Source organism: Phyllobates terribilis, unplaced genomic scaffold (assembly GCF_046119375.1).
Source record: "Phyllobates terribilis strain yellow unplaced genomic scaffold, ASM4611937v1 Scaffold_94__1_contigs__length_6153435, whole genome shotgun sequence".
Taxonomy (NCBI): Eukaryota; Metazoa; Chordata; class Amphibia; order Anura; family Dendrobatidae; genus Phyllobates; species Phyllobates terribilis.
In genome coordinates, this window is record NW_027362854.1 from 5,215,894 (window position 1) to 5,287,982 (window position 72,089).

Consider the following 72,089-nt stretch of genomic DNA (forward strand, 5'->3'; position numbering starts at 1 on the left):
TAGGACATAAGGTAACAGCAGAATAGTGAGTGCAGTTCTTGAGGTGACTGGAGGATAAGACACAATGTAACAGCAGAAAAGTGAGTGCAGCTCTTGAGGTGACTGGAGGATAAGACATGAAGTAGCAGCATAATAGTGAGTGCAGCTCTGGAGGTGACTGGAGGACAAGACACGATGTAACAGCAGAATAGTGACTGCAGCTCTGGAAGTGACTGGAGGATAAGACATGATGTAACAGCAGAATAGTGACTGCAGCTCTGGAGGTGACTGGAGGATAAGACACGATGTAACAGCAGAATAGTGACTGCAGATCTGGAGGTGACTGGAGGATAAGACAAGATGTAACAGCAGAATAGTGAGTGCATCTCTGGAGGTGAACGGAGGATAAGACCTGATGTAACAACAGAATAGTGACAGCAGCTCTGGAGGTGACTGGAAGTTAAGACCTGATGTAACATCAGAATAGTGACTGCAGCTCTGGAGGTGAGTGGAGGATAAGACCTGATGTAACAGCAGAATAGTGAGTGCAGCTCTGGAGGTGGCTGGAGGATAGGACATGATGTAACAGCAGAATAGTGACTGCAGCTCTGGAGATGAGTGGAGGATAAGACATGAAGTAACAGCATAATAGTGAGTGCAGCTCTGGAGGTGACTGGAGGATAAGACATGATGTAACAGCAGAATAGTGACTGCAGCACTGGAGGTGACTGGAGGATAAGACAAGATGTAACAGCAGAATAGTGAGTGCATCTCTGGAGGTGAACGGAGGATAAGACCTGATGTAACAACAGAATAGTGACAGCAGCTCTGGAGGTGAGTGGAGGATAAGACATGATGTAACAGCAGAATAGTGAGTGCAGCTCTGGAGGTGGCTGGAGGATAAGACATGATTTAAAAGCAGAATAGTGAGTGCAGCTCTGGAGTTGACTGGAGGATAAGATACGATGTAACAGCAGAATAGTGAGTGCAGCTCTGGAGGTGACTGGAGGATAAGACATGATGTAACAGTGGAATAGTGATTGCAGCTCTGGAGGTGACAAGGGGATAAGACACGATGTAACAGCAGAATAATGATTGCAGCTCTGGAGGTGACAAGGGGATAAGACACGATCTAACAGCAGAATAATGATTGCAGCTCTGGAGGTGACTGGAGGATAAGAACTGATGTAACAGCAGAAGAGTGACTGCAGCTCTGGAGGTGACTGGAAGATAAGACATGATTTAACAGCAGAATGGTGAGTGCAGCTCTGGAGGTGACAAGGGGATAAGACACGATGTAACAGCAGAATAGTGAGTGCAGCTCTGGAGGTGACTGGAGCATAAGACACGATGTAACAGCAGAATAGTCAGTGCAGCTCTGGAGGTGACTGGTAGATAGGACATAAGGTAACAGCAGAATAGTGAGTGCAGTTCTTGAGGTGACTGGAGGATAAGACATGATGTAACAGCAGAATAGTGACTGCAGCTCTGGAGATGAGTGGAGGATAAGACATGAAGTAACAGCATAATAGTGAGTGCAGCTCTGGAGGTGACTGGAGGACAAGACACGATGTAACAGCAGAATAGTGACTGCAGCTCATGAGGTGACTGGAGGATAAGACATGATGTAACAGCAGAATAGTGACTGCAGATCTGGAGGTGACTGGAGGATAAGACACGATGTAACAGCAGAATAGTGAGTGCAGCTCTGGAGGTGACTGGAGGATAAGACAAGATGTAACAGCAGAATAGTGAGTGCAGCTCTGGAGGTGAACGGAGGATAAGACACGATGTAACAGCAGAATAGTGACTGCAGCTCTGGAGGTGACTGGAGGATAAGACACGATGTAATGGCAGAATAGTGACTGCAGCTCTGGAGGAGACTGGAGGATAAGACATGATGTAACAGCAGAATAGTGAGTGCAGCTCTGGAGGTGGATGGAGGATAAGACATGATTTAACAGCAAAATAGTGACTGCAGCTCTGGAGGTGACTGGAGGATAGGACACGATGTAACAGCAGAATAGTGACTGCAGCTCTGGAGGTGACTGGAGGATAAGACATGAAGTAACAGCATAATAGTGAGTGCAGCTCTGGAGGTGACTGGAGGATAAGACACGATGTAACAGCAGAATGGTGAACTCAGCTCTGGAGGTAACTGGAGGATAAGACACGATGTAACAGTAGAATAGTGAGTGCATCTCTGGAGGTGAATGGAGGATAAGACCTGATGTAACAGCAGAATAGTGACAGCAGCTCTGGAGGTGACTGGAGGATAAGACATGATGTAACAGCAGAATAGTGAGTGCAGCTCTGGAGGTGAGTGGAGGATAAGACATGATATAACAGCAGAATAGTGACTGCAGCTCTGGAGGTGGCTGGAGGATAAGACACGATGTAACAGCAGAATAGTGACTGCAGCTCTGGAGGTGACAGAAGGATAAGACATGAAATAACAGCAGAATAGTGAGTGCAGCTCTGGAGTTGACTGGACAATAAGATACGATGTAACAGCAGAATAGAGAGTGCAGCTCTTGAGGTGATTGGAGGAATAAAGATGATGTAACAGCAGAATAGTGACTGCAGCTCTGGAGGTGACTGGAGGATAAGACAGGATGTAACAGTAGAATAGTGATTGCAGCTCTGGAGGTGACAGGAGGATAAGTCACGATGTAACAGCAGAATAATGATTGCAGCTCTGGAGGTGACAGGAAGATAAGACACGATGTAACAGCAGAATGGTGAATTCAGCTCTGGAGGACAATACACGATGTAACAGCAGAATAGTGACAGCAGCTCTGGAGGTAACTGGAGTATAAGACACGATGTAACAGCAGAATAGTGAGTGCAGCTCTGGAGGTGACTGGAGGATAAGACACGATGTAACAGCAGAATAGTCAGTGCAGCTCTGGAGGTGACTGGTAGATAGGACATGAGGTAACAGCAGAATAGTGAGTGCAGCTCTGGAGGTGACTGGAGGATAAGACCTGATGTAACAGCAGAATAGTGACTGCATCTCTTGAGGTGACTGGAGGATAAGACACAATGCAACAGCAGAAAAGAGAGTGCAGCTCTTGAGGTGACTGGAGGATAAGACATGAAGTAACAGCATAATAGTGAGTGCAGCTCTGGAGGTGACTGGAGGACAAGACACGATGTAACAGCAGAATAGTGACAGCAGCTCTGGAGGTGACTGGAGTATAAGACATGATGTAACAGCAGAATAGTGAGTGCAGCTCTGGAGGTGACTGGAGTATAAGACATGATGTAACAGCAGAATAGTGACTGCAGCTCTGGAGGTGACTGGAGGTTAAGACATGATGTAACAGCAGAATAGTGACTGCAGCTCTTGAGGTGACTGGAGGATAAGACACGATGTAACAGCAGAATAGTGACTGCAGCTCTGGAGGTGACTGGAGGATAAGACAAGATGTAACAGCAGAATAGTGACTGCATCTCTTGAGGTGAACGGAGGATAAGACACGATGTAACAGCAGAATAGTGAGTGCAGCTCTGGAGGTGGCTGGAGGATAAGACATGATTTAACAGCAGAATAGTGAGTGCAGCTCTGGAGTTGACTGGAGGATAAGATACGATGTAACAGCAGAATAGTGAGTGCAGCTCTGTAGGTGACTGGAGGATAAGACACGATGTAACAGCAGAATAGTGAGTGCAGCTCTGGAGGAGACTGGAGGATAAGACATGATTTAACAGTAGAATAGTGAGTGCAGCTCTGGAGTTGACTGGAGGATAAGATACGATGCAACAGCAGAATAGTGAGTGCAGCTCTGGAGTTGACTGGAGGATAAGATACGATGTAACAGCAGAATGGTGAGTGCAGCTCTGTAGGTGACTGGAGGATAAGACATGATGTAACAGCAGAATGGTGACTGCTGCTCTGGAGATGACAGGAGGATAAGACATGATGTAACAGCAGAATAGTGACTGCAGCTCTGTAGGTGACTGGAGGACAAGACACGATGTAACAGCAGAATAGTGACTGCAGCTCATGAGGTGACTGGAGGATAAGACACGATGTAACAGCAGAATAGTGACTGCAGCTCTTGAGTTGACTGGAGGATAAGACACGATGTAACAGCAGAATAGTGACGGCAGCTCTGGAGGTGACTGGAGGATAAGACAAGATGTAACAGCAGAATAGTGAGTGCATCTCTGGAGGTGAACGGAGGATAAGACCTGATGTAACAACAGAATAGTGACAGCAGCTCTGGAGGTGACTGGAGGATAAGACCTGATGTAACATCAGAATAGTGACTTCAGCTCTGGAGGTGAGTGGAGGATAAGACCTGATGTAACAGCAGAATATTGACTACAGCTCTGGAGGTGGCTGGAGGATAAGACACGATGTAACAGCAGAATAGTGACTGCAGCTCTGGAGGTGACTGGAGGATAAGACACGATGTAACGGCAGAATAGTGACTGCAGCTCTGGAGGAGAATGGAGGATAAGACATGATGTAACAGCAGAATAGTGACTGCAGCTCTGAAGGTGGCTGGAGGATAAGACATGATATAACAGCAGAACAGTGACTGCAGCTCTGGAGGTGACAGAAGGATAAGACATGAAATAACAGCAGAATAGTGAGTGCAGCTCTGGAGTTGACTGGACAATAAGATACGATGTAACAGCAGAATAGAGAGTGAAGCTCTTGAGGTGATTGGAGGAATAAAGATGATGTAACAGCAGAATAGTGACTGCAGCTCTGGAGGTGACTGGAGGATAAGACAGGATGTAACAGTAGAATAGTGATTGCAGCTCTGGAGGTGACAGGAGGATAAGTCACGATGTAACAGCAGAATAATGATTGCAGCTCTGGAGGTTACAGGAAGATAAGACACGATGTAACAGCAGAATGGTGAATTCAGCTCTGGAGGACAATACACGATGTAACAGCAGAATAGTGACAGCAGCTCTGGAGGTAACTGGAGTATAAGACACGATGTAACAGCAGAATAGTGAGTGCAGCTCTGGAGGTGACTGGAGGATAAGACACGATGTAACAGCAGAATAGTCAGTGCAGCTCTGGAGGTGACTGGTAGATAGGACATGAGGTAACCGCAGAATAGTGAGTGCAGCTCTGGAGGTGACTGGAGGATAAGACCTGATGTAACAGCAGAATAGTGACTGTATCTCTTGAGGTGACTGGAGGATAAGACACAATGCAACAGCAGAAAAGAGAGTGCAGCTCTTGAGGTGACTGGAGGATAAGACATGAAGTAACAGCATAATAGTGAGTGCAGCTCTGGAGGTGACTGGAGGACAAGACACGATGTAACAGCAGAATAGTGACAGCAGCTCTGGAGGTGACTGGAGTATAAGACATGATGTAACAGCAGAATAGTGACTGCAGCTCTGGAGGTGACTGGAGGATAGGACACGATGTAAGAGCAGAATAGTGACTGCAGCTCTGGAGGTGACTGGAGGATAAGACATGATGTAACAGCAGAATAGTGACTGCAGCTCTTGAGGTGACTGGAGGATAAGACACGATGTAACAGCAGAATAGTGACTGCAGCTCTGGAGGTGACTGGAGGATAAGACAAGATGTAACAGCAGAATAGTGAGTGCATCTCTGGAGGTGAACGGAGGATAAGACCTGATGTAACAACAGAATAGTGACAGCAGCTCTGGAGGTGACTGGAGGATAAGACCTGATGTAACATCAGAATAGTGACTGCAGCTCTGGAGGTGAGTGGAGGATAAGACCTGATGTAACAGCAGAATAGTGACTGCAGCTCTGGAGGTGGCTGGAGGATAAGACACGATGTAACAGCAGAATAGTGACTGCAGCTCTGGAGGTGACTGGAGGATAAGACACGATGTAACGGCAGAATAGTGACTGCAGCTCTGGAGGAGACTGGAGGATAAGACATGAAGTAACAGCAGAATAGTGACTGCATCTCTTGAGGTGACTGGAGGATAAGACACGATGTAACAGCAGAATAGTGAGTGCAGCTCTGGAGGTGGCTGGAGGATAAGACATGATGTAACAGCAGAATAGTGAGTGCAGCTCTGGAGTTGACTGGAGGATAAGATACGATGTAACAGCAGAATGGTGAGTGCAGCTCTGTAGGTGACTGGAGGATAAGACATGATGTAACAGCAGAATGGTGAATTCAGCTCTGGAGGTAACTGGAGGATAAGACATAATGTAGCAGCAGAATAGTGACTGCAGCTCTGGAGGTGACTGGAGGATAAGACATGATGTAGCAGCAGAATAGTGACTGCAGCTCTGGAGGAGACTGGAGGATAGGACACGATGTAACAGCAGAATAGTGAGTGCAGCTCTGTAGGTGACTGGAGGATAAGACATGATGTAACAGCAGAATAGTGACTGCAGCTCTGGAGATGACAGGAGGATAAGACATGATGTAACAGCAGAATAGTGACTGCAGCTCTGTAGGTGACTGGAGGACAAGACACGATGTAACAGCAGAATAGTGACTGCAGCTCATGAGGTGACTGGAGGATAAGACACGATGTAACAGCAGAATAGTGACTGCAGCTCTTGAGTTGACTGGAGGATAAGACACGATGTAACAGCAGAATAGTGACTGCAGCTCTGGAGGTGACTGGAGGATAAGACAAGATGTAACAGCAGAATAGTGAGTGCATCTCTGGAGGTGAACGGAGGATAAGACCTGATGTAACAACAGAATAGTGACAGCAGCTCTGGAGGTGACTGGAGGATAAGACCTGATGTAACATCAGAATAGTGACTGCAGCTCTGGAGGTGAGTGGAGGATAAGACCTGCTGTAACAGCAGAATATTGACTACAGCTCTGGAGGTGGCTGGAGGATAAGACACGATGTAACAGCAGAATAGTGACTGCAGCTCTGGAGGTGACTGGAGGATAAGACACGATGTAACGGCAGAATAGTGACTGCAGCTCTGGAGGAGAATGGAGGATAAAACATGATGTAACAGCAGAATAGAGACTGCAGCTCTGAAGGTGGCTGGAGGATAAGACATGATTTAACAGCAGAATAGTGAGTGCAGCTCTGGAGTTGACTGGAGGATAAGATACGATGTAACAGCAGAATAGTGAGTGCAGCTCTGGAGGTGACTGGAGGATAAGACATGATGTAACAGTGGAATAGTGATTGCAGCTCTGGAGGTGACAGGAGGATAAGACACGATGTAACAGCAGAATAATGATTGCAGCTCTGGAGGTGGCTGGAGGATAAGACACCATGTAACAGAGAATAGTGAGTGCATCTCTGGAGGTGACTGGAGGATAAGACCTGATGTAACAGTAGAATAGTGACAGCAGCTCTGGAGGTGACTGGAGGATAAGACATGATGTAACAGCAGAATAGTGACTGCAGCTCTGGAGGTGAGTGGAGGATAAGACCTGATGTGACAGCAGAATAGTGACTGCAGCTCTGGAGGTGGCTGGAGGATAAGACACCATGTAACAGTAGAATAGTGACTGCAGCTCTGGAGGTGACTGGAGGATAAGACACGATGTAATGGCAGAATAGCGACTGCAGCTCTGGAGGTGACTGGAGGATAAGACATGATGTAATAGCAGAATAGTGAGTGCAGCTCTGGAGGTGGCTGGAGGATAAGACATGATGTAACAGCAGAATAGTGACTGCAGCTCTGGAGGTGGCTGGAGGATAAGACACCATGTAACAGCAGAATAGTGACTGCAGCTCTGGAGGTGGCTGGAGGATAAGACATGAAGTAACAGCATAATAGTGAGTGCAGCTCTGGAGGTGACTGGAGGACAAGACACGATGTAACAGCAGAATAGTGACTGCAGCTCATGAGGTGACTGGAGGATAAGACATGATGTAACAGCAGAATAGTGACTGCAGCTCTGGAGGTGACTGGAAGATAAGACATGATTTAACAGCAGAATGGTGAATTCAGCTCTGGAGGTAACTGGAGGATAAGACACGATGTAACAGTAGAATAGTGAGTGCATCTCTGGAGGTGAATGGAGGATAAGACCTGATGTAACAGCAGAATAGTGACAGCAGCTCTGGAGGTGACTGGAGGATAAGACATGATGTAACAGCAGAATAGTGAGTGCAGCTCTGGAGGTGAGTGGAGGATAAGACCTGATGTAACAGCAGAATAGTGACTGCAGCTCTGGAGGTGGCTGGAGGATAAGACATGATGTAACAGCAGAACAGTGACTGCAGCTCTGGAGGTGACTGAAGGATAAGACATGAAATAACAGCAGAATAGTGAGTGCAGCTCTGGAGTTGACTGGACAATAAGATATGATGTAACAGCAGAATAGAGAGTGCAGCTTTTGAGGTGATTGGAGGAATATAGATGATGTAACAGCAGAATAGTGACTGCAGCTCTGGAGGTGACTGGAGGATAAGACAGGATGTAACAGTAGAATAGTGATTGCAGCTCTGGAGGTGACAGGAGGATAAGACACGATGTAACAGCAGAATAGTGACTGCAGCTCTGGAGGTGACAGGAAGATAAGACACAATGTAACAGCAGAATGGTGAATTCAGCTCTGGAGGATAATACACGATGTAACAGTAGAATAGTGACTGTAGCTCTGGAGGTGACTGGAGGATAAGACATGATGTAACAGCAGAATAGTGACAACAGCTCTGGAGGTAACTGGAGTATAAGACACGATGTAACAGCAGAATAGTGAGTGCAGCTCTGGAGGTGACTGGAGGATAAGACACGATGTAACAGCAGAATAGTCAGTGCAGTTCTGGAGGTGACTGGAGGATAAGACATGAGGTAACAGCAGAATAGTGAGTGCAGCTCTGGAGGTGACTGGAGGATAAGACATGATGTAACAGCAGAATAGTGAGTGCAGCTCTGGAGGTGGCTGGAGAATAAGACACCATGTAACAGCAGAATAGTGACTGCAGCTCTGGAGGTGACTGGAGGATAAGACACGATGTAATGGCAGAATAGTGACTGCAGCTCTGGAGGTGACTGGAGGATAAGACATGATGTAATAGCAGAATTGTGAGTGCAGCTCTGGAGGTGAGTGGAGGATAAGACACCATGTAACAGCAGAATAGTGACTGCAGCTCTGGAGGTGGCTGGAGGATAAGACACCATGTAACAGCAGAATAGTGACTGCAGCTCTGGAGGTGACTGAAGGATAGGACACGATGTAACAGCAGAATAGTGAGTGCAGCTCTGGAGGTGACTGGAGGATAAGACATGATGTAACAGCAGAATGGTGAATTCAGCTCTGGAGGTAACTGGAGGATAAGACACGATTTAACAGTAGAATATTGAGTGCATCTCTGGAGGTGAATGGAGGATAAGACCTGATGTAGCAGCAGAATAGTGACTGCAGCTCTGGAGATGACTGGAGGATAAGACATGATGTAACAGCAGAATAGTGACTGCAGCTCTGTAGGTGACTGGAGGACAAGACACGATGTAACAGCAGAATAGTGACTGCAGCTCATGAGGTGACTGGAGGATAAGACATGATGTAACAGCAGAATAGTGACTGCAGCTCTGGAGGTGACTGGAGGATAGGACACGATGTAACAGCAGAATAGTGAGTGCAGCTCTGGAGGTGACTGGAGGATAAGACACAATGCAACAGCAGAAAAGTGAGTGCAGCTCTTGAGGTGACTGGAGGATAAGACATGAAGTAACAGCATAATAGTGAGTGCAGCTCTGGAGGTGACTGGAGGACAAGACACGATGTAACAGCAGAATAGTGAGTGCAGCTCTGGAGGTGACTGGAGGATAAGACATGATGTAACAGCAGAATAGTGAGTGCAGCTCTGGAGGTGAGTGGAGGATAAGACACCATGTAACAGCAGAATAGTGACTGCAGCTCTGGAGGTGGCTGGAGGATAAGACATGATGTAACAGCAGAATAGTGACTGCAGCTCTGGAGGTGGCTGGAGGATAAGACACCATGTAACAGCAGAATAGTGAGTGCAGCTCTGGAGGTGACTGGAGGATAAGACATGATGTAACAGCAGAATAGTGACTGCAGCTCTGGAGATGAGTGGAGGATAAGACATGAAGTAACAGCATAATAGTGAGTGCAGCTCTGGAGGTGACTGGAGGATAAGACATGATGTAACAGCAGAATGGTGAATTCAGCTCTGGAGGTAACTGGAGGATAAGACACGATTTAACAGTAGAATATTGAGTGCATCTCTGGAGGTGAATGGAGGATAAGACCTGATGTAGCAGCAGAATAGTGACTGCAGCTCTGGAGGTGACTGGAGGATAAGACATGATGTAGCAGCAGAATAGTGACTGCAGCTCTGGAGGTGAGTGGAGGATAAGGCCTGATGTAACAGCAGAATAGTGACTGCAGCTCTGGAGGTGGCTGGAGGATAAGACAACATGTAACAGCAGAATAGTGACTGCAGCTCTGGAGGAGACTGGAGGATAGGACACGATGTAACAGCAGAATAGTGAGTGCAGCTCTGTAGGTGACTGGAGGATAAGACATGATGTAACAGCAGAATAGTGACTGCAGCTCTGGAGATGACTGGAGGATAAGACATGATGTAACAGCAGAATAGTGACTGCAGCTCTGTAGGTGACTGGAGGATAAGACCTGATGTAACATCAGAATAGTGACTGCAGCTCTGGAGGTGAGTGGAGGATAAGACCTGATGTAACAGCAGAATATTGACTGCAGCTCTGGAGGTGGCTGGAGGATAAGACACGATGTAACAGCAGAATAGTGACTGCAGCTCTGGAGGTGACTGGAGGAAAAGACACGATGTAACGGCAGAATAGTGACTGCAGCTCTGGAGGAGACTGGAGGATAAGACATGATGTAACAGCAGAATAGTGACTGCAGTTCTGAAGGGGGCTGGAGGATAAGACATGATTTAACAGCAGAATAGTGAGTGCAGCTCTGGAGGTGGCTGGAGGATAAGACACCATGTAACAGAGAATAGTGAGTGCATCTCTGGAGGTGAATGGAGGATAAGACCTGATGTAACAGCAGAATAGTGACAGCAGCTCTAGAGGTGACTGGAGGATAAGACCTGATGTAACAGCAGAATAGTGACAGCAGCTCTGGAGGTGACTGGAGGATAAGACACGATGTAATGGCAGAATAGTGACTGCAGCTCTGGAGGTGGCTGGAGGGTAAGACATGATGTAACAGCAGAATAGTGAGTGCAGCTCTGGAGGTGAGTGGAGGATAAGACACCATGTAACAGCAGAATAGTGACTGCAGCTCTGGAGGTGACTTAAGGATAGGACACGATGTAACAGCAGAATAGTGAGTGCAGCTCTGGAGGTGACTGGAGGATAAGACATGATGTAACAGCAGAATAGTGACTGCAGCTCTGGAGATGAGTGGAGGATAAGACATGAAGTAACAGCATAATAGTGAGTGCAGCTCTGGAGGTGACTGGAGGACAAGACACGATGTAACAGCAGAATAGTGACTGCAGCTCTGGAGGTGACTGGAAGATAAGACATGATTTAACAGCAGAATGGTGAATTCAGCTCTGGAGGTAACTGGAGGATAAGACACGATGTAACAGTAGAATAGTGAGTGCATCTCTGGAGGTGAATGGAGGATAAGACCTGATGTAACAGCAGAATAGTGACTGCAGCTCTGGACATGACTGGAGGATAAGACATGATGTAACAGTAGAATAGTGAGTGCAGCTCTGGAGGTGGCTGGACAATAAGATATGATGTAACAGCAGAATAGTGATTGCAGCTCTGGAGGTGACTGGAGGATAAGACAGGATGTAACAGCAGAATAGTGACAACAGCTCTCGAGGTAACTGGAGTATAAGACACGATGTAACAGCAGAATAGTGAGTGCAGCTCTGGAGGTGACTGGAGGATAAGACACGATGTAACAGCAGAATAGTCAGTGCAGCTCTGGAGGTGACTGGAGGATAAGACATGAGGTAACAGCAGAATAGTGAGTGCAGCTCTGGAGGTGACTGGAGGATAAGACATGATGTAACAGCAGAATAGTGAGTGCAGCTCTTGAGGTGACTGGAGGATAAGACATGAAATAACAGCAGAATAGTGAGTGCAGCTCTGGAGGTGAACGGAGGATAAGACCTGATGTAACAACAGAATAGTGACAGCAGCTCTGGAGGTGACTGGAGGATAAGACCTGATGTAACAGCAGAATAGTGACTGCAGCTCTGGAGGTGGCTGGAGGATAAGACACGATGTAACGGCAGAATAGTGACTGCAGCTCTGGAGGAGACTGGAGGATAAGACATGATGTAACAGCAGAATAGTGAGTGCAGCTCTGGAGGTGGCTGGAGGATAAGACATGATTTAACAGCAGAATAATGAGTGCAGCTCTGGAGTTGACTGGAGGATAAGATACGATGTAACAGCAGAATAGTGAGTGCAGCTCTGGAGGTGACTGGAGGATAAGACATGATGTAACAGTGGAATAGTGATTGCAGCTCTGGAGGTGACAGGAGGATAAGACACGATGTAACAGCAGAATAATGATTGCAGCTCTGGAGGTGACTGGAGGATAGGACATGATGTAACAGCAGAATAGTGACTGCAGCTCTGGAGATGAGTGGAGGATAAGACATGAAGTAACAGCATAATAGTGAGTGCAGCTCTGGAGGTGACTGGAGGACGAGACACGATGTAACAGCAGAATAGTGACTGCAGCTCATGAGGTGACTGGAGGATAAGACATGATTTAACAGCAGAATGGTGAATTCAGCTCTGGAGGTAACTGGAGGATAAGACACGATGTAACAGTAGAATAGTGAGTGCATCTCTGGAGGTGAATGGAGGATAAGACCTGATGTAACAGCAGAATAGTGACAGCAGCTCTGGAGGTGACTGGAGGATAAGACATGATGTAACAGCAGAATAGTGAGTGCAGCTCTGGAGGTGAGTGGAGGATAAGACCTGATGTAACAGCAGAATAGTGACTGCAGCTCTGGAGGTGGCTGGAGGATAAGACACGATGTAACAGCAGAATAGTGACTGCAGCTCTGGAGGTGACTGGAGGATAAGACACGATGTAACGGCAGAATAGTGACTGCAGCTCTGAACATGACTGGAGGATAAGATATGATGTAACAGCAGAATAGTGAGTGCAGCTCTGGAGGTGGCTGGAGGATAAGACATGATGTAACAGCAGAACAGTGACTGCAGCTCTGGAGGTGACTGAAGGATAAGACATGAAATAACAGCAGAATAGTGAGGGCAGCTCTGGAGTTGACTGGACAATAAGATACGATGTAACAGCAGAATAGAGAGTGCAGCTTTTGAGGTGATTGGAGGAATATAGATGATGTAACAGCAGAATAGTGACTGCAGCTCTGGAGGTGACAGGAGGATAAGACACGATGTAACAGCAGAATAGTGACTGCAGCTCTGGAGGTGACAGGAAGATAAGACACAATGTAACAGCAGAATGGTGAATTCAGCTCTGGAGGATAATACACGATGTAACAGTAGAATAGTGACTGTAGCTCTGGAGGTGGCTGGAGGATAATAGATGTAACAGCAGAATAGTGACTGCAGCTCTGGAGGTGACTGGAGGATAAGACATGATGTAACAGCAGAATAGTGAGTGCAGCTCTGGAGGTGACTGGAGGATAAGACATGATGTAACAGCAGAATAGTGAGTGCAGCTCTGGAGGTGACTGGAGGATAAGACACGATGTAACAGCAGAATAGTCAGTGCAGCTCTGGAGGTGACTGGAGGATAAGACATGAGGTAACAGCAGAATAGTGAGTGCAGCTCTGGAGGTGAACGGAGGATAAGACCTGATGGAACAACAGAATAGTGACAGCAGCTCTGGAGGTGACTGGAGGATAAGACCTGATGTAACATCAGAATAGTGACTGCAGCTCTGGAGGTGAGTGGAGGATAAGACATGATGTAACAGCAGAATAGTGAGTGCAGCTCTGGAGGTGAGTGGAGGATAAGACACGATGTAACAGCAGAATAGTGACTGCAGCTCTGGAGGTGGCTGGAGGATAAGACATGATGTAACAGCAGAATAGTGAGTGCAGCTCTGGAGGAGACTGGACAATAAGATACGATGTAACAGCAGAATAGAGAGTGCAGCTTTTGAGGTGATTGGAGGAATATAGATGATGTAACAGCAGAATAGTGACTGCAGCTCTGGAGGTGACTGGAGGATAAGACAGGATGTAACAGTAGAATAGTGATTGCAGCTCTGGAGGTGACAGGAGGATAAGACACGATGTAACAGCAGAATAGTGACTGCAGCTCTGGAGGTGACAGGAAGATAAGACACAATGTAACAGCAGAATGGTGAATTCAGCTCTGGAGGATAATACACGATGTAACAGTAGAATAGTGACTGTAGCTCTGGAGGTGGCTGGAGGATAATAGATGATGTAACAGCAGAATAGTGACTGCAGCTCTGGAGGTGACTGGAGGATAAGACATGATGTAACAGCAGAATAGTGAGTGCAGCTCTGGAGGTGACTGGAGGATAAGACATGATGTAACAGCAGAATAGTGACAGCAGCTCTGGAGGTAACTGGAGTATAAGACACGATGTAACAGCAGAATAGTGAGTGCAGCTCTGGAGGTGACTGGAGGATAAGACACGATGTAACAGCAGAATAGTCAGTGCAGCTCTGGAGGTGACTGGAGGATAAGACATGATGTAACAGCAGAATAGTGACTGCAGCTCTGGAGGTGACTGGAGGATAAGACATGAAGTAACAGCATAATAGTGAGTGCAGCTCTGGAGGTGACTGGAGGACAAGACACGATGTAACAGCAGAATAGTGACTGCAGCTCTGTAGGTGACTGGAGGATAAGACACCATGTAACAGCAGAACAGTGATTGCAGCTCATGAGGTGACTGGAGGATAAGACAAGATGTAACAGCAGAATAGTGAGTGCATCTCTGGAGGTGAACGGAGGATAAGACCTGATGTATCAACAGAATAGTGACAGCAGCTCTGGAGGTGACTGGAGGATAAGACCTGATTTAACATCAGAATAGTGACTGCAGCTCTGGAGGTGAGTGGAGGATAAGACCTGATGTAACAGCAGAATAGTGACTGCAGCTCTGGAGGTGGCTGGAGGATAAGACACGATGTAACAGCAGAATAGTGACTGCAGCTGTGGAGGTGACTGGAGGATAAGACATGATGTAACAGCAGAATAGTGAGTGCAGCTCTGGAGGTGGCTGGAGGATAAGACATGATTTAACAGCAGAATAATGAGTGCAGCTCTGGAGTTGACTGGAGGATAAGATACGATGTAACAGCAGAATAGTGAGTGCAGCTCTGGAGGTGACTGGAGGATAAAACATGATGTAACAGTGGAATAGTGATTGCAGCTCTGGAGTTGACAGGAGGATAAGACACGATGTAACAGCAGAATAATGATTGCAGCTCTGGAGGTGACTGGAGGATAGGACACGATGTAACAGCAGAATAGTGAGTGCAGCTCTGGAGGTGACTGGAGGATAAGACATGATGTAACAGCAGAATAGTGACTGCAGCTCTGGAGATGAGTGGAGGATAAGACATGAAGTAACAGCATAATAGTGAGTGCAGCTCTGGAGGTGACTGGAGGACAAGACATGATGTAACAGCAGAATAGTGACTGCAGCTCTGGAGGTGACTGGAAGATAAGACATGATTTAACAGCAGAATGGTGAATTCAGCTCTGGAGGTAACTGGAGGATAAGACACGATGTAACAGTAGAATAGTGAGCGCATCTCTGGAGGTGAATGGAGGATAAGACCTGATGTAACAGCAGAATAGTGACAGCAGCTCTGGAGGTGACTGGAGGATAAGACATGATGTAACAGCAGAATAGCGAGTGCAGCTCTGGAGGTGAGTGGAGGATAAGACCTGATGAAACAGCAGAATAGTGACTGCAGCTCTGGAAGTGGCTGGAGGATAAGACACGATGTAACAGCAGAATAGTGACTGCAGCTCTGGAGGTGACTGGAGGATAAGACACGATGTAACGGCAGAATAGTGACTGCAGCTCTGGACATGACTGGAGGATAAGACATGATGTAACAGCAGAATAGTGAGTGCAGCTCTGGAGGTGGCTGGAGGATAAGACATGATGTAACAGCAGAATAGTGACTGCAGCTCTGGAGGTGACTGGAGGATAAAAGATGATGTAACAGCAGAATAGTGAGTGCAGCTCTGGAGTTGACTGGACAATAAGATACGATGTAACAGCAGAATAGAGAGTGCAGCTTTTGAGGTGATTGGAGGAATATAGATGATATAACAGCAGAATAGTGACTGCAGCTCTGGAGGTGACAGGAGGATAAGACACGTTGTAACAGCAGAATAGTGACTGCAGCTCTGGAGGTGACAGGAAGATAAGACACAATGTAACAGCAGAATGGTGAATTCAGCTCTGGAAGATAATACACGATGTAACAGTAGAATAGTGACTGTAGCTCTGGAGGTGGCTGGAGGATAATAGATGATGTAACAGCAGAATAGTGACTGCAGCTCTGGAGGTGACTGGAGGATAAGACATGATGTAACAGCAGAATAGTGACTGCAGCTCTGGAGGTGACTGGAGGATAGGACACGATGTAACAGCAGAATAGTGAGTGCAGCTCTGGAGGTGACTGGAGGATAAGACATGATGTAACAGCAGAATAGTGACTGCAGCTCTGGAGATGAGTGGAGGATAAGACACGATGTAACAGCAGAATAGTGACTGCAGCTCTGGAGGTGACTGGAGGATAAGACACGATGTAACGGCAGAATAGGGACTGCAGCTCTGGACATGACTGGAGGATAAGACATGATGTAACAGCAGAACAGTGACTGCAGCTCTGGAGGTGACTGAAGGATAAGACATGAAATAACAGCAGAATAGTGAGTGCAGCTCTGGAGTTGACTGGACAATAAGATACGATGTAACAGCAGAACAGTGAGTGCAGTTCTTGAGGTGACTGGAGGATAAGACACAATGCAACAGCAGAAAAGTGAGTGCAGCTCTTGAGGTGACTGGAGGATAAGACATGAAGTAACAGCATAATAGTGAGTGCAGCTCTGGAGGTGACTGGAGGACAAGACACGATGTAACAGCAGAATAGTGACTGCAGCTCTGGAGGTGACTGGAGGATAAGACACCATGTAACAGCAGAACAGTGATTGCATCTCTGGAGGTGAATGGAGGATAAGAAACGATTTAACAACAGAATAGTGACAGCAGCTCTGGAGGTGACTGGAGGATAAGACATGATGTAACAGCAGAATAGTGACTGCAGCTCTGGAGGTGACTGGAGGATAGGACACGATGTAACAGCAGAATAGTGAGTGCAGCTCTGGAGGTGACTGGAGGATAAGACATGATGTAACAGCAGAATAGTGACTGCAGCTCTGGAGATGAGTGGAGGATAAGACATGAAGTAACAGCATAATAGTGAGTGCAGCTCTGGAGGTGACTGGAGGACAAGACACGATGTAACAGCAGAATAGTGACTGCAGCTCATGAGGTGACTGGAGGATAAGACACGATGTAACAGCAGAATAGTGACTGCAGCTCTTGAGGTGACTGGAGGATAAGACACGATGTAACGGCAGAATAGTGACTGCAGCTCTGGAGGAGACTGGAGGATAAGACATGATGTAACAGCAGAATAGTGAGTGCAGCTCTGGAGGATAAGACATGATTTAACAGCAGAATAATGAGTGTAGCTCTGGAGTTGACTGGAGGATAAGATACGATGTAACAGCAGAATAGTGAGTGCAGCTCTGGAGGTGACTGGAGGATAAGACATGATGTAACAGTGGAATAGTGATTGCAACTCTGGAGGTGACAGGAGTATAAGACACGATGTAACAGCAGAATAATGATTGCAGCTCTGGAGGTGACTGGAGGATAAGATCTGATGTAACAGCAGAATAGTGACTGCAGCTCTGGAGGTAAAAGGAAGATAAGACATGACTTAACAGCAGAATGGTGAGTGCAGCTCTGTAGGTGACTGGAGGATAAGACATGATGTAACAGCAGAATGGTGAATTCAGCTCTGGAGGTAACTGGAGGATAAGACATGATGTAGCAGCAGAATAGTGACTGCAGCTCTGGAGATGAGTGGAGGATAAGGCCTGATGTAACAGCAGAATAGTGACTGCAGCTCTGGAGGTGGCTGGAGGATAAGACACCTTGTAACAGCAGAATAGTGACTGCAGCTCTGGAGGTGATTGGAGGATAGGACACGATGTAACAGCAGAATAGTGAGTGCAGCTCTGTAGGTGACTGGAGGAAAAGACATGATGTAACAGCAGAATAGTGACTGCAGCTCTGGAGATGACTGGAGGACAAGACACGATGTAACAGCAGAATAGTGACTGCAGCTCATGAGGTGACTGGAGGATAAGACATGATGTAACAGCAGAATAGTGACTGCAGCTCTTGAGGTGACTGGAGGATAAGACACGATGTAACAGCAGAATAGTGACTGCAGCTCTGGAGGTGACTGGAGGATAAGACAAGATGTAACAGCAGAATAGTGAGTGCATCTCTGGAGGTGAACGGAGTATAAGACCTGATGTAACAACAGAATAGTGACAGCAGCTCTGGAGGTGACTGGAGGATAAGACCTGATGTAACAACAGAATAGTGACTGCAGCTCTGGAGGTGAGTTGAGGATAAGACACGATGTAACAGCAGAATAGTGACTGCAGCTCTGGAGGTGACTGGAGGATAAGACACGATGTAACGGCAGAATAGTGACTGCAGCTCTGGAGGAGACTGGAAGATAAGACATGATGTAACAGCAGAATAGTGAGTGCAGCTCTGAAGGTGGCTGGAGGATAAGACATGATTTAACAGCAGAATAGTGAGTGCAGCTCTGGAGTTGACTGGAGGATAAGATACGATGTAACAGCAGAATAGTGAGTGTAGCTCTGGAGGTGACTGGAGGATAAGACATGATGTAACAGTGGAATAGTGATTGCAGCTCTGGAGGTGGCTGGAGGATAAGACACCATATAACAGAGAATAGTGAGTGCATCTCTGGAGGTGACTGGAGGATAAGACATGATGTAATAGCAGAATAGTGAGTGCAGCTCTGGAGGTGGCTGGAGGATAAGACATGATGTAACAGCAGAATGGTGAATTCAGCTCTGGAGGTAACTGGAGGATAATACACGATGTAACAGCAGAATAGTGACTGCAGCTCTAGAGGTGACTGGAAGATAAGACATGATGTAACAGAAGAATAGTGAGTGCAGCTCTGGAGGTGACTGGAGGATAATACACTATGTAACAGCAGAATAGTTAGTCTAGCTCTGGAGGTGACTGGAGGATAAGACATGATTTAACAGCAGAATGGTGACTTCAGCTCTGGAGGTGACAGGAGGATAAGACACGATGAAACAGCAGAATAGTGACTACAGCTCTGGAGGTGTCTGGAGGATAAGACACGATGAAACAGCAGAATAGTGACTGCAGCTCTGGCGGTGGCTGGAGGATAAGAAATTATGTAACAGTAGAAAAGAGACTACAGCTCTGGAGGTGGCTGGAGGATAAGACATGATGTAACAGCAGAATAGTGACTACAGCTCTGGAGGTGACTGGAGGATAAGAGGCGATGTAACAGCAGAATAGTGAGTGCACATCTGGAGGTGACTGGAGGATAAGACCTGATGTAACAGCAGAATAGTGAGTGCAGATCTGGAGGTGACTGGAGGATAAGACCTGATATAACAGCAGAATAGTGACGCAGCTCTGGCGGTGACTGGAGGATAAGACATGATGTAACAGCAGAATAGTGAGTGCAGCTCTGGAGGTGACTGGCGGATAAAACATGATGTAACAGCAGAATAGTGAGAGCAGCTCTGGAGGTGACTGGAGGATAAGACATGATGTAACAGCAGAATAGTGACTGCAGCTCTGGAGGTGAGTGGAGGATAAGACCTGATGTAACAGCAGAATAGTGACTGCAGCTCTGGAGGTGGCTGGAGGATAAGACACGATGTAACAGCAGAATAGTGACTGCAGCTCTGGAGGTGAATGGAGGATAAGACCTGATGTAACAGCAGAATAGTGACAGCAGCTCTGGAGGTGACTGGAGGATAAGACATGATGTAACAGCAGAATAGTGACTGCAGCTCTGGAGGTGAGTGGAGGATAAGACCTGATGTAACAGCAGAATAGTGAGTGCAGCTCTGGAGGTGACTGGAGGATAGGACACGATGTAACAGCAGAATAGTGAGTGCAGCTCTGGAGGTGACTGGAGGATAAGACATGATGTAACAGCAGAATAGTGACTGCAGCTCTGGAGATGAGTGGAGGATAAGACATGATGTAACAGCAGAATAGTGACTGCAGCTCTGGAGGTGACTGGAAGATAAGACATGATTTAACAGCAGAATGGTGAGTGCAGCTCTGTACGTGACTGGAGGATAAGACATGATGTAACAGCAGAATGGTGAATTCAGCTCTGGAGGTAACTGGAGGATAAGACACGATGTAACAGTAGAATAGTGAGTGCATCTCTGGAGGTGAATGGAGGATAAGACCTGATGTAACAGCAGAATAGTGACAGCAGCTCTGGAGGTGACTGGAGGAAAAGACATGATGTAACAGCAGAATAGTGAGTGCAGCTCTGGAGGTGAGTGGAGGATAAGACCTGATGTAACAGCAGAATAGTGACTGCAGCTCTGGAGGTGGCTGGAGGATAAGACACGATGTAACAGCAGAATAGTGACTGCAGCTCTGGAGGTGACTGGAGGATAAGACACGATGTAACGGCAGAATAGTGACTGCAGCTCTGGAGGTGACTGGAGGATAAGACATGAAGTAACAGCAGAATAGAGAGTGCAGCTCTTGAGGTGATTGGAGGAATATAGATGATGTAACAGCAGAATAGTGACTGCAGCTCTGGAGATGAGTGGAGGATAAGACATGATGTAACAGCAGAATGGTGAATTCAGCTCTGGAGGTAACTGGAGGATAAGACACGATGTAACAGTAGAATAGAGAATGCATCTCTGGAGGTGAATGGAGGATAAGACATGATGTAACAGCAGAATAGTGACAGCAGCTCTGGAGGTGACTGGAGGAAAAGACATGATGTAACAGCAGAACAGTGACTGCAGCTCTGGAGGTGACTGAAGGATAAGACATGAAATAACAGCAGAATAGTGAGTGCAGCTCTGGAGTTGACTGGACGATAAGATACGATGTAACAGCAGAATAGAGAGTGCAGCTCTTGAGGTGACTGGAGGAATATAGATGATGTAACAGCAGAATAGTGACTGCAGCTCTGGAGGTGACTGGAGGATAAGACAGGATGTAACAGCAGAATAGTGACTGGAGCTCTGGAGGTGACTGGAGGATAAGACAGGATGTAACAGCAGAATGGTGAATTCAGCTCTGGAGGATAATACACGATGTAACAGTAGAATAGTGACTGTAGCTCTGGAGGTGGCTGGAGGATAATAGATGATGTAACAGCAGAATAGTAACTGTAGCTCTGGAGGTGACTGGAGGATAAGACATGATGTAACAGCAGAATAGTGAGTGCAGCTCTGGAGGTGACTGGAGGATAAGACATGATGTAACAGCAGAATAGTGACAGGAGCTCTGGAGGTAACTGGAGTATAAGACACGATGTAACAGCAGAATAGTGAGTGCAGCTCTGGAGGTGACTGGAGGATAAGACACGATGTAACAGCAGAATAGTCAGTGCAGCTCTGGAGGTGACTGGTAGATAGGACATGAGGTAACAGCAGAATAGTGAGTGCAGCTCTGGAGGTGACTGGAGGATAAGACATGATGTAACAGCAAAATAGTGAGTGCAGTTCTTGAGGTGACTGGAGGATAAGACACAATGTAACAGCAGAAAAGTGAGTGCAGCTCTTGAGGTGACTGGAGGATAAGACATGAAGTAACAGCATAATAGTGAGTGCAGCTCTGGAGGTGACTGGAGGATAAGACATGATGTAACAGCAGAATAGTGACTGCAGCTCTGGAGGTGACTGGAGGATAAGACCTGATGTAACATCAGAATAGTGACTGCAGCTCTGGAGGTGAGTGGAGGATAAGACCTGATGTAACAGCAGAATAGTGACTGCAGCTCTGGAGGTGGCTGGAGGATAAGACACGATGTAACAGCAGAATAGTGACTGCAGCTCTGGATGTGACTGGAGGATAAGACACGATGTAACGGCAGAATAGTGACTGCAGCTCTGGAGGAGACTGGAGGATAAGACATGATGTAACAGCAGAATAGTGAGTGCCGCTGTGGAGGTGGCTGGAGGATAAGACATGATTTAACAGCAGAATAGTGAGTGCAGCTCTGGAGTTGACTGGAGGATAAGATACGATGTAACAGCAGAATAGTGAGTGCAGCTCTGGAGGTGACTGGAGGATAAGACATGATGTAACAGTGGAATAGTGATTGCAGCTCTGGAGGTGACAGGAGGGTAAGACACGATGTAACAGCAGAATGGTGAATTCAGCTCTGGAGGTAACTGGAGGATAAGACACGATTTAACAGTAGAATAGTGAGTGCATCTCTGGAGGTGAATGGAGGATAAGACCTGATGTAACAGCAGAATAGTGACAGCAGCTCTGGAGGTGACTGGAGGATAAGACATGATGTAGCAGCAGAATAGTGACTGCAGCTCTGGAGGTGAGTGGAGGATAAGACCTGATGTAACAGCAGAATAGTGACTGCAGCTCTAGAGGTGGCTGGAGGATAAGACACCATGTAACAGCAGAATAGTGACTGCAGCTCTGGAGGTGACTGGAGGATAGGACACGATGTAACAGCAGAATAGTGAGTGCAGCTCTGGAGGTGACTGGAGGATAAGACATGATGTAACAGCAGAATAGTGAGTGCAGCTCTGAAGGTGGCTGGAGGATAAGACATGATTTAAAAGCAGAAGAGTGAGTGCAGCTCTGGAGGTGACTGGAGGATAGGATACGATGTAACAGAAGAATAGTGAGTGCAGCTCTGGAGGTGACTGGAGGATAAGACACGATGTAACGGCAGAATAGTGACTGCAGCTCTGGAGGAGACTGGAGGATAAGACATGATTTAACAGCAGAATAGTGAGTGCAGCTCTGGAGGTGGCTGGAGGATAAGACATGATTTAACAGCAAACCAGGCAATGTGAACTGAGGTCTAAGATGGTAGACATGCAAGAAATAGGAGCATGTTCACACTAGCAAAAAAGAAACAAAACCTACAAAAGACAAAAATATATCTCATACCCTACCATCATTATATATAAATGTAAAGCAAAGTTGCATAATAAATATAGGGTACTTAGTGAACTATTTTTGATCAAAAAAAGTATACAAGCCGTCCCACCAGCGGCAAGGTGACCCTAAATTGGGACGGTACCTATACTGCCTATATTAAAAACCTTACTGTATATCAAAGTTGAAGCAATGCATATAAAAGGGTAGACAAATAGGACCGGGTCCCAACTCCAGACCACCCAGGCCCGTGGTAAGCTACATATATACCAGTCAGCTCAACAAAGGGGATGCCACACCCTTAAATTGCACAGAATGCAAACAAGACAAAAAAAACAGGCAATGTGAACTGAGGTCTAAGATGGTAGACATGCAAGAAATAGGAGCATGTTCACACTAGCAAAAAAGAAGCAAAACCTACAAAAGACAAAAATATATCTCATACCCTACCATCATTATATATAAATGTAAAGCAAAATTGCATAATAAATATAGGGTACTTAGTGAACTATTTTTGATCAAAAAAAGTATACAAGCCGTCCCACCAGCGGCAAGGTGACCCTAAATTGGGACGGTACCTATACTGCCTATATTAAAAACCTTACTGTATATCAAAGTTGAAGTAATGCATATAAAAGGGTAAACAAATAGGACCGGGTCCCAACTCCAGACCACCTAGGCCCGTGGTAAGCTACATATATACCAGTCAGCTCAACAAAGGGGATGCCACACCCTTAAATTGCACAGAATGCAAACAAGACAAAACCAAGTAATGTGAACTATATTTATTATGCAACTTTGCTTTACATTTATATATAATGATGGTAGGGTATGAGATATATTTTTGTCTTTTGTAGGTTTTGCTTCTTTTTGCTAGTGTGAACATGCTCCTATTTCTTGCATGTCTACCATCTTAGACCTCAGTTCACATTGCTTGGTTTTTTGTCTTGTTTGCATTCTGTGCAATTTAAGGGTGTGGCATCCCCTTTGTTGAGCTTACTGGTATATATGTAGCTTACCACGGGCCTAGGTGGTCTGGAGTTGGGACCCGGTCCTATTTGTCTACCCTTTTATATGCATTACTTCAACTTTGATATACAGTAAGGTTTTTAATATAGGCAGTATAGGTACCGTCCCAATTTAGGGTCACCTTGCCGCTGGTGGGACGGCTTGTATACTTTTTTTGATCAAAAATAGTTCACTAAGTACCCTATATTTATTATGCAACTTTGCTTTACATTTATATATAATGATGGTAGGGTATGAGATATATTTTTGTCTTTTGTCTTTTGTAGGTTTTGTTTCTTTTTTGCTAGTGTGAACATGCTCCTATTTCTTGCATGTCTACCATCTTAGACCTCAGTTCACATTGCCTGGTTTTTTGTCTTGTTTGCATTCTGTGCAATTTAAGGGTGTGGCATCCCCTTTGTTGAGCTGACTGGTATATATGTAGCTTACCACGGGCCTGGGTGGTCTGGAGTTGGGACCCGGTCCTATTTGTCTACCCTTTTATATGCATTGCTTCAACTTTGATATACAGTAAGGTTTTTAATATAGGCAGTATAGGTACCGTCCCAATTAAGGGTCACCTTGCCGCTGGTGGGACGGCTTGTATACTTTTTTTGATCAAAAATAGTTCACTAAGTACCCTATATTTATTATGCAACTTTGCTTTACATTTATATATAATGATGGTAGGGTATGAGATATATTTTTGTCTTTTGTCTTTTGTAGGTTTTATGATTTAACAGCAGAATAGTGAGTGCAGCTCTGGAGTTGACTGGAGGATAAGATACGATGTAACAGCAGAATAGTGAGTGCAGCTCTGGAGTTGACTGGAGGATAAGATACGATGTAACAGCAGAATAGTGAGTGCAGCTCTGGAGGTGACTGGAGGATAAGACATGATGTAACAGTGGAATAGTAATTGCAGCTCTGGAGGTAACAGTAGGATAAGACACGATGTAACAGCAGAATAATGATTGCAGCTCTGGAGGTGACTGGAGGATAAGACCTGATGTAACAGTAGAATAGTGACTGCAGCTCTGGAGGTGAGTGGAAGATAAGACATGATTTAACAGCAGAATGGTGAGTGCAGCTCTGTAGGTGACTGGAGGATAAGACATGATGTAACAGCAGAATGATGAATTCAGCTCTGGAGGTAACTGGAGGATAAGACACGATGTAACAGTAGAATAGTGAGTCCATCTCTGGAGGTGAATGGAGGATAAGACCTGATGTAACAGCAGAATAGTGACAGCAGCTCTGGAGGTGACTGGAGGATAAGACATGATGTAACAGCAGAATAGTGACTGCAGCTCTGGAGGTGAGTGGAGGATAAGACCTGATGTAACAGCAGAATAGTGACTGCAGCTCTGGAGGTGACTGGAGGATAAGACATGATGTAACAGCAGAATAGTGAGTGCAGTTCTGGAGGTGGCTGGAGGATAAGACATGATGTAACAGCAGAACAGTGACTGCAGCTCTGGAGGTGACTGAAGGATAAAACATGAAGTAACAGCAGAATAGTGAGTGCAGCTCTGGAGTTGACTGGACGATAAGATACGATGTAACAGCAGAATACAGAGTGCAGCTCTTGAGGTGACTGGAGGAATATAGATGATGTAACAGCAGAATAGTGACTGCAGCTCTGGAGGTGACTGGAGGATAAGACAGGATGTAACAGTAGAATAGTGATTGCAGCTCTGGAGGTGACAGGAGGATAAGACCTGATGTAACAGCAGAATAGTGACTGCAGCTCTGGAGGTGACTGGAAGATAAGACATGATGTAAAAGCAGAATGGTGAATTCAGCTCTGGAGGTAACTGGAGGATAATACACGATGTAACAGTAGAATAGTGACTGTAGCTCTGGAGGTGGCTGGAGGATAATAGATGATGTAACAGCAGAATAGTGACTGCAGCTCTGGAGGTGACAGGAGGATAAGACATGATGTAACAGCAGAATGGTGACTTCAGCTCTGGAGGTGACAGGAGGATAAGACACGATGAAACAGCAGAATAGTGACTACAGCTCAGGAGGTGACTGGAGGATAAGACACGATGAAACAGCAGATTAGTGACTGCAGCTCTGGAGGTGGCTGGAGGATAAGAAATGATGTAACAGCAGAAAAGAGACTACAGCTCTGGAGGTGGCTGGAGGATAAGACATGATGTAACAGCAGAATAGTGACTACAGCTCTGGAGGTGACTGGAGGATAAGACACAATGTAACAGCAGAATGATGAGTGCAGCTCTGGAGGTGACTGGAGGATAAGGCCTGATGTAACAGCAGAATAGTGAGTGCAGATCTGGAGGTGACTGGAGGATAAGACCTGATGTAACAGCAGAATAGTGACGCAGCTCTGGAGGTGACTGGAGGATAAGACACGACGTAACAGCAGAATAGTGAGAGCAGCTCTGGAGGTGACTGGAGGATAAGACGTGATGTAAAAGCAGAATAGTGAGTGCAGCTCTGGAGGTGACTGGAGGATAAAACATGATGTAACAGCAGAATAGAGAGTGCAGCTCTTGAGGTGAGTGGAGGATAAGACACGATGTAACAGCAGAATAGTGAGTGCAGCTCTGGAGGTGTCTGGAGGATAAGACACGATGTAACAGCAGAATAGTGAGTGCAGATCTGGAGGTGACTGGAGGATAAGACCTGATGTAACAGCAGTATAGAGACACAGCTCTGGAGGTGACTGGAGGATAATACACGATGTAACAGCAGAATAGTGTCTGCAGCTCTGGAGGTGAACGGAGGATAAGACACGATGTAACAGCAGAATAATGACTGCAGCTCTAGAGGTGACTGGAGGATAAGACACGATGTAACAGCAGAATAGAGACTGGAGCTCTGGAGATGACTGGAGTATAAGACACGATGTAACAGCAGAATAGTGACTGCAGCTCTGGAGGTGAATGGAGGATAAGATACGATGTAACAAAATAATAGTGATTGCAGCTCTTGAGGTGACTGGAGGATAAGACACGATGTAACAGCAGAATAGTGAGTGCAGCTCTGGAGGTGTCTGGAGGATAAGACACGATGTAACAGCAGAATAGTGAGTGCAGCTCTGGAGGTGACTGGAGGATAAGACCTTATGAAACAGCAGAATAGAGACCACAGCTCTTGAGGTGACTGGAGGATAAGACACGATGTAACAGCAGAATAGTGAGTGCAGCTCTTGAGGTGACTGGATGATAAGACACGATGTAACAGCAGAATAGTGAGTGCAGCTCTGGAGGTGGCTGGAGGATAAGACACGATGTAACAGCAGAATAGTGTCTGCAGCTCTGGAGGTGTCTGGAGGATATGACACGATGTAACAGCAGAATAGTGAGTGCAGCTCTGGAGGTGGCTGGAGGATAAGACACGATGTAACAGCAGAACAGTGACTGCAGCTCTGGAGGTGACTGGAGGATAAGACCTGATGTAACAGCAGAATAGGGAGTGCAGATCTGGAGGTGACTGGAGGATAAGACCTGATGTAACAGCAGAATAGAGACGCAGCTCTGGAGGCGACTGGAGGATAAGACACGATGTAACAGCAGAATAGTGTCTGCAGCTCTGGAGGTGACTGGAGGATAAGACACGATGTAACAGCAGAATAGTGTCTGCAGCTCTGGAGGTGTCTGGAGGATAAGACACGATGTAACAGCAGAATAGTGACTGCAGCTCTGGAGGTGAACGGAGGATAAGACACGATGTAACAGCAGAATAGTGACTGCAGCTCTGGAGGTGAATGGAGGATAAGATACGATGTAACAAAATAACAGTGAGTGCAGCTCTTGAGGTGACTGGAGGATAAGACACGATGTAACAGCAGAATAGTGACTGCAGCTCTGGAGGTGACTGGAGGATAAGACACGATGTAACAGCAGAATAGTGTCTGCAGCTCTGGAGGTGACTGGAGGATAAGACACGATGTAACAGCAGAATAGTGTCTGTAGCTCTGGAGGTGACTGGAGGATAAGACACGATGTAACAGCAGAATAGTGTCTGCAGCTCTGGAGGTGTCTGGAGGATAAGACACGATGTAACAGCAGAATAGTGACTGCAGGTCTGGAGGTGAACGGAGGATAAGACACGATGTAACAGCAGAATAGTGACTGCAGCTCTGGAGGTGAATGGAGGATAAGATACGATGTAACAAAATAATAGTGAGTGCAGCTCTTGAGGTGACTGGAGGATAAGACACGATGTAACAGCAGAATAGTGAGTGCAGCTCTGGAGGTGTCTGGAGGATAAGACACGATGTAACAGCAGAATAGTGAGTGCAGATCTGGAGGTGACTGGAGGATAAGACCTGATGTAACAGCAGTATAGAGACGCAGCTCTGGAGGTGACTGGAGGATAATACACGATGTAACAGCAGAATAGTGTCTGCAGCTCTGGAGGTGAACGGAGGATAAGACACGATGTAACAGCAGAATAATGACTGCAGCTCTAGAGGTGACTGGAGGATAAGACACGATGTAACAGCAGAATAGAGACTGGAGCTCTGGAGATGACTGGAGTATAAGACACGATGTAACAGCAGAATAGTGACTGCAGCTCTGGAGGTGAATGGAGGATAAGATACGATGTAACAAAATAATAGTGATTGCAGCTCTTGAGGTGACTGGAGGATAAGACACGATGTAACAGCAGAATAGTGAGTGCAGCTCTGGAGGTGTCTGGAGGATAAGACACGATGTAACAGCAGAATAGTGAGTGCAGCTCTGGAGGTGACTGGAGGATAAGACCTTATGAAACAGCAGAATAGAGACCACAGCTCTTGAGGTGACTGGAGGATAAGACACGATGTAACAGCAGAATAGTGAGTGCAGCTCTTGAGGTGACTGGAGGATAAGACACGATGTAACAGCAGAATAGTGACTACAGCTCAGGAGGTGACTGGAGGATAAGACACGATGAAACAGCAGAATAGTGACTGCAGCTCTGGAGGTGGCTGGAGGATAAGAAATGATGTAACAGCAGAAAAGAGACTACAGCTCTGGAGGTGGCTGGAGGATAAGACATGATGTAACAGCAGAATAGTGACTACAGCTCTGGAGGTGACTGGAGGATAAGACAAAATGTAACAGCAGAATGATGAGTGCAGCTCTGGAGGTGACTGGAGGATAAGAGGCGATGTAACAGCAGAATAGTGGGTGCAGCTCTGGAGGTGACTGGAGGATAAGACGTGCTGTAACAGCAGAATAGTGGGTGCAGCTCTGGAGGTGACTGGAGGATAAAACATGATGTAACAGCAGAATAGAGAGTGCAGCTCTGGAGGTGACTGGAGGATATGACATGATGTAACAGCAGAATAGTGGGTGCAGCTCTGGAGGTGACTGGAGGATAAAACATGATGTAACAGCAGAATAGAGAGTGCAGCTCTGGAGGTGACTGGAGGATATGACATGATGTAACAGCAGAACAGTGACTGCAGCTCTGGAGGTGACTGGAGGATAAGATACGATGTAACAGCAGAATAGTGAGTGCAGCTATGGAGGTGACTGGAGGATAAGACGTGATGTAACAGCAGAATATAGACTGCAGCTCTGGAGATGACTGGAGTATAAGACACGATGTAACAAAATAATAGTGAGTTCAGCTCTTGACGTGACTGAAGGATAAGACACGATGTAACAGCAGAATAGTGACTGCAGCTCTGGAGGTGTCTGGAGGATAAGACACGATGTAACAGCAGAATATTGAGTGCAGCTCTGGAAGTGAACGGAGGATAAGACACGATGTAACAGCAGAATAGTGATTGCAGCTCTGGAGGTGACTGGAGGATAAGACACTATGAAACAACAGAATAGTGTCTGCAGCTCTGGAGGTGTCTGGAGGATAAGACACGATGTAACAGCAGAATAGTGAGTACAGCTCTGGAGGTGAACGGAGGATAAGATACGATGTAACAGCAGAATAGTGACTGCAGCTCTGCAGGTGACTGGAGGATAAGACACGATGTAACAGCAGAATAGTGAGTGCAGCTCTGGAGGTGAACGGAGGATAAGACACGATGTAACAGCAGAATAGAGACTGGAGCTCTGGAGGTGAATGGAGGATAAGATACGATGTAACAAAATAATATTGAGTGCAGCTCTTGAGGTGACTGGAGGATAAGACACGATGTAACAGCAGAATAGTGAGTGCAGATCTGGAGGTGACTGGAGGATAAGACACGATGTAACAGCAGAATAGTGTCTGCAGCTCTGGAGGTGTCTGGAGGATAAGACACGATGTAACAGCAGAATAGTGAGTGCAGCTCTGGAGGTGGCTGGAGGATAAGACACGATGTAACAGCAGAATAGTGTCTGCAGCTCTGGAGGTGTCTGGAGGATAAGACACGATGTAACAGCAGAATAGTGACTGCAGCTGTGGAGGTGACTGGAGGATAAGACACGATGTAACAGCAGAATAGTGAGTGCAGATCTGGAGGTGACTGGAGGACAAGACCTGATGTAACAGCAGAATAGAGACACAGGTCTGGAGGTGACTGGAGGATAAGACACGATGTAACAGCAGAATAGTGTCTGCAGCTCTGGAGGTGTCTGGAGGATAAGACACGATGTAACAGCAGAATAGTGAGTGCAGCTCTGGAGGTGGCTGGAGGATAAGACACGATGTAACAGCAGAATAGTCACTGCAGCTCTGGAGGTGACTGGAGGATAAGACACGATGTAACAGCAGAATAGTGATTGCAGCTCTGGAGGTGACTGGAGGATAAGACACGATGTAACAGCAGAATAGTGTCTGCAGCTCTGGAGGTGTCTGGAGGATAAGACACGATGTAACAGCAGAATAGTGACTGCAGCTCTGGAGGTGAACGGAGGATAAGACACGATGTAACAGCAGAATAGTGACTGCAGCTCTGGAGGTGAATGGAGGATAAGATACGATGTAACAAAATAAGTGAGTGCAGCTCTTGAGGTGACTGGAGGATAAGACACGATGTAACAGCAGAATAGTGAGTGCAGCTCTGGAGGTGTCTGGAGGATAAGACACGATGTAACAGCAGAATAGTGAGTGCAGATCTGGAGGTGACTGGAGGATAAGAACTGATGTAACAGCAGAATAGAGACGCAGCTCTGGAGGTGACTGGAGGATAATACACGATGTAACAGCAGAATAGTGTCTGCAGCTCTGGAGGTGTCTGGAGGATAAGACACGATGTAACAGCAGAATACTGAGTGCAGCTCTGGAGGTGGCTGGAGGATAAGACACGATGTAACAGCAGAATAGTGACTGCAGCTCTGGAGGTGACTGGAGGATAAGACACGATGTAACAGCAGAATAGTGAGTGCAGCTCTGGAGATGACTGGAGGATAAGACCTTATGAAACAGCAGAATAGAGACCACAGCTCTTGAGGTGACTGGAGGATAAGACACGATGTAACAGCAGAATAGTGAGTGCAGCTCTTGAGGTGACTGGAGGATAAGACACGATGTAACAGCAGAATAGCATCTGCAGCTCTGGAGGTGTCTGGAGTAAAAGACACGATGTAACAGCAGAATAGTGAGTGCAGCTCTGGAGGTGGCTAGAGGATAAGACACGATGTAACAGCAGAATAGTGACTGCAGCTCTGGAGGTGTCTGGAGAATAAGACACGATGTAACATCAGAATAGTGAGTGCAGATCTGGAGGTGACTGGAGGATAAGACCTGATGTAACAGCAGAATAGTGACGCAGCTCTGGAGGTGACTGGAGGATAAGACATGATGTAACAGCAAAATTGAGATTACAGCTCGGGAGGTGACTGGAGGATAAGACACGATGTAACAGCAGAATAGTAATTGCAGCTCTGGAGGCGACTGGAGGATAAGACATGATGTAACAGCAGAATAGTGAGTGCAGCTCTTGAGGTCACTGGAGGATAAGACACGATATTACAGCAGAATAGTGAGTGCAGCTCTGGAGGTGACTGGGGGATAAGACATGATGTAACAGCAGAATAATGACTGCAGCTGTGGAGGTCACTGGAAGATAGGACATGATGTAAGAGTAGAATAGTGACTGCAGCTCTGGAGGTGACTGGAGGATAAGACATGATGTAACAGCAGAATAGTGACTGCAGCTCGGGAGGTGGCTGGAGGATAAGACATGATGTAACAGCAGAATAGTGACTACAGCTCTGGAGGATAAGACACAGTGTAACAGCAGAATGGTGAGTGCAGCTTTGGAGGTGACTGGAGGATAAGACACGATGTAACAGCAGAATAGTGAGTGTAGCTCTGGAGGTGATTGGAGGATAAGACCTGATGTAACAGCAGAATAGTGACTGCAGCTCTGGAGGTGACTGTAGGATAAGACACGATGTAACAGCAGAATAGTGACTGCAGCTCTGGAGTTTACTGGAGGATAAGACACGATGTAACAGCAGAATAGTGAGTGCAGCTCTGAAGGTGGCTGGAGGATAAGACACGATGTAACAGCAGAATAGTGACTGCAGCTCTGGAGGTGACTGGAGGATAAGACATGAAGCAATAGCATAATAGTGAGTGCAGCTCTGGAGGTGACTGGAGGACAAGACACGATGTAACAGCAGAATATTGAGTGCAGCTCTGGAAGTGAACGGAGGATAAGACACGATGTAACAGCAGAATAGTGATTGCAGCTCTGGAGGTGACTGGAGGATAAGACACTATGAAACAACAGAATAGTGTCTGCAGCTCTGGAGGTGTCTGGAGGATAAGACACGATGTAACAGCAGAATAGTGAGTACAGCTCTGGAGGTGAACGGAGGATAAGATACGATGTAACAGCAGAATAGTGACTGCAGCTCTGCAGGTGACTGGAGGATAAGACACGATGTAACAGCAGAATAGTGAGTGCAGCTCTGGAGGTGAACGGAGGATAAGACACGATGTAACAGCAGAATAGAGACTGGAGCTCTGGAGGTGAATGGAGGATAAGATACGATGTAACAAAATAATATTGAGTGCAGCTCTTGAGGTGACTGGAGGATAAGACACGATGTAACAGCAGAATAGTGAGTGCAGATCTGGAGATGACTGGAGGATAAGACACGATGTAACAGCAGAATAGTGTCTGCAGCTCTGGAGGTGTCTGGAGGATAAGACACGATGTAACAGCAGAATAGTGAGTGCAGCTCTGGAGGTGGCTGGAGGATAAGACACGATGTAACAGCAGAATAGTGTCTGCAGCTCTGGAGGTGTCTGGAGGATAAGACACGATGTAACAGCAGAATAGTGACTGCAGCTGTGGAGGTGACTGGAGGATAAGACACGATGTAACAGCAGAATAGTGAGTGCAGATCTGGAGGTGACTGGAGGATAAGACCTGATGTAACAGCAGAATAGAGACACAGGTCTGGAGGTGACTGGAGGATAAGACACGATGTAACAGCAGAATAGTGTCTGCAGCTCTGGAGGTGTCTGGAGGATAAGACACGATGTAACAGCAGAATAGTGAGTGCAGCTCTGGAGGTGGCTGGAGGATAAGACACGATGTAACAGCAGAATAGTCACTGCAGCTCTGGAGGTGACTGGAGGATAAGACACGATGTAACAGCAGAATAGTGATTGCAGCTCTGGAGGTGACTGGAGGATAAGACACGATGTAACAGCAGAATAGTGTCTGCAGCTCTGGAGGTGTCTGGAGGATAAGACACGATGTAACAGCAGAATAGTGACTGCAGCTCTGGAGGTGAACGGAGGATAAGACACGATGTAACAGCAGAAAAGTGACTGCAGCTCTGGAGGTGAATGGAGGATAAGATACGATGTAACAAAATAAGTGAGTGCAGCTCTTGAGGTGACTGGAGGATAAGACACGATGTAACAGCAGAATAGTGAGTGCAGCTCTGGAGGTGTCTGGAGGATAAGACACGATGTAACAGCAGAATAGTGAGTGCAGATCTGGAGGTGACTGGAGGATAAGACCTGATGTAACAGCAGAATAGAGACGCAGCTCTGGAGGTGACTGGAGGATAATACACGATGTAACAGCAGAATAGTGTCTGCAGCTCTGGAGGTGTCTGGAGGATAAGACACGATGTAACAGCAGAATACTGACTGCAGCTCTGGAGGTGGCTGGAGGATAAGACACGATGTAACAGCAGAATAGTGACTGCAGCTCTGGAGGTGACTGGAGGATAAGACACGATGTAACAGCAGAATAGTGAGTGCAGCTCTGGAGATGACTGGAGGATAAGACCTTATGAAACAGCAGAATAGAGACCACAGCTCTTGAGGTGACTGGAGGATAAGACACGATGTAACAGCAGAATAGTGAGTGCAGCTCTTGAGGTGACTGGAGGATAAGACACGATGTAACAGCAGAATAGCATCTGCAGCTCTGGAGGTGTCTGGAGTAAAAGACACGATGTAACAGCAGAATAGTGAGTGCAGCTCTGGAGGTGGCTAGAGGATAAGACACGATGTAACAGCAGAATAGTGACTGCAGCTCTGGAGGTGTCTGGAGAATAAGACACGATGTAACATCAGAATAGTGAGTGCAGATCTGGAGGTGACTGGAGGATAAGACCTGATGTAACAGCAGAATAGTGACGCAGCTCTGGAGGTGACTGGAGGATAAGACATGATGTAACAGCAAAATTGAGATTACAGCTCGGGAGGTGACTGGAGGATAAGACACGATGTAACAGCAGAATAGTAATTGCAGCTCTGGAGGCGACTGGAGGATAAGACCTGATGTAACAGCAGAATAGTGAGTGCAGCTCTTGAGGTCACTGGAGGATAAGACACGATATTACAGCAGAATAGTGAGTGCAGCTCTGGAGGTGACTGGGGGATAAGACATGATGTAACAGCAGAATAATGACTGCAGCTGTGGAGGTCACTGGAAGATAGGACATGATGTAAGAGTAGAATAGTGACTGCAGCTCTGGAGGTGACTGGAGGATAAGACATGATGTAACAGCAGAATAGTGACTGCAGCTCGGGAGGTGGCTGGAGGATAAGACATGATGTAACAGCAGAATAGTGACTACAGCTCTGGAGGATAAGACACAGTGTAACAGCAGAATGGTGAGTGCAGCTTTGGAGGTGACTGGAGGATAAGACACGATGTAACAGCAGAATAGTGAGTGTAGCTCTGGAGGTGATTGGAGGATAAGACCTGATGTAACAGCAGAATAGTGACTGCAGCTCTGGAGGTGACTGTAGGATAAGACACGATGTAACAGCAGAATAGTGACTGCAGCTCTGGAGTTTACTGGAGGATAAGACACGATGTAACAGCAGAATAGTGAGTGCAGCTCTGAAGGTGGCTGGAGGATAAGACACGATGTAACAGCAGAATAGTGACTGCAGCTCTGGAGGTGACTGGAGGATAAGACATGAAGCAATAGCATAATAGTGAGTGCAGCTCTGGAGGTGACTGGAGGACAAGACACGATGTAACAGCAGAATAGTGACTGCAGCTCTTGAGGTGACTGGAGGATAAGACACGATGTAATAGCAGAATAGTGACTGCAGCTCTTGAGGTGACTGGAGGATAAGACACGATGTAACAGCAGAAGAGTGAGTGCAGCTCTGGAGGTGACAGGAGGATAAGACACGATGTAACGGCAGAATAGGGACTACAGCTTGGGAGGTGACTGGAGGATAAGACACGATGTAACAGCAGAATAGTGATTGCAGCTCTGGAGGAGACTGGAGGATAAGACATGATGTAACAGCAGAATAGTGAGTGCAGCTCTTGAGGATAAGACACGATATTACAGCAGAATAGTGACTGCAGCTCTGGAAATGAATGGAGGATAAGACTTGATGTAACACCAGAATAGTGACTGCAGCTCTGGAGGTGACTGGAAGATAGGACATGATTTAACAGCAGAATACTGATTGCAGCTCTGGAGGTGACTGGAAGATAGGTCATAATGTAACAGCAGAAGAGTGACTGCAGCTCTGGAGGTGACTGGAGGATAAGACATGATGTAACAGCAGAATAGTGACTGCAGCTCTGGAGGTGGCTGGAGTGTAAGACATGATGTAACAGCAAAATAGTGACTACAGCTCTGGAGGTGACTGGAGGATAAGAAACAATGTAACAGCAGAATGGTGAGTGCAGCTCAGGAGGTGACTGGAGGATAAGACACGATGTAACAGCAGAATAGTGACTGCAGCTCTGGAGGTGACTGGAGGATAAGACACGATGTAACAGCAGAACAGTGTCTGCAGCTCTGGAGGTGACTGGAGGATAAGACACGATGTAACAGCAGAATAGTGTCTGCAGCTCTGGAGGTGACTGGAGGATAAGACACGATGTAACAGCAGAATAGTGTCTGCAGCTCTGGAGGTGTCTGGAGGATAAGACACGATGTAACAGCAGATTAGTGACTGCAGCTCTGGAGGTGAACGGAGGATAAGACACGATGTAACAGCAGAATAGTGACTGCAGCTCTGGAGGTGAATGGAGGATAAGATACGATGTAACAAAATAATAGTGAGTGCAGCTCTTGAGGTGACTGGAGGATAAGACACGATGTAACAGCAGAATAGTGAGTGCAGCTCTGGAGGTGTCTGGAGGATAAGACACGATGTAACAGCAGAATAGTGAGTGCAGATCTGGAGGTGACTGGAGGATAAGACCTGATGTAACAGCAGTATCGAGACGCAGCTCTGGAGGTGACTGGAGGATAATACACGATGTAACAGCAGAATAGTGTCTGCAGCTCTGGAGGTGAACGGAGGATAAGACACGATGTAACAGCAGAATAATGACTGCAGCTCTAGAGGTGACTGGAGGATAAGACACGATGTAACAGCAGAATAGAGACTGGAGCTCTGGAGATGACTGGAGTATAAGACACGATGTAACAGCAGAATAGTGAGTGCAGCTCTGGAGGTGACTGGAGGATAAGACCTTATGAAACAGCAGAATAGAGACCACAGCTCTTGAGGTGACTGGAGGATAAGACACGATGTAACAGCAGAATAGTGAGTGCAGCTCTTGAGGTGACTGGAGGATAAGACACGATGTAACAGCAGAATAGTGACTACAGCTCAGGAGGTGACTGGAGGATAAGACACGATGAAACAGCAGAATAGTGACTGCAGCTCTGGAGGTGGCTGGAGGATAAGAAATGATGTAACAGCAGAAAAGAGACTACAGCTCTGGAGGTGGCTGGAGGATAAGACATGATGTAACAGCAGAATAGTGGGTGCAGCTCTGGAGGTGACTGGAGGATAAGAGGCGATGTAACAGCAGAATAGTGGGTGCAGCTCTGGAGGTGACTGGAGGATAAGACGTGATGTAACAGCAGAATAGTGGGTGCAGCTCTGGAGGTGACTGGAGGATAAAACATGATGTAACAGCAGAATAGAGAGTGCAGCTCTGGAGGTGACTGGAGGATATGACATGATGTAACAGCAGAATAGTGGGTGCAGCTCTGGAGGTGACTGGAGGATAAAACATGATGTAACAGCAGAATAGAGAGTGCAGCTCTGGAGGTGACTGGAGGATAAGACGTGATGTAACAGCAGAATATAGACTGCAGCTCTGGAGGTGACAGGAGGATAAGACACGATGTAACAAAATAATAGTGAGTTCAGCTCTTGACGTGACTGAAGGATAAGACACGATGTAACAGCAGAATAGTGACTGCAGCTCTGGAGGTGTCTGGAGGATAAGACACGATGTAACAGCAGAATATTGAGTGCAGCTCTGGAAGTGAACGGAGGATAAGACACGATGTAACAGCAGAATAGTGATTGCAGCTCTGGAGGTGACTGGAGGATAAGACACTATGAAACAACAGAATAGTGTCTGCAGGATAAGACACGATGTAACAGCAGAATAGTGAGTGCAGCTCTGCAGGTGACTGGAGGATAAGACACGATGTAACAGCAGAATAGAGACAGGAGCTCTGGAGATCACTGGAGTATAAGACACGATGTAACAGCAGAATAGTGACTGCAGCTCTGGAGGTGAATGGAGGATAAGATACGATGTAACAAAATAATATTGAGTGCAGCTCTTGAGGTGAGTGGAGGATAAGACACGATGTAACAGCAGAATAGTGAGTGCAGCTCTGGACGTGAACGGAGGATAAGACACGATGTAACAGCAGAATAGAGACTGGAGCTCTGGAGGTGAATGGAGGATAAGATACGATGTAACAGCAGAATAGTGACTGCAGCTCTGGAGGTGTCTGGAGGATAAGACACGATGTAACAGCAGAATATTGAGTGCAGCTCTGGAAGTGAACGGAGGATAAGACACGATGTAACAGCAGAATAGTGATTGCAGCTCTGGAGGTGACTGGAGGATAAGACACTATGAAACAACAGAATAGTGTCTGCAGCTCTGGAGGTGTCTGGAGGATAAGACACGATGTAACAGCAGAATAGTGAGTACAGCTCTGGAGGTGAACGGAGGATAAGATACGATGTAACAGCAGAATAGTGACTGCAGCTCTGCAGGTGACTGGAGGATAAGACACGATGTAACAGCAGAATAGTGAGTGCAGCTCTGGAGGTGAACGGAGGATAAGACACGATGTAACAGCAGAATAGAGACTGGAGCTCTGGAGGTGAATGGAGGATAAGATACGATGTAACAAAATAATATTGAGTGCAGCTCTTGAGGTGACTGGAGGATAAGACACGATGTAACAGCAGAATAGTGAGTGCAGATCTGGAGGTGACTGGAGGATAAGACACGATGTAACAGCAGAATAGTGTCTGCAGCTCTGGAGGTGTCTGGAGGATAAGACACGATGTAACAGCAGAATAGTGAGTGCAGCTCTGGAGGTGGCTGGAGGATAAGACACGATGTAACAGCAGAATAGTGTCTGCAGCTCTGGAGGTGTCTGGAGGATAAGACACGATGTAACAGCAGAATAGTGACTGCAGCTGTGGAGGTGACTGGAGGATAAGACACGATGTAACAGCAGAATAGTGAGTGCAGATCTGGAGGTGACTGGAGGATAAGACCTGATGTAACAGCAGAATAGAGACACAGGTCTGGAGGTGACTGGAGGATAAGACACGATGTAACAGCAGAATAGTGTCTGCAGCTCTGGAGGTGTCTGGAGGATAAGACACGATGTAACAGCAGAATAGTGAGTGCAGCTCTGGAGGTGGCTGGAGGATAAGACACGATGTAACAGCAGAATAGTCACTGCAGCTCTGGAGGTGACTGGAGGATAAGACACGATGTAACAGCAGAATAGTGATTGCAGCTCTGGAGGTGACTGGAGGATAAGACACGATGTAACAGCAGAATAGTGTCTGCAGCTCTGGAGGTGTCTGGAGGATAAGACACGATGTAACAGCAGAATAGTGACTGCAGCTCTGGAGGTGAACGGAGGATAAGACACGATGTAACAGCAGAATAGTGACTGCAGCTCTGGAGGTGAATGGAGGATAAGATACGATGTAACAAAATAAGTGAGTGCAGCTCTTGAGGTGACTGGAGGATAAGACACGATGTAACAGCAGAATAGTGACTGCAGCTCTGGAGGTGAATGGAGGATAAGATACGATGTAACAAAATAAGTGAGTGCAGCTCTTGAGGTGACTGGAGGATAAGACACGATGTAACAGCAGAATAGTGAGTGCAGCTCTGGAGGTGTCTGGAGGATAAGACACGATGTAACAGCAGAATAGTGAGTGCAGATCTGGAGGTGACTGGAGGATAAGAATTGATGTAACAGCAGAATAGAGACGCAGCTCTGGAGGTGACTGGAGGATAATACACGATGTAACAGCAGAATAGTGTCTGCAGCTCTGGAGGTGTCTGGAGGATAAGACACGATGTAACAGCAGAATAGTGAGTGCAGCTCTGGAGGTGGCTGGAGGATAAGACACGATGTAACAGCAGAATAGTGACTGCAGCTCTGGAGGTGACTGGAGGATAAGACACGATGTAACAGCAGAATAGTGAGTGCAGCTCTGGAGATGACTGGAGGATAAGACCTTATGAAACAGCAGAATAGAGACCACAGCTCTTGAGGTGACTGGAGGATAAGACACGATGTAACAGCAGAATAGTGAGTGCAGCTCTTGAGGTGACTGGAGGATAAGACACGATGTAACAGCAGAATAGCGTCTGCAGCTCTGGAGGTGTCTGGAGTATAAGACACGATGTAACAGCAGAATAGTGAGTGCAGCTCTGGAGGTGGCTAGAGGATAAGACACGATGTAACAGCAGAATAGTGACTGCAGCTCTGGAGGTGTCTGGAGAATAAGACACGATGTAACATCAGAATAGTGAGTGCAGATCTGGAGGTGACTGGAGGATAAGACCTGATGTAACAGCAGAATAGTGACGCAGCTCTGGAGGTGACTGGAGGATAAGACATGATGTAACAGCAAAATTGAGATTACAGCTCGGGAGGTGACTGGAGGATAAGACACGATGTAACAGCAGAATAGTAATTGCAGCTCTGGAGGCGACTGGAGGATAAGACATGATGTAACAGCAGAATAGTGAGTGCAGCTCTTGAGGTCACTGGAGGATAAGACACGATATTACAGCAGAATAGTGAGTGCAGCTCTGGAGGTGACTGGGGGATAAGACCTGATGTAACAGCAGAATAATGACTACAGCTGTGGAGGTCACTGGAAGATAGGACATGATGTAAGAGTAGAATAGTGACTGCAGCTCTGGAGGTGACTGGAGGATAAGACATGATGTAACAGCAGAATAGTGACTGCAGCTCGGGAGGTGGCTGGAGGATAAGACATGATGTAACAGCAGAATAGTGACTACAGCTCTGGAGGATAAGACACAGTGTAACAGCAGAATGGTGAGTGCAGCTTTGGAGGTGACTGGAGGATAAGACACGATGTAACAGCAGAATAGTGAGTGTAGCTCTGGAGGTGATTGGAGGATAAGACCTGATGTAGCAGCAGAATAGTGACTGCAGCTCTGGAGGTGACTGTAGGATAAGACACGATGTAACAGCAGAATAGTGACTGCAGCTCTGGAGTTTACTGGAGGATAAGACACGATGTAACAGCAGAATAGTGAGTGCAGCTCTGAAGGTGGCTGGAGGATAAGACACGATGTAACAGCAGAATAGTGACTGCAGCTCTGGAGGTGACTGGAGGATAAGACATGAAGCAATAGCATAATAGTGAGTGCAGCTCTGGAGGTGACTGGAGGACAAGACACGATGTAACAGCAGAATAGTGACTGCAGCTCTTGAGGTGACTGGAGGATAAGACACGATGTAATAGCAGAATAGTGACTGCAGCTCTTGAGGTGACTGGAGGATAAGACACGATGTAACAGCAGAAGAGTGAGTGCAGCTCTGGAGGTGACAGGAGGATAAGACACGATGTAACGGCAGAATAGGGACTACAGCTTGGGAGGTGACTGGAGGATAAGACACGATGTAACAGCAGAATAGTGATTGCAGCTCTGGAGGAGACTGGAGGATAAGACATGATGTAACAGCAGAATAGTGAGTGCAGCTCTTGAGGATAAGACACGATATTACAGCAGAATAGTGACTGCAGCTCCGGAAATGAATGGAGGATAAGACTTGATGTAACACCAGAATAGTGACTGCAGCTCTGGAGGTGACTGGAAGATAGGACATGATTTAACAGCAGAATAGTGATTGCAGCTCTGGAGGTGACTGGAAGATAGGTCATAATGTAACAGCAGAAGAGTGACTGCAGCTCTGGAGGTGACTGGAGGATAAGACATGATGTAACAGCAGAATAGTGACTGCAGCTCTGGAGGTGGCTGGAGTGTAAGACATGATGTAACAGCAAAATAGTGACTACAGCTCTGGAGGTGACTGGAGGATAAGAAACAATGTAACAGCAGAATGGTGAGTGCAGCTCAGGAGGTGACTGGAGGATAAGACGCGATGTAACAGCAGAATAGTGACTGCAGCTCTGGAGGTGACTGGAGGATAAGACACGATGTAACAGCAGAACAGTGTCTGCAGCTCTGGAGGTGACTGGAGGATAAGACACGATGTAACAGCAGAATAGTGTCTGCAGCTCTGGAGGTGACTGGAGGATAAGACACGATGTAACAGCAGAATAGTGTCTGCAGCTCTGGAGGTGTCTGGAGGATAAGACACGATGTAACAGCAGATTAGTGACTGCAGCTCTGGAGGTGAACGGAGGATAAGACATGATGTAACAGCAGAATAGTGACTGCAGCTCTGGAGGTGAATGGAGGATAAGATACGATGTAACAAAATAATAGTGAGTGCAGCTCTTGAGGTGACTGGAGGATAAGACACGATGTAACAGCAGAATAATGAGTGCAGCTCTGGAGGTGTCTGGAGGATAAGACACGATGTAACAGCAGAATAGTGAGTGCAGATCTGGAGGTGACTGGAGGATAAGACCTGATGTAACAGCAGTATAGAGACGCAGCTCTGGAGGTGACTGGAGGATAATACACGATGTAACAGCAGAATAGTGTCTGCAGCTCTGGAGGTGAACGGAGGATAAGACACGATGTAACAGCAGAATAATGACTGCAGCTCTAGAGGTGACTGGAGGATAAGACACGATGTAACAGCAGAATAGAGACTGGAGCTCTGGAGATGACTGGAGTATAAGACACGATGTAACAGCAGAATAGTGACTGCAGCTCTGGAGGTGAATGGAGGATAAGATACGATGTAACAAAATAATAGTGATTGCAGCTCTTGAGGTGACTGGAGGATAAGACACGATGTAACAGCAGAATAGTGAGTGCAGCTCTGGAGGTGTCTGGAGGATAAGACACGATGTAACAGCAGAATAGTGAGTGCAGCTCTGGAGGTGACTGGAGGATAAGACCTTATGAAACAGCAGAATAGAGACCACAGCTCTTGAGGTGACTGGAGGATAAGACACGATGTAACAGCAGAATAGTGAGTGCAGCTCTTGAGGTGACTGGAGGATAAGACACGATGTAACAGCAGAATAGTGACTACAGCTCAGGAGGTGACTGGAGGATAAGACACGATGAAACAGCAGAATAGTGACTGCAGCTCTGGAGATGGCTGGAGGATAAGAAATGATGTAACAGCAGAAAAGAGACTACAGCTCTGGAGGTGGCTGGAGGATAAGACATGATGTAACAGCAGAATAGTGACTACAGCTCTGGAGGTGACTGGAGGATAAGACAAAATGTAACAGCAGAATGATGAGTGCAGCTCTGGAGGTGACTGGAGGATAAGAGGCGATGTAACAGCAGAATAGTGGGTGCAGCTCTGGAGGTGACTGGAGGATAAGACGTGATGTAACAGCAGAATAGTGGGTGCAGCTCTGGAGGTGACTGGAGGATAAAACATGATGTAACAGCAGAATAGAGAGTGCAGCTCTGGAGGTGACTGGAGGATATGACATGATGTAACAGCAGAATAGTGGGTGCAGCTCTGGAGGTGACTGGAGGATAAAACATGATGTAACAGCAGAATAGAGAGTGCAGCTCTGGAGGTGACTGGAGGATAAGACGTGATGTAACAGCAGAATATAGACTGCAGCTCTGGAGATGACTGGAGTATAAGACACGATGTAACAAAATAATAGTGAGTTCAGCTCTTGACGTGACTGAAGGATAAGACACGATGTAACAGCAGAATAGTGACTGCAGCTCTGGAGGTGTCTGGAGGATAAGACACGATGTAACAGCAGAATATTGAGTGCAGCTCTGGAAGTGAACGGAGGATAAGACACGATGTAACAGCAGAATAGTGATTGCAGCTCTGGAGGTGACTGGAGGATAAGACACTATGAAACAACAGAATAGTGTCTGCAGCTCTGGAGGTGTCTGGAGGATAAGACACGATGTAACAGCAGAATAGTGAGTGCAGCTCTGCAGGTGACTGGAGGATAAGACACGATGTAACAGCAGAATAGAGACAGGAGCTCTGGAGATCACTGGAGTATAAGACACGATGTAACAGCAGAATAGTGACTGCAGCTCTGGAGGTGAATGGAGGATAAGATACGATGTAACAAAATAATACTGAGTGCAGCTCTTGAGGTGAGTGGAGGATAAGACACGATGTAACAGCAGAATAGTGAGTGCAGCTCTGGAGGTGAACGGAGGATAAGACACGATGTAACAGCAGAATAGAGACTGGAGCTCTGGAGGTGAATGGAGGATAAGATACGATGTAACAAAATAATATTGAGTGCAGCTCTTGAGGTGACTGGAGGATAAGACACGATGTAACAGCAGAATAGTGAGTGCAGATCTGGAGGTGACTGGAGGATAAGACACGATGTAACAGCAGAATAGTGTCTGCAGCTCTGGAGGTGTCTGGAGGATAAGACACGATGTAACAGCAGAATAGTGAGTGCAGCTCTGGAGGTGGCTGGAGGATAAGACACGATGTAACAGCAGAATAGTGTCTGCAGCTCTGGAGGTGTCTGGAGGATAAGACACGATGTAACAGCAGACTAGTGACTGCAGCTGTAGAGGTGACTGGAGGATAAGACACGATGTAACAGCAGAATAGTGAGTGCAGATCTGGAGGTGACTGGAGGATAAGACCTGATGTAACAGCAGAATAGAGACGCAGGTCTGGAGGTGACTGGAGGATAAGACACGATGTAACAGCAGAATAGTGTCTGCAGCTCTGGAGGTGTCTGGAGGATAAGACACGATGTAACAGCAGAATAGTGAGTGCAGCTCTGGAGGTGGCTGGAGGATAAGACACGATGTAACAACAGAATAGTCACTGCAGCTCTGGAGGTGACTGGAGGATAAGACACGATGTAACAGCAGAATAGTGATTGCAGCTCTGGAGGTGACTGGAGGATAAGACACGATGTAACAGCAGAATAGTGTCTGCAGCTCTGGAGGTGTCTGGAGGATAAGACACGATGTAACAGCAGAATAGTGACTGCAGCTCTGGAGGTGAACGGAGGATAAGACACGATGTAACAGCAGAATAGTGACTGCAGCTCTGGAGGTGAATGGAGGATAAGATACGATGTAACAAAATAAGTGAGTGCAGCTCTTGAGGTGACTGGAGGATAAGACACGATGTAACAGCAGAATAGTGAGTGCAGCTCTGGAGGTGTCTGGAGGATAAGACACGATGTAACAGCAGAATAGTGAGTGCAGATCTGGAGGTGACTGGAGGATAAGAACTGATGTAACAGCAGAATAGAGACGCAGCTCTGGAGGTGACTGGAGGATAATACACGATGTAACAGCAGAATAGTGTCTGCAGCTCTGGAGGTGTCTGGAGGATAAGACACGATGTAACAGCAGAATAGTGAGTGCAGCTCTGGAGGTGGCTGGAGGATAAGACACGATGTAACAGCAGAATAGTGACTGCAGCTCTGGAGGTGACTGGAGGATAAGACACGATGTAACAGCAGAATAGTGAGTGCAGCTCTGGAGATGACTGGAGGATAAGACCTTATGAAACAGCAGAATAGAGACCACAGCTCTTGAGGTGACTGGAGGATAAGACACGATGTAACAGCAGAATAGTGAGTGCAGCTCTTGAGGTGACTGGAGGATAAGACACGATGTAACAGCAGAATAGCGTCTGCAGCTCTGGAGGTGTCTGGAGTATAAGACACGATGTAACAGCAGAATAGTGAGTGCAGCTCTGGAGGTGGCTAGAGGATAAGACACGATGTAACAGCAGAATAGTGACTGCAGCTCTGGAGGTGTCTGGAGAATAAGACACGATGTAACATCAGAATAGTGAGTGCAGATCTGGAGGTGACTGGAGGATAAGACCTGATGTAACAGCAGAATAGTGACGCAGCTCTGGAGGTGACTGGAGGATAAGACATGATGTAACAGCAAAATTGAGATTACAGCTCGGGAGGTGACTGGAGGATAAGACACGATGTAACAGCAGTATAGTAATTGCAGCTCTGGAGGCGACTGGAGGATAAGACACGATGTAACAGCAGAAGAGTGAGTGCAGCTCTGGAGGTGACAGGAGGATAAGACATGATGTAACAGCAGAATAGTGACTGCAGCTCGGGAGGTGGCTGGAGGATAAGACATGATGTAACAGCAGAATAGTGACTACAGCTCTGGAGGATAAGACACAGTGTAACAGCAGAATGGTGAGTGCAGCTTTGGAGGTGACTGGAGGATAAGACACGTTGTAACAGCAGAATAGTGAGTGTAGCTCTGGAGGTGATTGGAGGATAAGACCTGATGTAACAGCAGAATAGTGACTGCAGCTCTGGAGGTGACTGTAGGATAAGACACGATGTAACAGCAGAATAGTGACTGCAGCTCTGGAGTTTACTGGAGGATAAGACACGATGTAACAGCAGAATAGTGAGTGCAGCTCTGAAGGTGGCTGGAGGATAAGACACGATGTAACAGCAGAATAGTGACTGCAGCTCTGGAGGTGACTGGAGGATAAGACATGAAGCAATAGCATAATAGTGAGTGCAGCTCTGGAGGTGACTGGAGGACAAGACACGATGTAACAGCAGAATAGTGACTGCAGCTCTGGAGGTGTCTGGAGTATAAGACACGATGTAACAGCAGAATAGTGAGTGCAGCTCTGGAGGTGGCTAGAGGATAAGACACGATGTAACAGCAGAATAGTGACTGCAGCTCTGGAGGTGTCTGGAGAATAAGACACGATGTAACATCAGAATAGTGAGTGCAGATCTGGAGGTGACTGGAGGATAAGACCTGATGTAACAGCAGAATAGTGACGCAGCTCTGGAGGTGACTGGAGGATAAGACATGATGTAACAGCAAAATTGAGATTACAGCTCGGGAGGTGACTGGAGGATAAGACACGATGTAACAGCAGAATAGTAATTGCAGCTCTTGAGGTGACTGGAGGATAAGACACGATGTAACAGCAGAAGAGTGAGTGCAGCTCTGGAGGTGACAGGAGGATAAGACATGATGTAACAGCAGAATAGTGACTGCAGCTCGGGAGGTGGCTGGAGGATAAGACATGATGTAACAGCAGAATAGTGACTACAGCTCTGGAGGATAAGACACAGTGTAACAGCAGAATGGTGAGTGCAGCTTTGGAGGTGACTGGAGGATAAGACACGATGTAACAGCAGAATAGTGAGTGTAGCTCTGGAGGTGATTGGAGGATAAGACCTGATGTAACAGCAGAATAGTGACTGCAGCTCTGGAGGTGACTGTAGGATAAGACACGATGTAACAGCAGAATAGTGACTGCAGCTCTGGAGTTTACTGGAGGATAAGACACGATGTAACAGCAGAATAGTGAGTGCAGCTCTGAAGGTGGCTGGAGGATAAGACACGATGTAACAGCAGAATAGTGACTGCAGCTCTGGAGGTGACTGGAGGATAAGACATGAAGCAATAGCATAATAGTGAGTGCAGCTCTGGAGGTGACTGGAGGACAAGACACGATGTAACAGCAGAATAGTGACTGCAGCTCTTGAGGTGACTGGAGGATAAGACACGATGTAATAGCAGAATAGTGACTGCAGCTCTTGAGGTGACTGGAGGATAAGACACGATGTAACAGCAGAAGAGTGAGTGCAGCTCTGGAGGTGACAGGAGGATAAGACACGATGTAACGGCAGAATAGGGACTACAGCTTGGGAGGTGACTGGAGGATAAGACACGATGTAACAGCAGAATAGTGATTGCAGCTCTGGAGGAGACTGGAGGATAAGACATGATGTAACAGCAGAATAGTGAGTGCAGCTCTTGAGGATAAGACACGATATTACAGCAGAATAGTGACTGCAGCTCTGGAAATGAATGGAGGATAAGACTTGATGTAACACCAGAATAGTGACTGCAGCTCTGGAGGTGACTGGAAGATAGGTCATAATGTAACAGCAGAAGAGTGACTGCAGCTCTGGAGGTGACTGGAGGATAAGACATGATGTAACAGCAGAATAGTGAATGCAGCTCTGGAGGTGGCTGGAGTGTAAGACATGATGTAACAGCAAAATAGTGACTACAGCTCTGGAGGTGACTGGAGGATAAGACACAATGTAACAGCAGAATGGTGAGTGCAGCTCAGGAGGTGACTGGAGGATAAGACACGATGTAACAGCAGAATAGTGAGTGCAGCTCTGGAGGTGACTGGAGGATAAGACCTGATTTAACAGCAGAATAGTGACTGCAGCTCTGGAGGTGACTGGAGGATAAGACACGATGTAACAGCAGAATAGTGAGTGCAGCTCTGGAGGTGAATGGAGGATAAGACACGATGTAACAGCAGAATAGTGATACAGCCCCATCCTGCAGTATATCCCACCTCTCATCTATATACAATCCCCTCCTGTAGTATATCCCACCTCTCACCTATATACAGCCCCATCCTGCAGTATATCCCACCTCTCACCTATATACAGCCCCATCCTGTAGTATATCCCACCTCTCACCTATATACAACCCCATCCTGCAGTATATCCCACCTCTCACCTATATACAGCCCCATCCTGTAGTATATCCCACCTCTCATCTATATACAGCCCCATCCTGCAGTATATCCCACCTCTCACCTATATACCGTCCCATCCTGCAGTATATCCCACCTCTCACCTATATACCGTCCCATCCTGCAGTATATCCCCCCTCTAATCTATATACAGCCCCAGCCTGTAGTATATCCCACCTCTCATCTATATACCATCCCATCCTGCAGTATATCCCACCTCTCATCTATATACCGTCCCATCCTGCAGTATATCCCACCTCTCATTTATATACCGTCCCATCCTGCAGTATATCCCACCTCTCATCTATATACCGTCCCATCCTGCAGTATATCCCACCTCTCACCTATATACCGTCCCATCCTGCAGTATATCTCACCTCTCATCTATATACCGTCCCATCCTGCAGTATATCCCCTCTCATCTATATACCGTCCCATCCTGCAGTATATCCCACCTCTCATCTATATACCGTCCCATCCTGCAGTATATCCCACCTCTCATCTAGATACCGTCCCATCCTGCAGTATATCCCACCTCTCATCTATATACAGCCCCATCCTGCAGTATATCCCACCTCTCACCTATATATCGTCCCATCCTGCAGTATATCCCACCTGTCACCTATATACAGCCCCATCCTGTAGTATATCCCACCTCTCACCTATATACAGCCCCATCCTGTAGTATATCCCACCTCTCACCTATATACAGCCCCATCCTGTAGTATATCCCACCTCTCACCTATATACAGCCCCATCCTGCAGTATATCCCACCTCTCACCTATATACCGTCCCATCCTGTAGTATATCCCACCTCTCATCTATATACCGTCCCATCCTAAGATAAGATAAGATAAGATAAGATATACTTTATTTATCCCGGAGGAAATTGCGGTATCACAGCAGCAGAACACAGATCTCGAACATGACACATATGATAACAAAACATTTGGAATACTTTAGACATTGCTTTTCAGACATTTGTTAAACACCCCCATAGCTGTTGGAACAAACGATCTCCTGTATTTTTCCTTTTTACACCTTAGTTGTATTAGGCGATTGCTGAATGTGCTCTTCTGTTTCGCAAACAGTTCATAAAGCGGGTGTGTGTTGTTGCCCATTATAGCTCTGCACTTCTTCTTAATCCTATCCTCTACCACCTCTTCAAAAGTCCCAAGCTGTAGGCCCACCGTCGCGCTAGCCTTCTTTATAAGTTTGTTGAGCTTGTTGGCGTCAGCAACACGCACACTGTTACCCCAGCAAATTATTGCCGCAAAGGTGGCACTAGCCACAATGGATTGGTAGAACACCTCAAGCATTTTGCCACACACATTAAAAGACCTTAACTTCCTTAGGAAGTACAATCTACTCATCCCCTTCTTGTAGACCTTCTCCATGTGGCACTTCCAGTCTAGCTTGCTATCCAGGTAAACCCCCAAATATTTGAAACTGTCCACCATCTCCACATCCTGACCGTCAATGGTAACAGGTAGGCATACCTTCTTGCACCTTCCATAGCTCATCACCAACTCCCTGGTTTTCTTAACATTTAGTTCTAGATGGTTAGCCTGGCACCATACTACAAAGTCCGCAACCACCCTTCTATATTCCTCTTCGTCCTGGTCCTTCCCAATACCGCCAACTATCACAGAGTCATCCGAGTACTTCTGGAGGTGACAACGGTCTGATTTATACTGAAAGTCAGCTGTGTACAATGTAAAGAGGAATGGCGACAGCACTGTTCCCTGCGGGGCTCCGACACTGCTCAGTACACTATCTGATGTAGCCGTCCCCCACCTAACAAACTGTGGCCTATCCGACAGGTAGTCAATTATCCAATTCACAAGTCCCTCATCCACCGCCATTTTAATCAACTTTCCTCGCAGTAAGAGTGGCTGTAATGTGTTGAACGCACTAGAGAAATCAAAGAACAAAGCACGCACTGTGGTTCCATCATTGTCCAAAAAGGAATGTACTGTTTGTAGCAGAGACGCTACAGCATCGTCCACACCCAGTCCCTGCCGGTACGCAAACTGAAGAGCATCAGTATGCGCCATCACCCTCGGACACAAGTGAGCAAGTACTATTCTCTCCAAGGACTTCATCGCATGCGATGTTAAGGCCACCGGTCTATAGTCCCCCGGGGAAGCCGGGAAGGTAGTCTTGGAAATCGGCACCAGGCAGGAAGTCTTCCATAGCACTGGTACTCTCTTTGATTGTAAGCTCTGGTTAAAGAGATGCTGGAAGACAGTACATAACTCATTTGCACACACTCTGAGGACACGTGGACTGAGACCGTCAGGCCCTGCTGCTTTGCCAATGGCCAGCTTACTAAACTGGTCCCTCACGTCATTTTTGGAGACCGAGAAATGATCTATTTCACCCCCTGTTAATTTAGCTAGTTGTTCCCCGGCCTCCTCCCCCTTCCCTGCTGCTACCGCACCTTTATTGCTGAATCTATTGAAGAACTGATTCATTTCATTAGCCATTATAAGTCCACCACCCCCCTGCTCCGACCTTGCCTTAAACCCAGTCACTAGCTTCATTCCAGCCCACACCTCTCTGGAGCTTTTTTGTGCAAATTGATTTTCTAATTTAACTCTGAATGCCTCAAGGGCAATCTTAATTTTCCCCTTTAGGTCTCGCTGTATAATTTTCAATGCCTCCTTGTCCTTCCTTTTAAAAGCCAGTTTTTTCATGTTTAGTAAATGTTTCAACTCTTTTGTAATCCATGGCTTATTGTTTGCATAACACCGAATCTCTTGAACAGGTACTACAATGTCCATACAGAAGTTGATGTAATCAGTAACTCTGCCAGTAATCTCATTAACATTACATTTCTCTTTCATGGTACACAACACCTCCCAGTCTGTACAGTCAAAGCAGTCTTGTAACGCCTCCTCTGCTGCTGGACACCACTTCCTTATCTTTTTAATTGTCACTGGTTGTTTGCGGACGTCTGGTTGGTAAGCAGGAGACAATAGTATGAGGTTGTGGTCAGATTTCCCCAGGGTGGGTAATGCAGCCGATGAATAAGCATTCTTAACATTAGCAAAGAGGAGATCCAGTGTGTTGTTGTCCCGTGTAGGACATTTGACATATTGATAGAACTTTGGTATTGCAGATGAGATCTTTACTCGATTGAAATCCCCAGAAATTACAGTTAGAGAGTTTGGGTGTTTAGTCTGAAGCCGGGCCATCACCCTTGACAACACATCCCCAGCAGCCTCTGGGTTCGCAGATGGTGGTATATACATCACAACTACAATAACAAGAGTGAATTCTCTAGGCAGATAGTAAGGCCTGAGGCCCACTGCTAACAGTTCAATATTTGGACAGCAATGTTTCTCCTTAACAGTTACATGCCCCTGATTGCACCATCTGTTGTTAATGTAGAGTATCACTCCTCCACCTTTTTTCTTGCCGCATCTAACTCTCTCTCTATCAGCCCGAACCATTTGAAACCCTGGTACCGAGACACATGAATCCTGCAGTATATCCCACCTCTCACCTATATACAGCCCCATCCTGCAGTATATCCCACCTCTCACCTACATACCGTCCCATCCTGCAGTATATCTCACCTCTCATCTATATACAGTCCCATCCTGCAGTATATCCCACCTCTCACCTAGATACCGTCCCATCCTGCAGTATATCCCACCTCTCATCTATATACAGCCCCATCCTGCAGTATATCCCACCTCTCATCTATATACCATCCCATCCTGCAGTATATTCCACCTCTCACCTATATACCGTCCCATCCTGCAGTATATCCCACCTCTCACCTATATACCGTCCCATCCTGCAGTATATCCCACCTCTCACCTATATACCGTCCCATCCTGCAGTATATCCCACCTCTCACCTATATACAGCCCCATCCTGTAGTATATCCCACCTCTCATCTAGATACCGTCCCATCCTGCAGTATATCCCACCTCTCACCTATATACCGTCCCATCCTGCAGTATATCCCACCTCTCACCTATATACAGCCCCATCCTGCAGTATATCCCACCTCTCACCTACATACCGTCCCATCCTGCAGTATATCTCACCTCTCATCTATATACAGTCCCATCCTGCAGTATATCCCACCTCTCACCTATATACAGCCCCATCCTGCAGTATATCCCCCCTCTCATCTATATACCGTCCCATCCTGCAGTATATCCCACCTCTCAGACCCTCTATATAGCTCTGTATAATGCAGCCCCATATAGTATAATGCACCCCTATTGCCCATTCAGTGTAAAGCACTCCCATATAGTATAATGCAGCCCCATAGTCTTAAATGTAATTTAATGGCCACAACAATGTCCTAAAAAAATAAAATACAATACTCACCTCTCCTCCGCGGTCGCCGCAGCTTGTGTTCTATGCGTCGCACCTCCCAGTGTAGAGGACGCTACGTAGTGACGTCATCGTGCTGAGACGTTAGACGCTGAGATAGAACGATGGGGGAGGGAGCGTCCGCTGTGACGTTTCGTCCTCCATCGCTTTCAAGTGTATCTGCAGATGTCGCCTATACAGTGACCCTGCGGAGGGGCCCCCAGCTCAAAGGGCCCAATAGAGACAAAGCCGCACAGTTTAACCTTTTCAGCTCCGGGTGGCCCCTCAGAGCGCGGGGCCCGGGGCGGTCACAGTCTTTGCCCCCGGTAGCTGCGCTACTACATCACTTCAGCCTGCAGGACCGGGCTCCTCGTAGTGACCTGCGGACTGTGCTGCGGCCTCCGTGTATGAGCTCCGCACTGTGGGAAGCTCTGCCGCCTGGTGACGTTATCCCTCAGAAGAGCTGCTCCATTATACAGGTCTGTGAGGAGCAGGAGAGGATTGTCAGCTGCGGCCGGACACAGAGCAGCTACAGCACAGGGACAGGTGTGATGGGTGAGCTGCTGGGGAAGGTGATGGCAGGTGACTAGTGCCACAACACTGACCACACAGTCACAGCTCTCCCGGCTAACAGTGCTCAAGGCACAAGCTCCACCCCCGGTCCATGCCCCACCTCTGCCCCACCCCCGGTCCATGCCCCACCTCTGCCCCACCCCCGGTCCATGCCCCACCTCTGCCCCACCCCCGGTCCATGCCCCACCTCTGCCCCACCCCCGGTCCATGCCCCCCCTCTGCCCCACCCCCGGTCCATGCCCCCCCTCTGCCCCACCCCCGGTCCATGCCTCCACCTCTGCCCCACCCCCGGTCCATGCCTCACCCCCGGTCCATGCCCCCACCTCTGCTCCACCCCCGGTCCATGCCCCCACCCTCGGTCCATGCCCCCACCTCTGCCCCACCCCCGGTCAATGCCCCACCCCCGGTCCATGCCCCACCCCTGGTCCATACCCCCACCTCTGCCCCACCCCCTGTCCATGCTCCACCCCCAGTCCATGCCCCACCTCTGCCCCACCCTCGGTCCATGCCCCACCCCCGGTCCATGCCCCACCCCTGGTCCATGCCCCACCTCTCCCCCACCCCCGGTCCATGCCTCACCCCCGGTCCATGCCCCCACCTCTGCCCCACCCCCTGTCCATGCTCCACCCCCAGTCCATGCCCCACCTCTGCCCCACCCTCGGTCCATGCCCCACCCCTGGTCCATGCCCCACCCCCGGTCCATGCCCCTCCTATGCCCCACCTCTGCCCCACTCCCAGTCCATGCCCCACCCCCGGTCCATGCCCCACCTATAACCCCACCCCCCCAGTCCATGCCCCACCTCTACCCCACCCCCGGTCCATGCCCCACCCCAGGTCCATGCCCCCACCTCTACCCCACTCCCGGTCCATGCCCCACCCCCCGGTCCATGCCCCCACCCCCGGTCCATGCCCCCACCTCCACCCCGCACCCCGGTCCATGCCCCCACCTCCACCCCACTACCGGTCCATGCCCCCACCTCCACCCCGCACCCCGGCCATGCCCCCACCTCCACCCCACTACCGGTCCATGCCCCCACCTCCACCCCACTCTCGGTCTATGCCCCCACCTCTGCCCCACCCCCGGTCCATGCCCCCACCTCTTCCCCATCCTCGGTCTATGCCCCCACCTCTGCCCCACCCCCGGTCCATGCCCCACCTCACCCTACCCCCGGTCCATACTCCACCTCTCCCCACCCCCGGTCCATGCCCCCACCTTAGAATAGATATCTCAATGTGATTTTTTTCAGTGTCATTTTGATGTTAAAGCCTAGAAAAAAAAACAGATTAATCCTGGAAAGAGCATTGCCCCCTGTCATTCTAACTTCCCAGCTGTGCGATAAAAGGTGGAGATGAATGGAGAGCACAGATCAATATTGTGCGATGTGTCCAAGCATCATTAAACTCATCTAAATGCCATCTATTTCCTTAAAGGGAAACGTCCTAGCTGCTATGTAAACTGCCCCTATAGCGTTGGTAGTGATGCAATGTACATCACTAACACACTTTTTTCATTATAATTGGTGCAACTATAATGAGTGTATAGCACTTTACATACTTACTAGCTATTGAACCCATTCTACGTCCAGGTGGCGAGCATTTTTATTGGTATATGGTCTCCCATGCTGGTATGTGTTGCCCCCCTCCTTGTATTTGTGCTGCCCCCATCCTGTCCCCACCATCCAATCCTGGTATGCGTGGCCCCCCTCACCCCCAATCCTGGTATGCGTGGCCCCCCTCACCCCCAATCCTGGTATGCGTGGGCCCCCCTCACCCCCAATCCTGGTATGCGTGGCACCCCTCACCCCCAATCCTGGTATGCATGGCACCCCTCACCCCCAATCCTGGTATGCGTGGCACCCCTCACCCCTATCCTGGTGTGTATGGTATCCCTCATCCTGGTATGCATGGCACCCTATCCCTCACTCCCAATCCTGGTATGCGTGGCACCCCTCACCCCCAATCCCGGTGTGCGTGTCACCCCTTATCCCGGTATGTGTGGCTCCCCTCATCCCCAATCCCGGTATGCGTGGCACCCCCAATCCCGGTATGCATGGCACCCCTCATCCTTATCCTGGTGTGTATGGTATCCCTCATCCTGGTATGCATGGTACCCCATCCCTATCCTGGTGTGTATGGTGTCCCTCATCCTTGTATGCATGGCACCCCATCCCTCATTCCCAATCCCGGTATGCGTGGCACCCCTCATCCCCAATCCCGGTATGCATGGCACCCCTCATCCCCAGTCCCAGTATGCCTGGCACCCCTAATCCCCCCAATCCCAGTATGCGTGGCACCCCTCATCCCTATCCTGGTGTGTATGGTATCCCTCATCCTAGTATGCGTGGCACCCTATCCCTCACTCCCAATCCCGGTATGCGTGGCACCCCTCACCCCCAATCCCGGTGTGCGTGTCACCCCTCATCCCGGTATGTGTGGCTCCCCTCACCCCCAATCCCGGTATGCGTGGCACCCCTCACCCCCAATCCCGGTATGCGTGGCACCCCTCATCCTTATCCTGGTGTGCATGGTACCCCATCCCTATCCTGGTGTGTATGGTATCCCTCATCCTGGTATGCATGGCACCCCATCCCTCATCCCCAATCCCGGTATGCGTGGCACCCCTCATGCCCAATCCCGGTATGCGTGGCACCCCTCATCCCCAATCCTAGTATGCCTGGCACCCCTCACCCCCAATCCCGGTATGCGTGGCACCCCTCATCCTTATCCTGGTGTGCATGGTACCCCATCCCTATCCTGGTGTGTATGGTATCCCTCATCCTGGTATGCATGGCACCCCATCCCTCATCCCCAATCCCGGTATGCGTGGCACCCCTCATCCCCAATCCCGGTATGCGTGGCACCCCTCATCCCCAATCCTAGTATGCCTGGCACCCCTCATCCCCCCAATCCCGGTATGCGTGGCACCCCTCATCCCTATCCTGGTGTGTATGGTATCCCTCATCCTGGTATGCATGGCACCCTATCCCTCACTCCCAATCCGGTATGCGTGGCACCCCTCACCCCCATTCCCGTTATGCGTGGCACCCCTCATCCCGGTATGCGTGGCTCCCCTCACCCCCAATCCCGGTATGCGTGGAACCCCTCACCCCCAATCCCGGTATTCATGGCACCCCTCATCCTTATCCTGGTGTGTATGGTATCCCTCATCCTGGTATGCATGGCACCCCATCCCTCATTCCCAATCCCGGTATGCGTGGCACCCCTCATCCCCAATCTCGGTATGCATGGCACCCCTCATCCCCAATCCCAGTATGCCTGGCACCCCTCACCCCCAATCCCGGTATGCGTGGCACCCCTCACCCCCCAATCCTGGTATGCGTGGTACCCCTCAATCATGGTATGCGTGGTATCCCTCACCCCTCATCCCGGTATGTGTGGCTCCCCTCACCCCCAATCCCGGTATGCGTGGCACCCCTCACCCCCAATCCCGGTATGCGTGGCACCCCTCATCCTTATCCTGGTGTGCATGGTACCCCATCCCTATCCTGGTGTGTATGGTATCCCTCATCCTGGTATGCATGGCACCCCATCCCTCATCCCCAATCCCGGTATGCGTGGCACCCCTCATCCCCAATCCCGGTATGCGTGGCACCCCTCATCCCCAATCCTAGTATGCCTGGCACCCCTCACCCCCAATCCCGGTATGCGTGGCACCCCTCACCCCCAATCCCGGTATGCGTGGCACCCCTCATCCTTATCCTGGTGTGCATGGTACCCCATCCCTATCCTGGTGTGTATGGTATCCCTCATCCTGGTATGCATGGCACCCCATCCCTCATCCCCAATCCCGGTATGCGTGGCACCCCTCATCCCCAATCCCGGTATGCGTGGCACCCCTCATCCCCAATCCTAGTATGCCTGGCACCCCTCACCCCCAATCCCGGTATGCGTGGCACCCCTCATCCTTATCCTGGTGTGCATGGTACCCCATCCCTATCCTGGTGTGTATGGTATCCCTCATCCTGGTATGCATGGCACCCCATCCCTCATCCCCAATCCCGGTATGCGTGGCACCCCTCATCCCCAATCCCGGTATGCGTGGCACCCCTCATCCCCAATCCTAGTATGCCTGGCACCCCTCATCCCCCCAATCCCGGTATGCGTGGCACCCCTCATCCCTATCCTGGTGTGTATGGTATCCCTCATCCTGGTGTGCATGGCACCCTATCCCTCACTCCCAATCCGGTATGCGTGGCACCCCTCACCCCCATTCCCGTTATGCGTGGCACCCCTCATCCCGGTATGCGTGGCTCCCCTCACCCCCAATCCCGGTATGCGTGGAACCCCTCACCCCCAATCCCGGTATTCATGGCACCCCTCATCCTTATCCTGGTGTGTATGGTATCCCTCATCCTGGTATGCATGGCACCCCATCCCTCATTCCCAATCCCGGTATGCGTGGCACCCCTCATCCCCGATCTCGGTATGCATGGCACCCCTCATCCCCAATCCCAGTATGCCTGGCACCCCTCACCCCCAATCCCGGTATGCGTGGCACCCCTCACCCCCCAATCCTGGTATGCGTGGTACCCCTCAATCATGGTATGCGTGGTATCCCTCACCCCCATTCCTGGTATGCGTGGTACCCCTCACCCCCAATCGTCACAGCGCATGCGCGGCTCCCAGCGCTACAAGCTTTGCTGTCAGCTGTGTCATACTGCACAAGCGTCCCATAACTTCAGCGCTCACCGGGAGCAAAATTCAAACACCTGGGCGGCGCCACCCATGACTGAATGTGAGGATCACACCCCTATGACTGAACGAGCAGGTAGGGTATAAGTATATAAAGTGCTATACACTCATTATAGTTGCACCAATTATAATGAAAAAAGTGTTAGTGATGTACATTGCATCACTATCAACGCTATGAGGGCAGTTTACATAGTAACTAGGATGTGACAGCTTCCCTTTAACATGACAACATGTCAGTTCAGAGTCTTCATAAATGCCTGCTCCAGGAATCTTTTTTTTCCAGCCCCCATCTGGGCTCATCATCTATAATGTTGATAATTTACCTTTATCATAAAATCTTTTCCCGCAGCTTGGAATCTCACTATTTCCCGATGCATTGGCTCATTGCTTCTCATTGTCTCCTGTGTTGCAGTTTATTTCTTCTACTGAATTCTGAGTTTGGAGCAGGATGGAATAAAATATATATTCAGGTTCCCCAAGGGGCTGGGCTGCAAGTAATAGAAAACTTCAGAGCAGACACGAAATAAAAGCGCAGTGAGCCGTACTTCGAGTTCTTGACAATTTCTGCTCATCAGTCTGACTGATGAGAATGGAGGAGTAGGAGTTATCTGAATGTATAATCCTTTTTACTTAGAGACTTGTGTTTTTGAAATTTCTCGATAGGCTGGAAACTGAGCGTTATTAGATTTTCTCTCAGTGAATTAATGGCTGGAATAATGTTATTACCTTACAAAAAGGAGTAGTATTGAAGTTCTTTCTGCTTGCATTCATCATGGTTGTATATTACTGCGGTATTTTATTGCTATTTTTAGTTGAGTTATATTAATCACACTAAAATTTATTAAAGAGAATCTGTAACCACCTGCATGATGTAGAGGCAGAGACCATGATTACAGCGATGTATCACTTACTTTACTGGGTGCTGCAGTATTGATTAAAAACAGTTTTATCTGCCACAGATCTAAGAGATCTCTGAATTCTGAGATCTAGATAGCTCCGCCCTCACACCACTGAGCTGCCAATCAGTGATGGAGGCGGGGTTGGACTACCTAGCATCAGGCCAAGTAGTCCTGATAATCTGCTGCTAATAAAACAGTATTTTTTTCAAAACTACATTAACCCCTTAAGGACGGAGACAATGATGTCCTTAATGATCAGGCCAATTTTTACAATTCTGTCCACTGTCACTTTATGAGGTAATAACTCTGGAACGCTTCAACGGATCCCCCTGATTCTGAGACTGTCCTTTCGTGACATATTGCACTCCATGTTAGTGATAAAATTTCTTCGATATCACTTGCATTTATTTGTGAAAAAAATCAGAAATTTGATGAAAATTTTGAAAATTTCACAATTTTCAAAATTTTAATTTCCATGCCCTTAAATCAGATATACAATACAGACCAAAAGTTTGGACACACCTTCTCATTTAAAGATTTTTCTGTATTTTCATGACTATGAAAATTGTACATTCACACTGAAGGCATCAAAACTGTGAATTAACACATGTGGAATTATATACTTAACAAAAAAGCTCAAGAGAATGCCAAGAGTGTGCAAAGCAGTCATCAAAGCCAAAGGTGGCTACTTTGAAGAACCTAGAATATAAGACATATTTTCAGTTGTTTCACACTTTTTTGTTAAGTATATAATTCCACATGTGTTAATTCATAGTTTTGATGCCTTCAGTGTGAATGTACAATTTTCGTAGTCATGAAAATGCAGAAAAATCTTTAAAGGAGAAGGTGTGTCCAAACTTTTGGTCTGCACTGTATATATGCAGTATGTATCTAACACATATATTTAAATGCAACCAAGGGAACACATAAAAGTGTGGTATAGAAGTAACGGAGTATAAGGTATTTGTATAGCCTAGAGTAAAAATGTCACACTGTAATCTGTGTAATTTATGTGGGATGATGATGATGGCAGCCTAGACAGTCTGAGAAGTTCAGAAAAAAGGCGAGAAAGAAAACCGACCAAAAAAGTCTAGATACAAAGTACAAATATAGTGTAAAGTTTATTGTAAAATCAGGGAGGTAACATTCGCATAACAAGGAAGGGGCGCACGTGCAAAGTACAGGATGGGCCATTTATATGGAAACACCTATATAAAATGGGAATGCTTGGTGATGTCAACTTCCTGTTTTTGGCACATTAGTATATGGGAGGGGGAAAACTTTTCCAGATGGGTGGTGACCATGGCGGCCATTTTGAAGTCGGCCATTTTGGATCCAACTTTATTTTTTTCAATGGGAATAGGGTCATGTAACACATCAAACTTATTCAGAATTTCATAAGAAAAACAATGGTGTATTTGTTTTTAACGTAACTTTATTCTTTCATGAGCTTTTTACAAGTTTATGACCACTGATAAAATGTGTTCAAAGTGCTGTCCATTGTGTTGGATTGTCAATGCAACCCTCTTCTCCCACTCTTGACACACTGATAGCAACACCGCAGAAGAAATGCCAGCGCAGGCTTCCAGTATCCGTTGTTTCAGATGCTGCACATCTCGTATCCTCACAGCATAGACAATTGGCTTCAGATGACCCCAAAGATAAAATTCTAAGGGGGTCAGATTGGGAGACCTTGGTGGCCATTCAACTGGCCCACGCCGACCAATCCACTTTCCAGGAAACTGTTCATGTAGGAATGCTCGCACCTGACACCCATAATGTGGTGGTGACCATCTTGTTAGAAAAACTCAGAGAACGTGCCATCTTCAGTGCATAAAGAGGGCAACACGTCATCATGTAGCAATTTCAGATATCCAGTGACACAAGTTTTCTTGTGTTTGCAATGCGTTACATATGTATGTATGTGTGTGTGTACATATATGCATGTGTGTGTATATATACTGTGTGTATATATATATATATATATATATATATATATATATATATATATATACCAAAAATTGAGACAGGGCATATGTTGTCATACGTGCAATGCATAGATGTGCAGTGACACTGTGGCCATTTGACAAGCAGAACGTGAGATAAAAACAAAATGAGCAAATATCCTGTAGTAAGTAAGTAAATAAGAATAGTACATGTAAATAACATAGGGCATAGGGTGCTTAGCTGCCACTGGCTAAATAAAAAACGTAAAAGCCATCCCATCACGACACGTCACATACTTATATATATATAGGTACCCCAAAAAATGAGAATTATTTATTTTTTATTTAACATAACATCTTGAAAACATTAGTCCTCTTCAAAAATCCTGTCCATTAGATGATTTTCACTTGTTCCAACGGGTTTTCCAGAGTTCCAAACATTTTTTATCTTCTTCTGAACTAATGCTGTTAAATGCCTCCAGCTATTTTCTGTTAACCTCTTTTTTGTCCTGAAAACGCTTCCCTTTTAGTTTTTCTTCATCTTTGGGAATAAGAAGAAGTCGCAGGGGGGTATGTCGGGTGAGAAGTCATTGTCATGCCGTTTTTGCTAAATCCTGGTTGATTTTCTGCGCTGTGTGGGAAGGGGCGTTATCATGATGATGCCAGTCCCCCGATCGCCACAGTTCAGGTAGTTTTTTTCTCACTGCCTCTCTCAATGTGGGCGTGTATGTATCCGCCCGCGGGATACAACTCATGCGATACACATGTCCCTCTCCTCCTCTCCCCGTGTATGGGTATAACACACTGATACATCACTTACATCGTCATTTCTGGTCTCATGACTTCCGGTCCGGACTGGCTGTGGAACACTGATCATCACCGGCAACCGTTTACCTCTAATTATGGTTATGATAAAATACATTGAACATTCATGGAGAAGCATATTCCCCACGAAGTCTTGTGGGTCACGGCAATACGCGTAGGGTTCTCCCTGCATCCCCTCTGACACCACAACCCCTCTTTGCACATACTGACAGCAATGGGTAATATTCTACCACCTCCTTACATGCACCTTTTCATGCAGTCTCTGGCGTGAGATGGCTCTATGCTTGGATTTTACCGTTCTTTTTTTATTATGACCCACTAGAACAGCTACATTCAACCGTGTAAAGTGTTTGACATGATAGGCATTTCTATATACCTCTCCCAGAGCAACCCATTTTTGCATGTTCATGTATGCTATTGCCTCCTGCCTTTGGTTATCTGCTAGGAATATATTTAGGACGTCTTTTTGTTATATTTGTATGTACTGACTTTATTCTACATACAATAGATATTTGTACGTATTGGGAACTGTATATGATGACACTACCTTGTGTAGTATCTTCCCACTTTTATGATGGCCTTCTTTCCCTTGTTCATTAACTGTCTGGGTTTCTGTATTGTATTTGGGATTTACCATTGCTAGTGTGGATTTGGCTATAGATTGTGCATCTTGGGGTCTGTATGCTTATTATTTACTATTATTGATGACTACTGTCATGTGGGAAACAGTTGTATACCATGTCTATGGTTTTTAAATGCTTTTAATAGTGTGCTTATGTTCAATAAACTTTTTGCGATTTTTCTATTGGAGGTGTGCATGTACTTATGTAGTGCCTTTTGTAATGCCTTCAAATCCTCCAGATGATCCCATTCCAATACCGCCCGGACTTTTGCTGGATCCATGCGAAAACCGGTGGAGGACAACACATATCCTAGGAAAGGCATCTCCTCAACTGAGAACTTACACTTCTCAGGCTTAATATATAATTTTTTGTCTCGAAGAATATGTAAAACCTGCCTGACGTGAACCTGGTGCGACTCAAGGTCAGGAGAATAAATTAGTATGTCATCCAGATAGGCAGATTCGTGGTTATCTATCAGATGACTAAAAATGTAGTTTATGAAGTTTTGAAAGACAGCTTGTGCCTTTGTCAACCCAAAGGGCATCACCAGATTCTCATAGTGTCCCTCAGGCGTGTTAAACACTTTTTTCCACTCATCCCCCTCTTTAATTCGGACAAGATTATACGCCCCCCTAAGGCCCATCTTAGAGAACCATTTTGCCCCTTCAATTTGATTGAAGAGGTCAGGAATGAGAGGAAGCGGATAAGGATCACTGACAAGTTCAAGGAAATCCAGGTAAGGGCGTAACCCCCCCATCTTTTTTCTTTACAAAAAAGAAACCAGCGCAATGGGGAAGAGGATGGTCTGATATGACCTTTAGTCAGGCTTTCCGTGATTTAGTTTTTCATGGCCTGCCTCTCCGAACCAGATATGTTATAGAGTCTGCTCTTTGGCAGCTTGGCCCCCGGAATGAGATTTATAGTGCTATCATAAGGACGATGGGGAGGGAGTTTTTGGCACCCCTGCTCCGAGAACTCTTCCCCAAAATCTGACAGGTAATTAGGCACAGACCGGGTATCCACCCTTGCCAACCGGGTACCCAAGCAGTGCTCTTGACAATACCCACTCCATTTAACAATCTCCTGAGTCTGCCAATCAACAACAGGTTTGTGCACGGTGAGCCAAGGGAGTCCCAGTACTACAAGTGAGGGCAGACCCTCTAGCACATAGCAGTCTAACACGTCAGTGTGCATAGCCCCCACCTGAAGCCACACGTCACAGATGACTTGAGTAAAGTGCCCTTGTCTCAAGGGGGTGGAGTCGATGGCGACAATGTGAATGGGTCTGGACAGTGGATGTGGGACGGGAACTTGGACCTGGACGAACCTAGAGTCGATCAAATTTAACACGGCCCCACTGTCCAGAAAGGCCCACACCTCCGCCTTAACTCCACCCACATGAACCACGGCTGGTAGAAAAAATTGTGTCTTACCCATGGAGGTGATGAATACACCCAGGTTGCTAACCTCCCAGCAACCTGGGCTATCAGGCTTCTCCGGTGGTTGCTTACACTGGGAAGGACACATGCCTACGAAATGTCCCCTTTTCCCACAAAAGGAACACACTCCCCCTTACGACGGACTACAGTCAATTTGCCAGCGGAGGATGCCGCTCCCACCTGCATGAGATTCACAGTTGGCTCAACACTGACTTCCCGTGACCCCGGATCCCCCACACACGGACTCCCTATGTCTCTGGCGAAGACGGCAGTCAACCCGGATCGCCAGAGACATGGCTGTCTCAAGGAAGTCTGGAGTCTCATACAGGGCCAAGGCATCCTTCACACTTACTGAAAGCCCCTCACAAAAGAGACTACCAAGTGGGGGTCGTTCCACATGGTATCCGTGGCCCACTTCCGAAACTTGGAGCAATATTCCTCCGCCGGCCGATCTCCTTGCTGAAGTTGGTGCAGTGTGGACTCCGCTAAGGAGACACGATCGGGGTCATATATATGGCCTAGAGTCCGCAAAAACCCCTCCACCGTCTGGAGCGACGGTGAATCAGGAGCGAGATTATTATGCCCACATGTTGCTCCTCTGAATCTGAGGAAACGGAATGTAGCCTGAAGTACAGTTCACAGGCCTCTCTAAAGACCACAAAGTTGTCCCGCCCCCCAGAGAACCTGTCCGGCAATGCAACCTTGGGCTCCACTATGGTTTGTCTGAGAGACGAGACACCCACACCCGATGTATTAAGGGACCGCAAAACCACTGTGCTTAAATCCGCCACCTCCAGACTGAGCTGCTGCAATTGCCCCGTCAGAGCAGTAAAAGGATCCATAATGGAGCAGAAAAACGGTTATGGTCAGAGATAATGTCACAACACAGCTGTCGGGTGACTAGAGATCAGGGGCTCCTACCCTGAACCTAACACTACAGGGTGCTCTAGCTCACCCTATTCCCCGGGATACCTCTGAAGGTGAGGATGCCAGGGCCTCCGCCAGGGGCGGACTGGCCCACCGGAGGATCGGGAAAACCCCCGGTGGGCCCCGAGTCCCGATGGCCACGCCCCCAAGCTCCACCCCCTATCCTTCATGGGCCCTGAACAGAGGGCCCCCCGGTTCGCTAATCATATTGGTAGCACTGCCGATATGATTAGTGATGGGCTCTCTACAGCGGCAAAGCAGGGAGAGCGATCTCCCTGCTCTGCCTGCTGCCGCAGTGCCCCTCTGCCTCGTCTGCGCAGCGCGACACTGCCAGCGCGTGCACAGGAGGTCAGTCTCAGGGCGATGACGTCATCGCCCTGGGACTGCTTCCTGTGCGATGATGTCATCGCCCTGGGACTGCTTCCTGTGGAGGACGGACCCGGCGTCGCCCCTGGCAACTCGGCACGCGAGTATGAAACGCGCGGGGGGGAGAACCCCTGGCCGAGGACCCCTGGCCGAGGCTGGCAGTAAATACTAGTGGGCAATGGGCATGATTATCATCATGCCCATTGCCCAGCATGTCCTGCTGCCAGCCTCTGGTTACTGGTACTATGCCCAGCAGCATGTACTACCACCAGTGGCTGGCAGAACATGCTGGGTGGGCATGATAGTACCACGGAGGCTGACAGGACATACTAGGCATGAATCATGCCTAGTATGTCCTGTCAGCCTCTGTGGTACTATCATGCCCAGCATGTCCTGCCAGCCACTGGTGGTACCATCATGCATGCCCATTGCCCATTTTGTTTTTTATTAAAGATGGAGTCCCTACATGTGTTTTATTTTTATTAAAACATTTTTTTCTCTGTGTTGTGTTTTTTTCCTGTTTACTAGAAATTCATTGTGGCCATGTCTAATTTGGCTTGACGCCATGAATTTCAGGCTGTTGGAAGAGCTGGATAAAGTGCCTGGAAATGGCGCTACGATGAATGCGCCAATTCCAGGGGTGGCTGCGGGCTGCCGTTTTCAGCATGGGGGCCCAGAATGCTTGGGCCTTACTATGCTGAGAATCCCAGCCCCCAGCTGCCTGGTTTTACCTGGCTGGCGATCAAAATATGGTGGGCGCCCACGCATTTTTTTTATTGTTATTTTTTTAAATAATTTAAAAAAAAAAACATTGGCCTTTCCAGACTTTTGATCAGCAGCCACGGTAAAGCCAGGCAGTCAGAGGTGGCAGCCCTTAGCTGTCTGCTTTATCTGCGCTGAGAATCAAAAATTCTGCGGAACGCTATGTCATTTTTGTTTTATTATTTATTTATTTTCACACTTCTATATGTGTGACAGTCCCAACAGCCAATCACAGACGCTGACACAGAGAATGGGCATCGTGATTGGCTGCTTGAGTAACCTGAAAGCAGCCCATACATAGTACCATACTAGAATATATGGGCTAATTGTACATTAGTCGAACAGTCAATCACAGAGGCCCATCCTCTTTGACAGCATCTGCGATTGGCTGTTGGGTCTGTCACATATAGAAGTGTGAAAAGAAATTTTTAAAAACGATGTAGCGCTCCGCAGAATTTTTGATTCTCACCGCAGATAAAGCAGACAACTATGGCCTGCCACCCCCAGCTGCCTGGCTTTACCTTGGCTGGCGATCAAAAGACAGAGAAGCCGAATATTTGTTTTAAACGTATTTAACATTTAAAAAAAAAAAAAATGCGTGGGCTCCCGCCATATGTTGATCGCCAGCCAGATAAAACAAGGCAGCTGGGGGCTGGGATTCGCAGCATGGCATGGTAAGGCCCAAGCGTTCTTGGCCCCCCACGCTGAAAATCGCAGCCCGCAGCCACCCCTGAAAATGGCGCATTCATCCTAGCACCATTTCCACATGCTTTACCTGGCTATTCCAGCGGCCCTGGTGGGAGTGGCACCCTGGGTAATAATAGGGTTAGTACCAGGCCAGCTTTGTATTATCAGCTGGTACTAAGCCCAAAATTCATGGTGTCACGCCAAATTAGACATAGCCACCATGAATTTCTAGTAAACAGAAAAATAAAAAAGACAGAATTTTTTTTTATATTAAAAATAAAACACATTTAGGGACTCCATCTTTAATAAAGAAAAATCCTCACTCCAACGTAATCCATAGGTCTTCTGTCTTCAGCTCTGCTACATCTTTGCCATCAGACAAATATGTCTGCTGACAGAGATGAGCAGGCAAAGAATGACACTGGAGCTCTGTTAATGTGTAGTGCGGCACTAGGTTGCTTTTTTTGTCATTTCATGCAGTGTAGAAATCTTGGGAAAAGTGTGGATTGTGCTCTGGAAGTGATCAGTTATAGCTATAGTTATTTTCTGCAGAGATAAGTCCTGCATAGAAGATGTGATATATTGGTCTGCGGCAGATAAAGAACTTGTGAGTATGTGTATTACCTATACACGCACACTGACACTATATACAGAGCTCCTGTGTGTAATGTCACTGGTGATCACTGTATTACCTGTACACTGACACTATATACAGAGCTCCTGTGTGTAATGTCACTGGTGATCACTGTATTACCTATACACACACACTGACACTATATACAGAGCTCCTGTGTATAATGTCACTGGTGATCACTGTATTACCTATACACACACACTGACACTATATACAGAGCTCCTGTGTATAATGTCACTGGTGATCACTGTATTACCTATACACACACACACTGACACTATATACAGAGCTCCTGTGTGTAATGTCACTGGTGATGACTGTATAACCTGTACACTATATACAGAGCTCCTGTGTATAATGTCACTGGTGATCACTGTATAACCTGTACACTGACCCAATATACAGAGCTTTTTTACATTTTTATTATTTTAGCATTATTTGTCACTATGTGGTGGCATTATGTGCTTTGGTCATGGTGTGGCGGTATTTGTGCCTTGTATGTGGCATTATTTGGGCACTATGTGGTGGTAATATGTGATCTGGTCACGGTGTGGTAGTATTTCTGCCTTCTATCTGGTAATATTGGTCTTGGTAGAGTGGATTGTGGTTGGTCATTTGTTTTATCTGATATCAATTAGGGGAAACCTCTTCATTTCCAACAGATATTAAATACTTGGATGTTTAACCCCTCCCTGTCCTGTAACTATTACACAGCAGCAGAGATGCAGTTACAGAGGTTCATCAGAGAAAGCAAGTTGGCATTTGGTGAGATTTTGACCTCTGTATTTATAAGAAAAAAACAGAAGTGGGTGAGAAATGCATAAAACATGACCTCGGATTGCTCCACGCCTGGTTTTGTCTTATAAATACTGAGGTAAAAATCTCACCAAATACTCAAAGTGCCACAATCTTCTGACAGTGCGGATTCCACCAATAAATAAGTGATCACCTTCCCAACCTGTTCATCGCTGATAACTTGTTTTCACCAATAAAAACCCTTTAATGCAAACTACAGTAATTGAACATCACAATTCTGGTGAGGGCACAGTGATGGGCAGGAGCCGCCAATATAATGGGTATAACGGCTAACCGGTATTTGCAAATAGCTGAAGGGTGGGTTGGCCTGGGTGGGTGGGCCCCTGGAGTCAATTTCCCTGGTGGGCCCCAGACACTCCAGTCCGGCGCTGGCCTCCGCCTTCGCCCTAACTCCTGCCTTAGCCCTCCTTCTGTTCTCCGCCACCTGGGGAAGAGTGGCGCTACTGTGCACTGTACTACACCAACCCGACAAACAGGGCTACAAAGACAGGGGTTAATAGAAAACTCCAGGCATACGAAATATTCACTCACATATTACAGAGGGAAACACCAGGGTGTGAAGGTAGGGGGAATAAACCAAAATGGAGAAGGATAAGGAATTACACGCATACAAACCAGACACCAGTCACAAGTAATTCCTCCAACACTCCTTCTCATAAGAAACTCCTCTCCCTCCTCTGACATAGATTAGTATCAGAGCCCAGATTATAAAGGGAAAAGGAGTGGCTAACCGAGCTCAGCTGTGAGGGAAATCCAACATGGCCGCTTAACCCCTGTTCAGCCAGAATAAATACACACAATTAAAATGACAGAGAAGTGCTTTGTCTCAGAGCCGGAGTAGGAGCAATATGACGCTTAGGTCTCCTGGCTCCAAACTGTCGTGGTAACCATGTGACAAAATCATTTTTCGCATGATTTTTAACTGCTTTGTTTGTTTCTTCCTGACCATCCCCCAATGCTGCGCAGAGATTTGTGGAAGAAGTATCATAGAACCTGCAATTATCAGGTGACAAAACCTTTCCCAGTCCAGCACAGAAGGTGGGTGTGCGTGCATTTGCCAGTGTATGCATGTGCCTCTGTCTGAAAAAAATAAATTTTGCGCATGATTATTAACTCCATTATTTTTTACTTCCTGACCCTCCCCCAATGCTGCATCGAGATTTTATCATAGGACCTGCAATTATCAAGTGAGAAAATATTTGAAGGTCCAGCACAGAAGGTGGGTGTGCGTACATGTGCCTGTGTCTGCAAAATATTATTTTCACAGATAATTATTAACTGTATTATTTCTTTCTTCCTGACCCTCTCCTATTGCTGCACTGAGATTTGTGGAGTAAGTATCATAGGACCAGCAATTATCAAGTGAGAAAACCTTTCAAGGTCCAGCACAGGAGGTGGGTGTGCATGCATTTGCCTGTCTATACATGTGCCTGTGTCTTCAAAAAATAATTTTTGCTGATGACTATTAACTGCATTGTTTCTTTCTTCCTGGCCATCCCCCAATGCTGCACTGAGATTTGTGGAGTAAGTATCATAGGACCTGCAATTATCAAGTGAGAAAACCTTTCAAGGTCCAGCATAGTAGGTGGGTGTGCATGCGTGTGCCTGTGTCTGCATAAAATGATTTTTGCTGATGATTATTAACTGCATTGTTTCTTTCTTCCTGACCCTCCCCCAATCCTGCACTCAGATTTGTGGAGTAAGTATCATAGGACCTGCAATAATCAAGTAAGAAAACATTAAATTCTAGCACAAAAGGTGGGTGTGCGTACATGTGCCTGTGTCTGCAAAATATTATTTTCACAGATAATTATTACCTGCATTATTTCTTTCTTCCTGACCCTCTCCTATTGCTGCACTGAGATTTGTGGAGTAAGTATCATAGGACCCGCAATTATCAAGTGAAAAAAATTTCAAGGTCCAGCAGAGAAGGTGGGTGTGTATGCATGTGTTTGCAAGAAATCATTTTTGCGGATGATTATTAGCTGCATTTTTTTTTCTTCCTGACCATCCCCGAATGCTGCACTGATATTTGTGGAGTAAGTATCATAGGACATGCAATTATCAAATTAGAAAACTTTTCAGGGTCCAGCACAGAAGGTTTGTGTGCGTGCGTGCATTTGCCTGTGTATGCATGTGCCTGTGTCTGCAAAAAATCAGCTTTTCAATTGATTATTAACTGCATTGTTTCTTTCTTCTTATCCCTCCCCCAATGCTGCACTGAGATTTGTGGAGTAAGTATCATAGGACCCGCAATCATCAAGTGAAAAACCCTTTCAAGGACTAGCACAGAAGGTGGGTGTGCATGCGTGCATTTGCCTATGTATGCATGTGCCTGTGTCTGCAAAAAATCAGTTTTGTTGATGAATATTAACTGCATTGTTTCTTTCTTCCTGACCATCTCCCAATGCTGCACTGAGATTTGTCGCATAAGTATCATAGGACCTGCAATTATCAAGTGAGAAGCCATTTCAAGGTTCAGCACAGAAGGTGGGTGTGCATGCATTTGCCTGTGTCTGTATGTGCCTGTGTCTGCAATAAATAATTTTTGCTGATGATTATTAACTGCATTGTTTCTTTCATCCTGGCCATCCCCCAATGCTGCACTGTGATTTGTGGCGTAAATTTCATGGGACCTGCAATCATCAAGTGAGAAAACCTTTTAAGATCCATCACAGAAGGTGGGTGTACATCATTTTGCCTTTGTATACGTGTGCCTGTGTCTGCAAAAATCATTTTTGCGGATGATTATTAGCTGCATTTTTTCTTTCTTCCTGATCCTGCCTCAATGCTGTACTGAAAGTTGTGAAGTATCATAGGAACTGCAATTATCAAGTGAGAAAACATTTGAAGGTCCAGCACAGCAGGTGGGTGTGCATGCATTTGCCTGTGCATGCATGTACCTGTGTCTGCAAAAAATCATCTTTGCGCATCATTATTAACTGCATTGTTTCTTTCTTCCTTACCCTCCCCCCAATGATGAACGGAGATTTGTGGACTAAGTATCATAGGACCTGCAATAATCAAGTAAGAAAACTTTTCAAATTCCAGCTCAGAAGGAGGGTGTGTGTAAAGGTGCCTGTGTCTGCAAAAAATCAGTTTTGCAGAAGATTATTAACTGCATTGTTTCTTTCTTCCTGACCCTCCCCCAAGACTGCACTGAGATTTGTGGACTAAGTATCATAGGAACTGCAATTATCAAGTGGGAAAACATTTCAAGGTCCAGCACAGAAGGTGGGTGTGCATGCATTTGCCTGTGTATGCATGTGCCTGTGTGTGCAAAAATAATTTTTGCTGATGATTATTTACTGCATTGTTTCTTTCTTCCTGGTCATCCCCCAATGCTGCACTGAGATTTGTGGCATAAATTTCATGGGACCTGCAATCATCAAGTGAGAAAACTTTTCAAATTCCAGCACAGAAGGTGGGTGTGCATGCGTGCATGCATGCATGCATTTGTCTATGTATGCATGTGCCTGTGTCTGCAAAAAATCAGTTTTGCTGATGATTATTAACTGCATTGTTTCTTTCTTCCTGGCCATCCCCCAATGCTGCACTGAGATTTGTGTAGTAAGTATCATTGGACCTGCAATTATCAAATGAGAAAACATTTGAAGGTCCTGCACAGAAGGTGGGTGTGCATGCATTTGCTTGTGCATGCATGTACCTGTGTCTGCAAAAAATCATCTTTGCACATGATTATTAACTGCATTGTTTCTTTCTTTCATACACTCCCCCAATGATGGACTAAGTACCATAGGACCTGCAATAATCAAGTGAGAAAACATTTCAAGGTCCAGCACAGAAGGTGGGTGTGCATGCATTTGCCTGTGTATGCATGTGCCTGTGTCTGCAATAAATAATTTTTGCTGATGATTGTTAACTGCATTTTTTCTTTCTTCTTGATCCTGCCTCAATGCTGTACTGAAACTTGTGAAGTATCGTAGTACCTGCAGTTATCAAGTTAGAAAACATTTCAAGGTCCAGCTCAGAAGGTGGGTGTGCATGCATGTGCCTGTGTCTGCAAAAAATCATCTTTGCACATGATTATTAACTGCATTGTTTCTTTCTTCCTT